The 71,702-nt window shown below is 44.4% G+C and overlaps 2 protein-coding genes and 1 pseudogene across 2 annotated transcripts; all 3 read right to left on the bottom strand.

Moving 5' to 3' along the window:
* Nucleotides 1–901: 901 nt before the first annotated feature.
* Nucleotides 902–11,021, bottom strand: S100A10 (S100 calcium binding protein A10). The gene is made up of 3 exons (XM_036273443.1): nt 10,940–11,021; nt 4,164–4,306; nt 902–1,320 (listed from the first exon to the last, which is right to left on the bottom strand). Exons 2-3 carry the CDS (start codon nt 4,293–4,295, stop codon nt 1,159–1,161), a joined length of 294 nt encoding a protein of 97 aa, XP_036129336.1. The 5' UTR covers nt 4,296–4,306; nt 10,940–11,021; the 3' UTR covers nt 902–1,158.
* A 27,077-nt stretch (nt 11,022–38,098) lies between these two features.
* On the bottom strand, nt 38,099–48,386 carry LOC118637681 (annotated as a pseudogene).
* A 348-nt stretch (nt 48,387–48,734) lies between these two features.
* S100A11 (S100 calcium binding protein A11) lies at nt 48,735–53,824 on the bottom strand. The gene is made up of 3 exons (XM_036273442.1): nt 53,767–53,824; nt 49,935–50,087; nt 48,735–49,053 (listed from the first exon to the last, which is right to left on the bottom strand). Exons 1-3 carry the CDS (start codon nt 53,767–53,769, stop codon nt 48,901–48,903), a joined length of 309 nt encoding a protein of 102 aa, XP_036129335.1. The 5' UTR covers nt 53,770–53,824; the 3' UTR covers nt 48,735–48,900.
* Between the last annotated feature and the right edge of the window lie 17,878 nt (nt 53,825–71,702).

Below are 71,702 nucleotides of genomic sequence, written 5' to 3'. Positions count from 1 at the left end.
GATACTTTTCTATCATCAGATAGAGTGGGAGGGAGGGAGAGAGAGAGACAGAGAGAAGTATCAATGTGATAGAACCACACTGACCGGTTGCCTCCCGCACGACCTGACCAGGGCCAGGGATGAACTGCAACCGAGGTCTGTGCCCTTGACCGGAATCGAACCTGTGACTCACTGGTCCGCGGGCCAACCCTCTATCGCTTAGCCTAACTAGCCAGGGCATTCATTGACCTATTTAATTAGAACAACTTCATATGTCAATTCATACATCGCCTCTCTATAGAGTATTGTGTTATTCATAAGCACATCGCGTATTATACATATATGCTGAAGCTTGTAAACAGGCACAGAAAGGGCTGGGAGAAAGTTTGCTCTTTATCAAGACATTAGTCCTAGCACTTCAACAAAAAACACTACCCCAGCTCATAAGTTATGCTAGTCTATTTCCTGACCACTCACTAAATGTTAATGTGATATTGTTATTGAGGCATCACACTAGACTCTTCATTTTTTAAGTTGCCTTATGGATTTATTTTTCTCCTAGAGTTTGCTGAAACTTTGCTCTGAAAAATTGATTCAGACATCTCAGGCATCCAAAGTGCTGGTTGGAAAGGCACTGATTTACCTGGGCAGGACTGTGCTCAGTAATTATAAAATTAGAATGTATTCCTGAAGTGCCTTTTCTTCATCCTTGGCGTTTTGGTCCTCTGGCTAGACATAGCAACAAGGGCAGATCACTTAGAGGAGTTCGGCTCCACGCCTGGGCAGGGAGTGCTCTCCCGATTTGTTGATTCTGTGGCAAGAGCCCTGCTGTGAGCTGGCGGCCCAAGGACATTCAGTTTTTATATCTTTTAAAATGAAGCAGGGGAACGAGCATTTCTGAAGCAGTAACACACATCCTGTCTCAAATTAGGAACTAAAAAAGAAATTTGTTTATTGAGGGCAAGAGGATACAAGCAATATAAAAATCAAAAACTTATCTGGCTTTAATTGGCTTTTCTTTTTCTTGTTGAACGGAGGTGGCATTTTATTTGTACATTTTTTTAAGGGTCGCAATCTGCTCATGAAATCCTTATACAGGGGGAAGCTGTGGGGCACATATTCCTTAAGCGACCCATTGGGAGAATTCTTATCAGGGCGGAAGTAACTGCTCGGTGCTGCCTACTTCCTTCCCTTCTGCTTCATGTGTACGACAAAATAGTCATTGCAGGCGATGGTGAGCCCAGCGATCAGCGAAAAGAAGCTCTGGAAGCCCACTCTGCCGTCTCGACACTGGTCCAGGTCCTTCATGATTTTGTCTATGGCCAGAGGGTCTTTTTGATTCTGAAAAGAAGAACAAAGGTAAGAAATATCAGTCGATGGTTGCAATGACCTTTGATACGTACTGCTGACAACCAGGTACATAATCTCTTTATCTAAATTCTTGTTTAAGTGATCTTTGGAGGTCATCTAAATGGATTTCGCTGCCTGGAGGGAGAATTTCAGTAAACTGTCATTTATTTTAAACTAGGAAAGTGGTTTCCATGGCATTTTTTTTTCATATAATTATAGGGACCTTAAAAATGGCCTATTCTGTGCCAGCCAGGGTAGACCCAAGCCTCCAATTCTCCATCCACTGCTGTCGCCTGTTAGAACCAGCATGGCCTTCTGACCTGCTTTGCCTCCAGGTCAACTATTGCCATAGTTCCTAAAACCATGAGATTCTGCCGAAGAACCACCTGAAACTCCCCATTTGGTATTTTAAACTTCCATTCTCTTAACACACCTTTATTCCTGACAGCCAAATCCTTTAAAAATAAAACTCGTAAAAAAAGATCTCATAAGATCATTTAGGGAGTAAGTTTCAGATCATTATCCTATGGATTTTAAAGAGGTGCTAATGATGCATGGGATGTGTCACCTTTGGAGAAGACAGGTAGATTGCCCTCATTTCTCTTCGTTTCTTGGCACAGAGCAGGCCAGCTGGTGTGGCTTCCTATCATGTTAGTCACGTAACCTTGAGCAAATCACTCTTAGCAAGCCTTCGTGTATCAACTGCGAATGGAGGAGGTTGGACCAGTGTCTCCAACATCGCTGCCATTCGTAGTGAGTTGGTAAATCTATGCCGTCCTACACTCTTCACTGGATTCCTTCAAAGGGAACATGTGTGACGGAGTCATTAAACTCTCCATGACTCTCAATGTCTGCCATGAATGTGAGGGACTGGGGGGGCAGGCAGGAGCCTTTTTGCTTTTTCTTTCATCTTGCTTCCATGGCGACTGGCTTAGTCACTCCTTTTTGTAGTGATGATGGTTAGAAGTGAGAGTGTGGTCTATCCTACAGGAGCTATGCTGTCCAACAGAGAGGAAAACACGGCCTCTTAGAAGTGTGAAAGGACTCAAGTAAAGTATTTATGAATTCCACTGATGGTATACATGAAAGGGAGTCGGCACTCAGTGTCTCAGGTGTGCTAGATGTTCACAAATTGCACTAAAAAAAACCCCTTAAGGTAAAGCAGCAGCATTTCCTACACAATGGCTGCAAACTCCTACCGTAAGCAAACAACTAAAACCTGCTCTCTGCAGCCACCTCTGCTTTGGGTGGGCTTCAGTTAATTTTGGCCTCACCTCCAGCTTCCTGGCTGTGGTCAGAAGGAGTAAAATTTGGAAGACAGAAGGAGTCAGCTTTAGAAACAAAATGCTCTGTTAACGAGTGTGGGTGTGCCTGGAATCATGACTCCCTGCCCGGAATAAATTACACTGCCATGCTCAGTACTCTGTGCTACCTACATGCTTTATGTTTCTCGTGCCAGAAAGCCTTTAGGGAAGAAGGGTCTGTATCTCATGTGATATTCATCCTGACTTCTAACTTGTGCAACATGACTGATGAGTATTTAGTGTACTGAGACCGCTTTTGGTCATGTGATGGGCGGGCTTACAATAAACATATTTTGTCCTTGCATGTTACGGTTGCCTGGAAGAATCACAGAAAGTGACGTGACCTTGGAGATAGTTACATCCAGCCCTCTCATTTTACAGAGGAGGGAACGGAGGCCCAATCATCTAAAGCAACCTACCCAGTGTTAACTAACTCCTGGTCTGGGGCTATGTCATAGGACTGTACAGAAGCAGAGTAACAGTGTATTCTAACTCATTCTGGGGTACCATTGTGGTAACTGCAGCTCTGAGAGACTGGTTAGGCTATTTATAACTTGTTTATTTAATGGTATTGACATGTAAAACCATAGTGTACTACAGAACCCTGTGTTTACTGAGTCAGGGGCTTGACTAATGTGGTATTGCCCAGGCAGATGACAAGAGGCAGGACCCAGCCTTCTACCACCATCTCCCTTCACCCTCCAGGCTAAGGCATTATTCCACACCAAGCTCAGTAACGATCTTTCCAAGTGACTCCACTTGTGGCAGGAAAAGGACTTGCTAATATTTTGTCAAGCAATGTTTCACCTTCCATAAAATGCAACAGCCGTCTCTTGAGGGCCTGCAATGTGAAAGGACAACTGTGCCTCGAAGCCTAACGCCCTGAGGGGTGTGTGGCAGAGTCCCCTTCTAGTCGTCAGATCCCTCAGTCTAATAAAGGGAGGCTGAGCTGGGCTCCTGTTCTCACAGTATTTTCAATATGAAAAGCGATTATTTCTGGAGTGACACCCAGCTCTCATTCAGCAGCTGCTGGGCACCATTTCTTTAGATTAGAGTTGCAAAAAAAAGTCTTCAAAGCATTTATCTGAGGGGATTTAAGAAGGCAGTTCAAGCTGCTCAGAGCGAATGTGACTGGGATGTGGCACCTCCAATGCCAGGTTTACAGACCTGAGGGCAACCAGGTGGCCTTGGTGGTGACTCTTGTGAAAGGCTTTTCCTGCAACTCAGTCTCAGAGGACGCAGATGTTTCCAGATGGGCTCTTTCGAACAAACACCTCGTGGTGTGTGTGTAGTCTCATTTCACTTTCCAATTTTAAGCTCCTTGAGGGAGGGACTGTGTCTTCTTTACCTTCTGTTCCCCTACCGTATCTTACAAACAGTAGATGCTCAATCATGTTTAATGAATAAATGAGTAAAGACACCTTTCTAGTAGGGGCCTCCACAGGGTAGGGATGGGGAGAAGGGAAAGGAACCAGGGCCTACAAGCACTGAGTTTCATGTCTGCTTCTTTCTGAGCCTCTCAAGACTTACTTCCAAAAATCCAGGGAACTCCTTTTCCATGAGTACTCTCAGGTCCTCCTTTGTTAAGTAGCCTTTATCCCCAGCAAATTTGTGAAATGTGAACATCATGGTTTCCATGGCGTGCTCCATTTGAGATGGCATTTTGGTGAGGTCTGTTGAAACAAAGTAAAGGGTGTAAAGAAAAAGAGTTTACATTAACATTTTAAAAAAGAATTTGTATTGATTTTTGGAGAGAGAGGAAGGGAAAGGGAGAGAGAGAAACATCTGTGTGAGAGCGACACATGAATTGATCGGCTGCCTCCCACATAGCCCCCCACTGGGGATGGAGCCCACAGCCTGGGCATGTGCCCTGACCAGGAATCAACCCAGCAACCTTTTGGTACATGGGACAACACCCAACCAAATGAGCCACACCAGCCAGGGCTACATTAACTTTTAAGCTATCTATATTGCCAGTCTTTTGAGAGTAATTGGAAGGAGGGTGATTAGATCATCCATTTGATTCTTTCCAGCTGTAAAATTCAGTAAATCTAAGAACTAATTCCCCCCTGGATTGGGCCTCCTCTGAAGGAAATAGGCACCACAGGTATTGATGCTCTGAATGAGGGATTTATCTAGTTGCCCACCAATTCTGCGTAAGTCACCTAATGAAAAATAAAACCTCTAATCATTTGGAAAAGCAAGACCAGTATCCCTCTGTTTAACTGACAAAGTACCTATTGAAAACATATATGTTTCAACATTTCTCTTGGCGCTGGTAAATGAGACTTTTAGATATTATGGAATACCAACAACCCACACAGTCAAGCCTGGTGAATACGAAAACTTCATCTCTCCAAGCGTAACTGGCTAATCTGGTTCAGTCTAGTTCTAAGGTTTAGAAATCTGCTTACGAATAAATTTTGTCTGCTGGGTATGTATTCTTTACTAAAGCTTTGAACTTGTTAGTGATTGTAACAAAGACATTTATTTGCATCTTTGGTGGTAAATGTAGTTGTCCTACCTGAATAAAAACTTCGCAGAGCTCATTATCTAGTTCCTTGAGAAGAAAGAAGTACAGTATTATCCTAACCCCTTTGGAGACCTGATATATTTTGGGCAACAAGGACAGAAGAGTTACTTTCACAGTCTGGGGTGCAGTGGGAAGGCTGTGAGGAATTCCTCATCACGAGGAATTTAAAAGAAAGGAAAGGAAACATGTCAGATTATGTTTAAGTATAATGGTTTGGGGATATATGTCTCATCAATACCCAGTGCTTCGTCCTTGATAGAAGCTCAGTGGATTTTGGCTTACTTGGAAGGAATGCTTTGGCCAGAATAGAGCCGCTTTGGCTAACCGTCTAAAATCATTACTGGATAGGAAAGAGGTGAACTTGAATGGAGACTGTAATATGCCATTTTCTAAACAAACAACAACAAAAAAACACAAGAACAGGTTTTGAGCACAGGTTGAAGGAGAGACCAGCACCTTCCCCTGCTAGGGAGTGCCAATAGCACACAGGCGTTCAGTCTTGTTTCTGCTGCTCACAGGTGCGTTTTCAACACAGATCCCGAAGTGGAGAAGGTGGAGTTGGTGAACATGAGGACTGAGCAATATACTTACGAATAGTAAATCCTACCCCTTAATACCCAGAAAAGTACAGGAATCAGCATGCCACAGAATGTTCTACTCTAGAGAGTGCTATAAACCAGAATCTGGCATGATTCATCTGGAAGGCAGTTATCTTGGAGAGAACAGCAAATTAATGCTTAAGGCTCACTGTGAGATAAATTCCAGGGGACCCAGACACTCCCTTGTCCCTCTCTTCCGGTACAGTTGGGTCTGGCTCGTGCCTATCTCCCGTATGATTTCAGATGGCAGTGGGCTTAGATGGAGTCGGCCTTTCCTGGATTAGTTCTGGATGCATTTTTTTTTTTTTGGTACATGCCCCTAGCGGGAACCGAACCCAGGACTCTCTGGTCCGCAGGTCAATGCTCCAACCGCTGAGCCAAACCGGCCAGGGCTCCTGGATTAGTTCTGGAAGGCCAGCAATTTAAGAGAACTCAACTGAGTGAGTCACCTTTGGGAGAAGGATGTGGGATCCCGCCCCAGTTCTGAATACCCCAGGAAAGCAGTTGGTCTCCACAGAGATTTAAAAATACCTGTGCCCAAGCTCAGAGCAGCACAGCAACTCATGACAAATTCCCAAAGGTTCCAGACATTGGAACTGGTGGTGGACCCTAGGTCACTTTCTTCACGGCGCAGAGCAGGAGGCAAGTGCCCTGCAAAGCCAGAGCAAGGACCCCTAAAAATAGGAAACCAGGCTAATTTAGGAACTTCTGAGGAAAATGGGTTGTAAGCTGAGCAACTTTTGGCCATCCTTGAGTATCTTCTTCAAGAGGGTGAGGACAGTCTTCCCTTAGCCAGCACTGAGGTCCGTGCTCATCATGAAGTGACAGAGCAGTCCTCTCTGAAGCCACACCCCTGTCCCCCTGGACCTCTCCCCGCTCCTCTTTCCTCCTGTTTTGTTCAGCAAATGGGCTGTAAATACAGCAGCCAGCTGACTATGTTTGTCTTACATTTGCAATAAGAATACAGAACAGGGACTAGCCAGATCTAAGGTCATGAAGGTAAAAATAGCTTTGAAAACCAGATGAGATGTCCACTGTCTCCTCAGTAACCTTGGCCCCAGAGGGCACTGACCAGGGTTACTAGCCAGTTAACTCTGGTTTGAAGGAAGAGCCGGTGCATTGGTTTTTCAGTAAGATGAGAGAAAGGGGGGGAATGTTAGGATTAAAACTGTTCTCTGGGTAGTGGATGGACCAAGTGGCTCTTCTCCAAGAGCAGCAGTTGCCTCCCTGAGTCAGCGAGGCCAGCCCTTCCATCTTGGGCGGGGCTTGCCTGGGTGGGGCTGACTGCATCTCAGACCGTTGGTTGCTAAAGCAGCAGTTCAGGAGCTTGAACCTGGGGTTTCCATCCCCTCACCCTCCCACATGCTCCACGTGGGTGGGGTGGGACTCTTGCTTCTAGTTTGGGTACACTTTTCACCAGAGGGCCTTGGGCCTGGGGCTAAGAGGCAGTGATGTCTTCTCTGTGCCCCGGGCAACCTACTCCTGCACCTGAAACACTCGATCCATCTATTTGTTCACCTGTCTGTCTCTCTACCTGGGATAAGAACTCTGAGTTACTCTGTTCTATCCACGAAACACTAAACTAGTGTTTACGAAATGACAACGAATGAATCAAATAATCCCCTTGGCAGGTGTGATCACCCACGTCTGAGCGGAACACCTGGTAGCTCAAGCTCAGCAGGACACGGGGAAAGGGGCCTGGAAGGGGCTCAGGGAGCGGAACAGCAGAGCACAGAGGAAGGCACATTCCCTAAGCGGGGAAATATGCATCCTGCTAAACAGGTCTGGTCAGACCCAGGCTGACTCCTCTTTCTCTTTCCACTCGTGGTTTTTCTGTGTTTTGGTCCATCCTAATTTCGATCTCATGCTTCTCCAGCTCTGCTCTCTCACTGTGAGCTCCACTGGATGTAACTACCTCATTGTTCACTCATTTTTTTTTATTGAATAATTTTATTCTGATATCTGTATGAGTCTTAAGAGTGGAGAATTGGAAGTCCATAGTATTTCTCTGTGTAGTTTTCTCTACATTAAAGAATTCTGGACTCCACAAATGTAGAGAATTTAATTTTCCATTTTCTGATCTCCTTCCTACACTTTGCATGTCCTGGTCATATGTCAGAGACAGACAGACATGCACACACACTCACTCTGTAGTGCTTGCCTTTGGGAAGTTCACCAGCTAATGGCATATTATTTAAAAATATGTCATAAACTCTAGTTAACTGTGTTTGTTCCTTTCCCCACTAAATTTTGGGCTCCTTGAGCAGGGTCCCAGTGGGTGGCACCCTGCCTTACTAGAGCCTGCTCAAGAATCAGTAAGAATGAAATTGATAATAATGTCAATTTTGATCGTCCTAGGAGTAGCAGGGAAGCAGGAGGCCTCCTTACAAAAGTGCTTGCTCCTGAGCAATCCCAAATGTTTGCTCTGGACCCAGGCCCAGATCTAGTCCGCAATTTCAAAAAGGACCCTTCTGAAGAGCAAGAGGTTTGATTTACTTTGCTCGTCCGTACTAGTTTTCTCACAGCCCACCCAGGAAATAATTGGCAGGGTGTCAGTAAAAACAAACATCTATTATTTAAAACGTGTTTGAGGTTTCCTTCCTTTTGCCTCAGAGATTTTGAAGAGAACACCCCCCCCCCTTAAATTAAACCCAGAAGGCATTCTTGAACTTGATCCCGAAAGGAAATTAAGAAAAACTGATTTGAATGGGTCTGGATCCAGGCTGTGTCTCCCACCTTTCACCAAACATAAAAACGTGCCCACTAGGAAAAGGAAAAGTTCCAGGTGCAATCCAATAGGAAGAAAGAATACAGAAGACGTCTCTACCCCAACGCTGTACATCTATCTACTCTTCCTTGAAGAGCTGTCAGGCACCAGCCGGAATTGTCAAACAATAGGCATTGTGATAACTGCTATTAAATCCATTGGTGGCTATTTAGTAAAGGGCATAGAAGTGCTGAATATAGTTAAAAATAAGTAATTCTTGTTGCTTTTGATGTGATATTCCTACATTGTTGAATGCCCAGGAAAATGAAAAGCTAGGATCCTAAAACTTCCTTCAGTCCAGCTTTCCCAGCACCCTGAGTGCTAATTTATACATTATAGCCCTGAAAGGATTCCATTGTTTTTCCCAACTTTAAAAGATTGGACAGTAGCCAAGGGCATACCAAGTGGGTAGTGCTCTAAAACAGTCACATTTTTTGAACTGTCAGTGGAAAGCAAGGAGGCACCCAGTCTCAACTCTACCCAGCCAAGGCCTGATTTCACTGGGGTTGCTGCTTGAGAGACTGGCTAGAAGCCAGACATGGGAGGGAAAGGGCCCCTCTGATGCGGTATGCAAGAAACATCAGGGGAGAGCATCCATCACCTAGAAATCAGGATGCTTTGTGCCCAGTGGACTCTCAAGAAAATTTAAGGAACTGAAATATGAAACTCCAAATGGTGGATCAAGGACCATGATGAAGAAGGTAGCTTAGGGTTGTCGAGAAAGGTATATACCATTTAGAAGAGGTGATTAAATAAAAACTGGACAGGAATCTGTGGGGGCAGGGTTGATAAAGAAATTTCAAATGAGTTATATGATCGCATTCCTGCCCCAACCCCTGGCATTATCTTTTGCAATTTGCTGAAACACGTTAGAGGCAAAGATCACTGATAGGGTGTTTCCATAAGCCTGGCCTCACCTGAAGTGCAGGATATAAAAATCCACTGCTGCAGGTTGAAACTCAAGCTGCAGGACAGTGGGGTGGGGTGGGGGAGGGGTGCAGACCTTTAAACAGAAAAGCTACCTCCCCAGCAAAGCTAAGGCAGCCTGCCAACAAGTGTAAGGCAGATAACCCAGCAGTAGTCTCACGATGGCCTTGCCAGTCTAATTGCTGCCCTCACCCACAGTTCAGTCAAGAAACTGTCTCTCCTTCAGATTGCTGGCCAGTCCCGGTGTGACTCACTTCCTCTTGGAAAATGCCCTCTAAGATGGCACAGTTCCCCTTTCCCTTCAGGGAGTGTTCTGTCCAAACCATCTGCAGAGAGTAGCTAGAACCATCAGGGCCACACCCACATGGTCTCATGGCTGAGTCACAGGCCTCTATCCACTACCAGAATCCTGGAGCCCTTTGTGCTAACCACGCCCTGCAGAATGCTCCCAGCTCCCCCCTGGAGAGAAAGAGGGTGGGGGTGGGCCTAACGTATTCCAGTCTGGCCTAAAGCTGTGCAGGGCCTGGCCCCTAGTCCTCTGTGTTCCTTACCACCCCTACCAACACAGCAGAGTCTGGGTTTCAGTTAGGTGGAGCCCAGCTAAGGCTGGAGAGTGGGTATCCAGGACTGGAGAGGGTGCCATTCTTTTGGCCAGGTTCAAATATGACCAGGTACCCAACACATCTATTTCTGTCTCATTGCACTGGACCAGATTAATCTGGGTTGGAAAGTTCTTCACCAAGTCTACTCTTCCCCTATTTCTTTTTAGTTACACTTGTTTAACTAAGGTAAAAAAAAGGGGGGAACCCTGTCTGGAGAAATCACTGAACACAGTCCCCCCCCCCCCCAACCCTGCAAAACTGCTTTATAAAGAAATCAAATAGACCTCGTCCCTCAGCAGTAAGAACCATCATGCCAGCAGACAAACAACAGGAAGCTCAACCTGAAGCTTCTGGGCCAGAGGCTGAGGAGTGCCCTTTCGGAATGGTATCCACAGCTGCCACCCGCTCAGCTTACCAGCGAACCCCAGCCCGCCTGAGCCTGCTCTGGAGGTCCAGCTGGGAGCATACGAAGAGCTGGACAGAGGTCAGCCTGCAGCTGGAGCCCACAAAGAAACATGCCGCCAGGACAAGCGGCCAGAAGCAGGGGTTCAGATAACTGGGGAGACCAGGCGAAAAGTAGGCAAGTAGGAGTAAAGAAGGAAACAGAGAGATCAGACCCCGGGACACCAACACCTAAGTCCAGTAATAAAGGACGAGTGCCCCCTCCTTGGGTCGCAAGAAACTGGGGAGGGGTTGTGCCAGGGTGCTTCTCCCCTCGCCTGGGCGTGGCCAGAGCACGGGTACCCCCACCCGCCCACACCCCCGCGCTGGGATACCCCGCGAAGCCGGGCCAGTGGGCCCGAGGCGCCAGTGAGGGGCTTGGGCCGGGGCCGGGGCCGGGGCCGGGGCGGGGGCCGGGCGCGGCGGGCCGCACTCACCTTGGCGGGAGGCGCGGCGGGATCGTTAGGCAGTCTGGGACGCGCGGCCAGTGAGCAGAGCGCCGCGGGCTGGGAGCCTTAGTAGGTGGGGGTGGGGGAAGGCAGGAGGAGCCTGGGCGGGTGTCGGGCCTCGGCTCACCCCACCCCTTCTCCTCCCGCCTCTTCCTGCCCCACTACCTCCACCCGACGCCCGCCCGCCGCGCTCTCGCCCTGCTCACCCGGAGGGTGCCGAGGGACCTCGCGCCGCCCCGCCCCCAGCGACCGCGTTATCCCTCACTTCTCATCCTACACCAATACTCCTGAACCTTTCAGGACTTCCCCACCCACGGCCGTGCCTTTCCTCTGGGGTTTGGTTTTAGAGAGTGAGTGAGGAAATCAAAGAATCCAGCGGTTCTGCGGGTGGGGCGCGCTGGCCCAGAACCAGGCGGGAGCGGCTCTTCATAACGTACAGGTCTAGGAATTCTTTACCTGATGCCACTGAAAGGAGGGGCAAGTAAAGTCCCAGTGACTTGGTCCGAGGAAGTCCGTCCCGAGTGACTTTGCGGCCTGCGCCCCAGACCCGGCCTGCGCCCCGGATCCGGCCTGCGCCCCGGATACACCGGCATCTCGCAGAGAAGCGAGTTCATTGCCTCCAGCCTGCCCCGCGGGGGATAGGGACGGAGGGTGCCGTGGGGTTGTCAGCTCCAGGGGCGTTACAAACCCTTTGTTGAAAGGGATTTACTACTCTTAGCGTGCACTGGCTTCTCTGGGTCGATAATTCAGCTACAGTTGTAATTAATACTGTTAAAACTTACGTTTCAGTGCCTCCTGTTTATCCTGCAAATTGGCCTGTTGGGTCCTCAATGCCCTTTAGAAGTAATTTCTGGAAGAAATTTAGAGAAAAACCTGTGTTTCCTAGCAGATGAGTATCCCCCCACCCCCCCCATTTATTTTAATTGTGGTTTAGGGTTAAAAGCAAACTACTAGCAGCTGTTGGAGGAAAAGAGCCCAGTCTCAAGTCCTGGGTTTTCCTTTGTTCCCAAGGGAGGTCCTGGGAGAAGTGAGTGATCCCAAAGGAATGAGCAGACTCAGGGAATCCTTCAAGTGCTACTATGTGACTAATCTTGGCTCTTGCCAGGAAAACCCCACTTGGATTACAACTCTCATTCCTGCTGGGTTCCTGCAAGCCCTGTTCTGGGGAACAGTTCTTCAAAATCTTTCCATATGCTTCCAAGTTCTAACCAGGCCCCAGGTTACAGTCAAGAATGGAAAAAATCCTGGATCCCTTTAGTTCCAGGGAAGGCGCACTTGGATTTAGAATAAAAACACCTGACTCTGCCACACTCCTTATTTGATTTCTTTCTTGCTTTTTTCTTTTTTGCTTGCTTGTTTTGTTAATCCTTACTGGAGAATATTTTTTCACCATTGATTTTCAGAGAGAGTGGAAGGGAGGGAGGAAGGGAGGGGGACAGAGAGAGAAACATCATGTGAGACACATCCATTGGTTGCTCCCCGCCCCTGCACCGACCAGGGATGGAACCTGCAATCCTGGTACTGCGCTTGACGGGGAATTGAACCCATGACCCTTTGGTTGGAGGACCAATGCTCTAACTACTGGGCTACACCAGCCAGAGCTGATTTCTTCATTTGATTCATAAACCTTTGGAATGCTTAGCCTATGTGTTGGGCCCGAATAGCTTCAAGTCTTTTTGAAAAATAGATAAGCAAATAATTAAAACCCATGAGTTCAGTGAATGGTAAAGAACACTATAGGACACTAAGCTGAGGAGGGGCCTCCAAGTCCCCTTGGAGTGATCACAGAACAATTCCCTGGAGGAGTCAAATTTGATAGATGGTTTAAAAATAACAATATCACAACTATTAAATCTGCTTGTAAACAAGGTTGCATTCTTATTGTAGAAGGTTTGCAAAATATAGCAACGTATAAGAAAGAAAATGAGCCCTGGCCGGTTTGGCTCAGCGGTTGGAGCGTCGGCCTGCGGTACAGAGAGACCCGGGTACGGTTTCTGCTAAGGGCATGTACCTCGGTTGCAGTTTGTCCCCGGCCCTGGTTGCTCATGCGGGTGGCAGCCACTCGATGTGTCCCTTCACATCGATGTTTCTCTCTCTCTCTCTCTTCCTCTCTCTCCCTCCCACTCTATCTGAACAAAAAATGGAAAAATGTCCTCGGGTGAGGATAAAAAAAAAAAAGAAAATGAAATTATTTGTAAATGCACGAACTAAAGATAAATATTTTCATATATTTTCTTCTAGTCTTTTTATGCATATTTAATATATTTACATAATTTGGGGATTTCGGGGTTTTTAAAAAAATAATTAAACACAGAAGGCATTCTTGAATTTGATCCCTAATGGGAATTCAGAAAAGTGTGTTGAAGCAATGGATCTGGATCCAGGCAATCTGTCTCACCTTTCACCAAACATAAAACCTAAAACCCAAAAGGAAGAAAGGACTCAGAAGCTTTCTCTACCCCAATGGTGTACAACCACTTTTCCTTGAAGAGTTATCAGGCATCAACCCAAATTAGCGAACAATAGCCATTGTAACAATTGCTATTAAATCTGTTGGTAGGTTGGGTGGTAGTTATTTAGTGAAGGGCTAACGTCCTGAAAATTGTTAAAAATAAGCAATTTAATTTTTTTGCTTTTGATATGATTCCTAAATTGTGATCACACTGATTATAAAATTATGTATTCTATTTTGTTCCATAATACTTTATCTTTACTATTTCTTGTCATTAACTACTTATCAAGAGCATGAATGTTCATTCATTTACTCATTCTTTTTTTTTTTCCCCCCATAAAATAAATAATGGTTCAACTACACTGTGGCCTCTCTACTGTCTTCTCCAGTTGGCCAGCCAGACTCCCAGGCCCTAGTGGCTTTGGTGCTACAAGGCAGAAGGGACCTGGTTTCTGAAACACCAGGCTAAGTGCTGAGGATACCACTGTGTAAATGGTCAGCCGCATGGATACTATTCCTGCCCTCATGCATCTTTTTACGACTTTATGTACTTGTTTTTCTTTTTTTTCTTTTGAGGCAGCAAAAGTTCTGTTTCTGCCAGCAATTTATTTAGCATGAGTTTGTCTTGGAAATTATAGTAATTTCACAAGCTAATAGCATACAGGATACTGTTTCTTAATAAACTCTACAACTCCAAAACAAATGACAAATTAAACATACTGTTGTTCTAGGCAATAGGAGGTGAAGAAATAAAGTCTAGATTTAATATGAGGAGTACATTCTTATGAGAGAAGGCACTTAGGAGAGTTGTCTACTAAATTGCCAGGGCAAAAATAAAAGTCCCAGTTGCTAGAGCATGTTGCTAGGGAATGAAGACACCAATGTGCGTGTGTGTGTGTGTGTGTGTGTGTGTGTGTGTGATGGGGAGGCTGATCTCTTTCATAGGCTGCTGCAGGGAGAGTCTCAAATAGTTCTCAAAAACTCTCAGCATTTATAGTGCAAATGTCCATTGTAGCTTCTCCACATGTTCTTATCATAAGCCCCTGGTGGGGCCCCTTAGAAGCTGGGCTGCTGACTGCTTATCAACAACAGATGAAGAATGATGACATCCTGGCATGACTTATTTCATTCTTCTATCAAAACTACTTTTTTTTTTTTTGTCTTTGCCAGAAACAAATACAGTAAAACAACTTCACCTAAGATATAAAAAAGAGGATTTGAAATCATATTAAAACAATATACAACAGGACCGGTAGGTCCCGAAAGTTCCATGTTCCTACCATGCCTATAATCTCTCTCTAGGAGAAGTGGTCCCAGGCAGTTCTTTATCCAGAAAGCAGTTGTGCCTTTTAACCACATGCACACAGTGGAGCCAGTTCTGTTTCCCTGGTGACCAGGGACCAGTGCTTGAGCCAGAGCTACCCAATTCTGGAGAGGCAGGAGGTGAAGGAGAGATGTACAGAGAGAAGCAGACCAAATGGACTTCAGTTAGGAATGGGAACAAAGGCCAGAGACAGTGTGGTACCTAGAACAAAGAAGAGGCAACATTCAGGTTCTCCCCATGCCTATGGTACATCCCAGTGTGCAAAACATGGGAGCAGGAGGCATTGTTCTACTAATGAGGCCGTGTTGAGCATTTTCCCACTTCTCCATTTAGCAACAAAACCTATTACCCAATGGCTTTCAATTCTTTTGGGTTTGTGGTTGCAACGAAGAGGTTAGCTGTCCATCAGAAATATGTATTCTTCGCCTCATCGTCTAGAGGTGTCTCTGGGCAGCAGCTGCTCAGCCAGGGATTGTGTTCCTAGCACCTCTTGCACCTAGGTGGGACTGCAGCTAGTCACCAGCAAATGGGACTGGAAGTGATATTTGTCACTTGCAGGCCAAGATGATTAAGAGGAGACTTCCACTTTCTTTCTCTGCCAGACTCTGAGGCTCGAGGGGTGGAACAGCCACAGTTTGAAGGAGCATAGGTCCCTGAATCACTGAGTGGAGGAAAACTCCTGCTGACCAAATACTTACTGGTTTAGTAACATGGGTGAAAAAGAACCCCTGGATTTGGGGGGTTTATCTGTTACAGCATAACTAATGCAGAGTGGCATTCTTTTGTATGCTAATATTTTTGGCAGTACACTCAAAAGGATTACATTGCCTGTTTAGTAATTACACTATTATGCTGATTATACGAGCATTGTAGTATTGTTTGAGTAGAATGATTTATTGCCGATTGTTCATTCTTACATATGTCGCAGATCCTGGCAAATGCTTATGGTTTCTTAGTTTCTTCATGTGCATCACATTGTGCCCTGCACCACACAGAAACGATGTTCACTCTAGCTCAACAGTCTGTCTGCTCAGACATTGTGCTAATGTGTGAACCCCAGCTGTAGCGAAGGCAGCTTTCTCCAACAATTCAGGAGCCCTAGTAGGAGTCACAGTGGTCGGTCCTCCACGGCGCTTCAGTCGAGAAGCCCCGATTTGCAGTTGCCTGGACAAGGCATTGGCTGGCAAAAACCCAAAACAGAGCGACAAACCCCCAAGTGTGGCTCGTACACCCTAAATAGGGAAATATAATTTATTAAACATTTCTCATTTTTTTTTAACATTTAGGTTATCATTTTTTACTGTCATAGATAATAATTAGATATGAAGAGATTATTTTTGAATAAACATCTTTGCCCACATGTTTGTTTTCTTAGGTTAGATTCCTTTCAGAGACTATCTTTTTGTTTGTTTGCTTGTTTGTGTGGATCTTAAAGGACAAGTAGGGATTAGCTATTCTGTGGGGACAGATGGGGGCGGGGGAGCATGTGCCAGAGCATGGAACTGGGAGGAGGAGTGTCTGTTCCAGGAATTGCCCCAGTTCTGCCTGGGGAGAGAGCAGAGTCCCTTAGGGCCTTGAATGGGGCTCGGCCGAGAGGAGGTACCTTTGCTGAGGCACCTGGATACACTCTGCGAACGAGCTAGGAGCTCCTTTCTGAAGGTAACAAGGAGCCACTGAAGAATGTTAAAGGAATGAGTGACTCTTCCATTTACCAGCTGTGTGGCTCCAGGCAAGTCATTTCCCCACGGTGAACCTGAGTCTCTTTATGGATAAAATAAAGATGGACACCTATCTTCTGTGGCACTGAAAAAGAAGAAATCAGCTAATGACCATCAGGGCCCTGGGCTCGGCCCCAGCAGGCAGCAGGGTACCGATAGAGGATCCAGCCTCTGATCCCTCACTTTGCCAAGCAGAAGCTTTAAGGAGGCAGAGCACGGTCTCTGGCATGTGATTTGTGGGTAAACACCTTGGGGCACCAGAGGGCTCCACCAAGGCTGTGCTCGCCTGGCTAATTTATCTCTTGGAATTGTGAAAGCTGAAGGACTGCGCTTATTTTTTTTTAAATTTAAGGTATAAGAACTCATAACTTGGGGTTGGAGACCACCTGTTTTCTTCTATAGGTGAGCTGCCAATTCCAATGATTAAAATCGATGAAACATTTATTGAGCATGGTCTGGGTGCTGAGATATGTTAATGACCAAGACAGACACATTCCTGCCCTCAGAAGCCTTACATTCTAGGGGGAAAAACAAATAAAGTACAAGGAAAGGGGAAAACAAGACCCATGATAGGATAAACAAGGGTCCGAATGAGAGAATAATCCAAGGGAAACGGGAGGAAGTCAGGGAAGACTACTCGGAGGAGGGGACATTTAAACCCAGACTTAGAGGAAGAAGAGGAACTAGGGTTGTAAGTAAAGGAGGAAGCTTTCTGGGTGGAGGGAAAGCACCTGCAGAGGGTGGGAGGCTGGGAGGCTGGGAGGCTGGGAGGGTTTTGATCTGAGAGAATTGAAAAACCACCAGTGTGCCTGCAGCACAGTGAGCATAGGAGAGGGTGACATGAGATGAGGTCAGAGAGGCAGTACACTACATAATGTCATGGTTAAGGGCACAGGCTTGGGAGTAAATCCTGTTTTCTCTGCCACTTGAAGGCTATTTTAGACATGTCACCTAACCTTTCCAAATCTCAGTTTTCTCATCTGGCAAATGGACTTGATAGTAGTACCTGCCTCATAAGGATGTTGTGAATATAAATGAGAAAATGCATGCAAATACTTAGCAGAGTAAGTGCCCTACTCATGTTAACTATCATAATTATTAATAAGTGTGTGTGGGGGTGTTGAATCCTGGCTCTGCTGCATGATTGCTTTGTGCCATGGGCAAGTAAGTCTCTGCTCCTTCTGTGTGCTCATCCATAAAGTAGATTTCAAATTCCTGTCCTGGGGGGCAGTTTATTATGGTGATTATATAAAGTGATTGATGTGGAGCCGTCCTGGAGATAGGAACCAGCCCCTCAATGCCTTTTAATTAGTATTTATTATTCTTTTAAAATCCTCACCCGAGGACATTTTCCCATTTTTTATTCAGATAGAGTGGGAGGGAGAGAGAGAGAGAGGGAGAGAGAGAAACATTGATGTGAGAGAGACACATCGATTGGTTACCTCCCGCATGACCCCAACCAGGGCTGGGGACAAACTGCAACCAAGGTATGTGCCCTTGACAGGAATCGAACCCTTGATTCATTGGTCCACGAGCCAACACTCTGACTGCTGAGCCAAACTGGCCAGGGCCTTTTAATTATTTTAAAATATTTTCCCAAATATATCCAGCCCCTTTTAAGCACTCAAAAAAGACAAACAAAACCTTAATGAGAAGTTGGTGGGTCTGCCTGTTATGGCTTGAGGTGGCCAACAAAGCAAAACCTGGGAATTTTAGCCCTCCACTTCCCTTTTCTAGTCATAAGGAACCTTGATTTCCCAGGTTTCTTCCAAGAAGGAAGGAAACAAGATCCTGTCCCTTGAGATAAGTAATTAGGCCAGAACAGAACACCAGATTGTCTGAACCCCAGGAATGCTTAGTGTTGGGGGAGAACTCTGCAAGACGGAACCTGTCCACCATGGGCTGTGGTCTGCCAGCCTAACATGCAGTTCCCTTTTCTGTATTAAAACTTGGAAGAAGTGGTGTTCCAGGCAGAAATTCTGTGGGCTGCATGACAGGGAAATTTATTTAAACCACAAGTACTCTATGTTCACAGATATTGAAATATGGCCAGGGAGGGCTCAGATCCACAGACATTTCTCTCCACCGAGCCCATGCTTCATCAAACCCCTGGTAAAGGCTGGCTGCTTGGTTTGAACTGATTCCTCAACAATGTTAGCCAGCAGGGGGCTCTGGGTTTCCCTGCAGTCCCGTGTCCCAGCTGGAAGCTGCTGAGGCGCTCTGCAAGGGGAGAGGGCGTGTCCTTCCTTCTTAGCTAATGCTGTGGGACCCTCTGGTGGCTGCAGAGTGAGTAGCTTTGCAGTGGGGTTTGGAAACCCAAGGACTGAACATGGGGCTGGGAAGTATACCCAGCTGGTGTGAGATGGAGGCTGTGATTTAGGTCAGCACCTTGGCCCCTTTGCTCGTGTCTTTGATGGCATTTCTCAGGACTTGAGTGGTGGGAATAGCGATGCTCTGTGTACAAGATGCCAAAAAAAAAAAGATGAAATAGAGATGTTAGCCTGAAGTAGTATTTGGTGCCATATGGACCAAAACCTTAATTAGGGCATAGACTTTAACCAGTTTTATTGGTTGGATTTTAAGTGAATTCATTCCAACAGTTTTGAGCACAGATATTCTGAAAGCCCAAGTGCCTGTTTATTGGGGGATGTACTTGCTGGTACTCATTGGTGTTTTCTTTGAGGACTATATTGGTCATATATAAGAATGAAATGTACTCTAGGTCTTGTTTATTAAAAATTAACATAGCACTGCCCGGTTTGGCTCAGTGGTTGGAGTCTTGGCCTGTGGACCAGTGAGTCTCGGGTTCGATTCGGGTCAGGGACACGTGCCTCGGTTACGGGTTGTCCCTGGCCCTGGTTGAGTTGTGCGGGAGGCAACCAGTCGATGTGTCTCTCTCACATCAATGTTTCTCTCTGTCTCTCTCTCTGTCTCTCTCTCTCTATCCCTCCCTCCCACTCTATCTGGTGACAGATGGAAAAATATCCTTTGTGAGGAATTAAAAAAAAAATTAACACCATAATTTTGTCGTCTACAAAGTGTCTCATATGTTATCTTATTTGCTCTGTATAATCACCACAAGAAGTATTGTAGACTGATTAGTATTATGACTATAGTAATACTTTATTGTGGTTTACCTTTATTTAGAGATTTATCTCTAAATCTCACAGAAGACCTGTTAGATTCTAAGTCTGTTTTCAGCTTACCGGAGGGCATAAGCACAGCTCCAGTAGAACCCAGATAAGTCTAGTGTCCGAGCCTCTCTCTTGCCACCATCTCACTCTGCCTTTCTTGGGTAGAGCAGGACAGCTGCTCAGGTGAGTAACTAAATCTAAGCAGGACCATGAGGGATGTTCACGAATAGCTCTGATGGGAGCTGGTGTTTTTGGCCAGCACTGTACAGGTGTAGACAGTAAGACAAGCAGGAATTCAGAACAGCAGGCTTCTTTCTGGCCAAGACCCTTAGTATAACTTCATGGGAAATGTGAAGCGAGTCTTGAAGGTTGGGTCAGATTCGAGAAGAATTGGTGGGTGTGGGAACAGGTGCGGAGAGGAGGGCAGCCCAGGGGAGGAGCACTACCAAATGAAAGCACGGAGGGCTGAGTGTGCAGGGCACATCGGAGGAACAGCGGATGCCGCTAGAAAAAGAGGTTGGGTGAGTGATAAGGGTTAAGTGATTGATGCTTTCGAATTCCAGGCTAAGGATTTAAATTGTACACATGACTAAGCCACAGAACTTTGAACCACTGAAGACTGAGGTGGGAGAAGATGCAGGCCAGGAGATGAAGGGGGTGAGGCTGGCGATGATGCAGGTCTGAACTGGACAGATGGTGGTCAGAGTAGACAGGACAGTACAGACCTGGGAGAAATCTGCAAGAAGAATCCTCAGGGCTCCAATATTGAGCGGAGGGGCATGAGGGACAGGAAGGAGCACAACCACCTGGAATTACCAGCCGAGGCACCTGGAGCATCGTGGTGGCTGCCAAATGCAGGGAGGAGACGCTGGTCTGGGAAAGACGGTGCTGAACACGCCTCTGGGGGGATTTCTAGGTGGAAATGACCTGCTTTGTGATTAGTCTTCGGTTGCCTGCAAGGGTGAGTGTGTAGCCACTGGCTGTCCCAGTTGTCACTGCTCCCCTGAGTCTTTTCCAGCACGTGCTTTGTGGTCAGGCTGGGATCCTGGCAGGATGCCTGGATCCAGCAGCTTTGCCCAGCCAGCTCGGCCATCTAGTGAGGAGAGCATCAGACTGGAATTTGGGAAGCTGGGCGCAGCTGCTGGGCTGGCTGCTTCAGGGGAAGCACAGACCAAGGCGACACACCCCTTGTGCTTGAGGAGTTCTCACTCCAGGTGAGGAGCCAGGCAGAAATAGAACAAGGCCAGAACCTCTCCTCCCCCAGAGTGAGTGGCCTCCCTTAGCACCTGATGGTCCTTGTCACAGGATATACACTGTGCACTTGTCCCCCTCAATACCTGCAGTTCCTTCTAGGCAGAGATTTGTCTTGGCATTGAGGGAAAGCAGAGTTTTACCCTAAAATATGTCTTTTTGGGGTATTGATTATTTTAGGCTGGTTATTTTTAAGAAAAGAAAGGCTCAGGGAAAACCTTTAAGGGGCTATCATCATAGATAACTGTAGTTTAATATGAACGAGAGTGTAATAGAGAGGAACCTAGAAAGCCTGTTTGATGAAAGTGCCCTCTGTGTTCCCTGTTAAAGATGGCCCAGCAAACATTTGTTTATCAAATATTTGTCTATCAAACATTTACTTTTCAGCCCTGGCCGGTTTGGCTCAGCGGTTAGAGCGTTCACCTGCGGTCCGGAGAGACCCGGGTTCGGTTCCCGCTAAGGGCACGTACCTCGGTTGCAGTTTGTCCCCGGCCCTGGTTGGTCGTGCGGGTGGCAGCCAGTCGATGTGTCCCTTTCACATCGATGTTTCCTTTTCTCTCTCTTCCTCTCTCTCCCTCCCACTCTGTCTGTACAAAAAATGGAAAAATTTCCTCGGATGAGGATAAAAACAAAAACAAAAAACAAACATTTACTTTTCATCTCCAAGTGAATTGCTTTTTTGCCCTTTGAAGTTTTAACCGCCCCCTTCTCCTTAGCTCAAGATGGCATATAAGCCGTATCTGTCTCATATTCTTATGAAACCCCCATAAGTACTACATAATAAATTTGGTTATTTTCTCTTGTTAATCTGTCTCATGGCAATTTGATTATTAGATTAGCCAAAAAAACTTAGAAGGGTAAAAGGAAGATTATTTTCTCTCCCCCACAGTGTGTTACGTATTTTGAGCAGAATACAGTGAATGTTGACTCTCAGTGGCTGCTGGCAGGAAGTGTAAATCACTGGTCAACATAGGTTGCTGAGAAGAATGATCCTGGTTCAGAAAGACATGTCCTAAGCTTGAGAGTCCTGCTGGGATCTGAGGTGGTGAAGGGAGAGTTGGTGGAAATGCCCATCTCAGCCTGAGCATGCTCAGTTTTACTTTTTGGAAAATATGACTTAAAATTTATCATCATTTCTAGCAAATAAACAAGTTAAAGCTCTCCATGTTTTAAAAGACATGCAAACTCTCAGCATAATCTGTTTTTAAAAGGCAATAATAGATGCCTAGCTATGTGTGTTGTAAAGGTCTATTAGCGTCCGGAAAGCTTCCTTTTATGAAAAAACTGTCCATCAATTTGACTTAACACATGATAACATTTTTTTCTTCTTAGTAGTATTTAATGGTGTAGTGAGTAGAAAGAGGATTAAAAAAAAGGTGTTTAAATTCAGGTTTTCCCATTCATTAGCTTTGAGATCTAGGGCAAGTCACCTGTTTCTTTATCTTTAAAGTGGAGAAAATAGTAACTTATATTTGGAAAACCTGTTACATTTTACAAATCATTTTTGTACATTTATTCAGATACTTGCTGAGTGTCAACTTTATGCCTGACACTGTCTAAACTCTGTGGATACAGAAATAAAACAGTCTGCCAGACAAGGAAAAGCTAAAGTCAGTATTACACAAAATGTTAAAGGAACTTCTTTAAAAAAATTTTTTTTTCCTTTATTCATTTTACAGAAAGAGGAAATGAGAGGGAGAGGGAGATAGAAACATAGATGAGAGAGAACATCGATTGGCCACCTCCTGCACGCCCCCCACTGGGGGTCAGGCCCACAACCTGGGCATGTGTCCTGCTGGGGAATCGAACCAGCGATCTCTTGGTGCATGGGTTGATGCTCAACCACTGAGCCACACTGGCCGGGTTAAAGTGACTTCAAGGAGAAGAAGAAGAAGAAGAAGAAGAAGAAGAAGAAGAAGAAGGAGGAGGAGGAGGAGGAGGAGGAGGAGGAGGAGGAGGAGGAGGAGGAGGAGGAGGAGGAGGAGGAGGAGGAGGAAAGAAGAAAGAAGGAGAAGGAGGAGGAGGAGGAGGAGGAGAAGAAGGAGAAGAAGGAGAAGAAGGAGAAGAAAAATAGATAAAAATATGAATAATAAAATGGCAAAAACTACATATTTATCAACAATTATTTTAATGTAAATGGACTACATACTCCAGTCAAAAGACATATAGTGGTTGAATGGATAACAAAAGAAGACCCTTACTTTTGCTGCTGATAAGAGACTCACTTCAGATAGCAAGACATATGCAGATGGAAAGTAAAGGGATAGAAAAGATATTTCATAAAAATGGAAATGAAAAAACAAAACAAAACCCTGTGGTGGCAATACTTATACCAGACAAAATAGATTTTGAAACAAAGACTATAATAAGACAAAGAAGGGCCCAGCAATGCTTCTTCTGGCTGTTTATCTGAAGAAACCCAAAGTACTAATTTGAGAGGACATAATGCAACCCATATGTTCATTGCAGCAGTATTCACAATAGCTAAGCTATGGAAGCAACCTATGTCCATTGATGGATGAATGGATAAAGAAGTGGTACATATATACAATGAATTATGAATGGATAAAGAAGTGGTACATAAAAAAAGAATAAAAGTTTGCCATTTGCAACAACATGGATGAACCTAGAGGATATTATACTTAGTGAAATGTCAGACAGAGAAAGACAAGTATCATATGATTTCACTTACATGTGGAATCTAAAAAACAAAGAAAATAGAAACAAACTCATAGATACAGAGAACACTTTGATGGTTGCCATATGGGAGTGGGGTTGAGGGGATAAGTTAAAAAGAGGAGGAGATTAAGAAGTACAAATTGGTAGTTACCAAATAGTCACCGGGATGTAAAGTATAGCACAGGGAATACAATAAATATTATAATAACTATGATGTCAGATGGATACTAGATTTATTGGGATGATCACCAATAAATTATATAAATGTCTTATCACTATGTTGTTCACTTGAAACTAATAGAATATTGTATGTCAACTGTAATTAAAAAATAAAAAATTATTAGGAAAAAAAATAAAGACATAGTCTGTGCTTTTGAGAACCCCAATCTAGTAAGGCAAGCAGACAGACAAAACAACATGCAAAGGTGAAAAATTTTGTGGCTGACGTGCCTCTAGCTGTTACTGGAGTGTAGAGCAGAGGGCAGAGATAGGGGAGTTAGGGAAGGGCTTTTTGGATGGGCAGCCACTGAGGCTAATCTGAAAGATGAGTAAGAGCCCTGGCCGGTTTGGCTCAGCAGTTGGAGCATCAGCCTGCGGTACAGAGAGACCCGGGTTCGGTTCCCGCTGGGGGCACATACCTCGGTTGCAGTTTGTCCCCGGCCCTGGTTGGTCATGCGGGTGGCAGCCACTCGATGTGTCCCTTCACGTCGATGTTTCGCTCTCTCTCTCTCTTCCTCTCTCTCCCTTCCACTCTATCTGAACGAAAAAATGGAAAAATGTCCTCGGGTGAGGATAAAAAAAAAAAAAATTAAAAAAAGAGTGAAAGATGAGTAAGAGCCAGGTAGGGAAGGCCGGGGAATGAGGAAGAAAGAGAGAGAGAGAGAGAGATCCAGAGAACTACAGATTATTTGAAAGGTTTGTTGGGCACATGGGGTGTGTGTTCAGAGATCAGGACATAGAATCCACGAAGTGCCAGACCACAAAGAACCTCCGGAATTGAGTGATGACCCCAACCAGGGCCAAGGATGGAACCTGCAACTCAGATACCGTGTCCTTGACCAGAATTGAACCCTCCACCCTCTGGTCCAAGGGCCAACACTCTAACTGCTGAGCCAAACCGGCCAGGGCCATTATAATTATATTTTAAAATAAGAATACTTATGGACAAAATGTGTTGAATGGGATTTACTTCAAACAATCCAGTGTTGGGGTACAAATTAAATAAGATAGTACCCATCAGTCAGATTATTCTCTATTTTTGTAGAACTTTTCCATGATAGAAAAAAGGGACAGAAGGTAAACACAATCTTTTGTGTCTAGCATTCTCTTTTAAGGGCATTTTCACACTTATTATTTCCCTTGAGTCTTATAACAACCCAGGAGGAAGATAGGGTAGGTACCATTATTTCCACTTTCCAGCTAAGGAGGAAGAGACTCAGACCTTGCTCAAGATCACACCCTGGTGTGTGGTAGACTGAGGACCAGAATCCAGGTGTTCTAAGATCAGGGGAAGAAGATAATACGAAAAGAGTTAATTTCAGAGGACATGGGTGCAGTCCACTGCTGGCTGCACTGTGTCTTGAGGACTCTGAAGGTGGTGACTAGGTTATTGAATTTGGTAATGCGGTAAGGACTTGACTCTGGGCAAGCTATTTTAGCCATGGGGAGGAGAGAGCAGCCCAACTGCAAGAAGTTGAGGAGGTTTAGTTGTGAGAAAATGAGGAGAGGGTGAGCTAGCATTTATGAAGCAACCTCTGCTGCCTAGTTGGTATTACCCATCTTTACCCATCTTTCACACTTGGGTTTCTTCCTCTTCCAGTTCCTCTCTTTATGGGTTTGTATTTACAACGTTCCCGAGTCCTTGTCTTTGTTTTGCATTCTTGCCAGCGTCGCTGCAGATCACATTTAATAATAATATTGCAATTAAGTCATTGTGAGGATAAAATATGACTCTGGTGACAGGAACATTTCTCTCTGCTTCGGTATCGGTCTCAGTGGTGAGGAGTGGGGCGAGGCTGGGATTATCTGTTCACACAGGGTGCTCGAATTAATCAGAACCCAGTTCCCAGCCAATGCAGACTTGCCTTTCTCTCTCAGTTTTCTTTCTTGACTGTGGTCATCCAAGAATGTGTTTGATGGTGACTGGGGAGATTTAGGAGATTAGGGAGAGCAGGGAAACAAAGCATGAATTATCACAGTTGCTGCACAGGTGTGGTCCTCTCCATCTCTATCTGAATTCCCAACACATCTCTCACCAGGTTCATGACCAGTACAATAGGGTCATTGTGAGGTGGGCGGGTGAGGTGAGTCACGAGGTCTTCCTGAGGTGTGGTGGGCGGGGTGAGAGCCTCTGCCATCACTGGAGCTGGGCCAAGAACTGTTGGTGGAACTCCTGGCTTTATGATCCTTTCTGTATTTACATGACTGTATGTTTTATTTATAGGTTCTCTAGTTGCTTCTTTTTTTCTCTTCATGTACCCTTGTTCTTGTTTTATGTATCCTATTTCTTGCTTTATTTATTTGAACATTTTAAAGATACGCTAAAGTTTGTTTTGCATTGCTCTCTCTTATTACCTGCTTGCAAAGTCTCTCATCTGTTGCATATACTGATGGTCCCTGTGTACAGAGTAATGTTTGTTTATGAGCCCATTTTAGCGGAATTTACCTTCTGTGGAAATCCTCCAAAAGGCCAGATGTGTCTCCATGAGGTGGTTTGCATTTACCTAGGGTTTTATGGTGCTTACTGCTTTGGAACATTTTTAAGCTAATTTCTTAGCCTGGGGATTCAGTACCAGGGAGCAGTGTATGTTTGAACCCCATGCCTTCAGGAAGCACAAGTTCAGTGCTCTGATTTCTCTCCGACAACTTGATCCTGTGCCCCCCGCCCCTTCCCCCAAATCCTCCTGGATCATTCTGAATCTTGTCTGGGACAGTGGGCTGAGCTTTCCAGTCTTCATCACTGACAGGGCAACTCTTTAGCTAAGAGCTCAGTTCCTGTTCTCCACTACGGTACAGGGTTACATGGCCTCAACTCTGGCATACTGTTACAGCTATGAGTTCCCTTTTTGCTTTCCATGTCTGGATATTTCTCTTTCAGCCTTTTAAACTGACCAAATATTTAAACTCTTTTTTGGGTGGGTGTTTCATTTTGTCCAGCGCTGTTTGCATTGGGAAAGGAGGTTTGTTGTATCTGCTTCATCCTCCATCTTGACAGAAGTTCTAGCGTCATGGCCCAAATCTTCACTATGTGAGATGAATCTTTGATTTTTTTTCAGTAAAAAAAAAAAATTTCTACATTGGATCGGACAATGACTTCTTGGCTATGATACCTAACCCACAGACAACAAGATAATAGATAAATTGGACTTCATCAGAATTAAAAACTTTGTGCATCAAAGGACACTATCAATAGAGTGAAAAGGCAGCCAGCAGAGTGGGAGGAAAGTCTGCAAATCATGTATCTGATAAGTGATTAATATCCAGAATATATAAAGAACTCCAACTCAAAAACAAAATAATCAAATAACCCAATTTTAAAAATGGACAAAGTCACCAGATTGTATACATAAATTTTATATTGTTTTTGTAATTAAATTTATCTTTATTGTTAAGAGTACTACAGACATCCCCCTTTCCCCTCTACATCGATCCCCTCCTTCCCACTCCCATCCCCCTCCTGCCTTCCCCACACTGTTATGTCCATTGGTTATACATATATGCATATAAATTCTTTAGTTTATCTCTTTCCGCTACTCCTCTACCCTTTCCTCTGAGGTTCATCAGCCTAACAACCAATGCATACTTCTTAATCCCTTCACCTTTTTCAGCCATCCCCCCAACCCCATCTGGCAACCAACAAAAAGTTCTCTGTGTCTATGAGTATGTTTCTGTTCTGCTGGTTCATTTTATTTGTAGATTCAATTGTTAATAGATATGTATTTGTTGCCATTTTATTGTTTATATTTTTGATCTTCTTATTCTTCAAGAAGACCTTTCAACATCTTTCAACATTTCATATACTAATGGTTTGGTAGTGATAAACTCCTTTAGCTTTTTTTTTTTTTTTTGTCTGGGAAGCTCTTTATATATCCATCAATCTAAATGATAGCTTTGCAGGATAGAGTAATCTTGTTTGTAGGTCTTTGCTTTTCATCACTTTGAATATTTGTTGCCCATGCCTTCTGGCCTGCAGTTTCTGTTGAGAAATCAGCAGACAGTCTTATGGGAGCTCCTTTGTAGTTAACAAACTGCTTTTCTCACTGCTTTTAAGATTCTCTCTTTGTCTTTAACCTTTTGCATTTTAATTAAGATGTGTCTTGGTGTGGGCCTCTTTGGGTTCATCTTGTTTGGGACTTTCTGTGCTTTGGAACTTGTATGTCTGTTTCCTTCACCAAGTTAGGGAAGCTTTCTGTTATTATTTTTTTCAAATAGTCTTTCAAGTTCTTGCTCTTTCTCTTCTCCTTCCAGCACCCATGATGCAAATGTTGGTACATTTGAAATTGTCCCAGAGGCTCCTTACACTATCCACATTCTTTTGGATTCTTTTTTCTTTTTGCTGTTCTGAATGACTATTTTTTGCTTCCTTATATTCCAAACCACTGGTTTGATTCTTGGCTTCACCTACTCTACTGTTAATACCCTGTAAATTATTCTTTAGTTAGTGCATTCTTCATTTCTGACTGGACCTTTATTATACTCTTAAGGTCCTCACTAAGTTCCCTGAACATCCTTATAACCAGTGTTTTGAACTCTGCTTCTGTTAGGTTGCTTTTCTCCATTTTATTTAGTTATTTTCCTGGAGTTTTGTTCTGTTCTTTCATTTGGGACATGCTTCTTTGTCTCCTCATTTTGGCTGCTTCCCTGTGTTTGTTTCTATGTATTAGGTAGAGTTGCTACATGTCCTAGGATTGGTAGGGTGGCTTATTATAGTAGGTATCCTGTAGGATTCAGTGGCACAGCCTCCCTGATTACCCCAGCTGGGCCCTCAAGGTGCACCCCTCGTGTGGACTGTACACCGTTCTGTTGTAATTGAGTCTTGATTGTTGTTGGTATATCAACGGGAGGGATTTACTCAGGCTGATCAGCTGCAAGGACTGGCTGTGCCCAAGGACCTCTGACCACCTTGGAGGATCATCTGTGAAGGGGCCCAACACACAGAGCAAGACTTACTTCAGCAGGGCTCTTGTATCCACTGAGTCCACCCCTTGAGTGTGTCACTTGTGGAGGCAGTTGTGTCATGGTGCTTTGATGTGGTCTGAAGTTGTTCACTGGGTGTGCTGGCTCTGGGGCCTCCTGGGAGGCACAGGCCAAGGTCAGCCACTGCCTGTGTTTTACCTGGGGCCGCCAGGCATAAGCTACAAAGTGATCTGCAGATGGATACTGCTTGTGCTGTGCTAGGAGGTGCCCAGAAGAGGCCAAGCTGTGAACCAAGTTCATGCTGCTAGTGCCAGGCCTGGGCCACTTAGCAAGAAGTATGAGGCTCGATGAGGTCAGATGCTTCTTGTTTGAGAGAGTTAGAAAAATCTAAAGCAGGGGCCAAGACAGGCCAATCCTATGGTAAAGCCACTGGAAACAGCTTAAGTGGGCCCGACAGTTGGGTGGGGCAGGGCCTTAGAGAACCACCAGGGCAGGGCAAACAGTGTGAGCCAGGTTGCTGGAGTCCCAGATCTGGCACCTGTCTGCCTGCCCCGGGGAAGGGCTCAACAGAGGAACAACAACCTCTGCCAGTGTGTCTGTCTGGAGAAAGCTGCCTCCTCAGCTCGTGCCCCGATGACAAACAACTCAGTTCTTCCCTGTATGTCTCTGGTGCCTTTCAAGCTGCCTCCCTAATGCTGGATCCCAGAGGCAGGGATTCCAAGTAAGTCTGTGTGTGGGCTCTTTGAGAGAAACAGCCCGGGACTCCAGCAGCCTCAGTTTCCCTCAGCCTCAATTCCTGTTGGTTTTTACAGCCAGAAGTTATGGGGACTTCTTTTCTTGGCACTGGAACCCTGAGCTGGGGGTCTGGGGTGGGATTGGGACCTCTCACTCCTCAGGGAGGACCTTCACAGCCGAGGTATCCCTCCTGATTTAAAATTTTTTTTTTCCTTTATTGATTTTAGAGAGAAAGGAAGTAAGAAGGAGAGAGAGATAGAAACGTCGATGAGAGAGAACATCGATTGGCTGCCTCTTGCGCGCCCCTCACTGGGGATCAGGCTCACAACCTGGGCATATGTCCTGACCAGGAATTGAACTGGTGACCTCTTTGTGCATAGGTCAATGCTCAACCATTGAGTCACACCGGCCGGACTCCCTCCTGATTTTTATCCACCACACATGGGTATGAGACCAGCCCATCCATGCCTCTGCCCCTCCTACGAGTCTCAGTGTGGCTTCTTTAATTTTGTCATTATGGGATGTCCATACAGCCCAATTTCAGGTGGTTTTGAATGATGTTGTTCTGTAGTTTAGTTGTAATTTTGATGTGGTTGTGGGAGGAGGTGAATACTGCATTTACCTACCCTGCCATCTTGACTGGAAGTCATATATAGTTTTTTGTATGGCAATTATACATTGATAAAGCCGGAAAACAATTGGCAAATGACTCAAATAGATATTTTTTGCAATTAAGATATACAAATGGCCTACAAATATAGGAAAAGATGCTTGATATCACTAATTATTAGAGAAATGCAAACCAGAGCAATGAAATGCTACTTTATGAATATTATACTAAATAAAACAAAACAAAACAAAACAAAACAAAAAAAGCCCAAACAGAAAATAAGAAGTGTTGGTGAGGATGTGGAGAAACTGGAACCCTTGTGCATTGCTGGTGGGAATGTAAAATGGTGCAGCTGCTGTAAAAAACAGGAAGGTGGTTCCTAAAAATTAAACATAAAATTTTCATATGATTTGGCAATTCCACTTCTAGGTATATATCCAAAAGAACTGAAAACAGGTACTTGGACAGATATTTTGTACATCTATGTTTATAGCAGTATTATTTACAATAACCAAAATGTGGAAACAATTCGAGTGTCCATTGATGGATGAATGGAAAAGCAAAATATACACATGCACCGGAATATTATTGAGCTTTAAAAAGGAAGGTCGTTCTGACACATGCTACAACATGGATGAACCTTAAGTGAAATAAGCCATTTACAAAGGGACAAATATTGTATGATGCCTCTTATATGAGGTACCTTCAGTAGTCAGATTCACAGAGACAGAAAGTAGAATGTGGAGGGGAGGAAAAATGGCGGCGGAGTGAACGGAAGCTACACAGACCGTCTCCCAGAACCAAACTGGAATTACAACTATAACACAGACAAATCGACGGGAAAAGCCAACAGAAAAGCAGCTTGCGAGGACCATACAACGAGGGACACTGACTCCATCCCGGTAGGCTTGCGAAGGCGCGAGACGGGGGCTGGGAGCCCACGGTCGGCAGCTCGGCAGCGGCCTTAGCTGGGAGTAGCGCCCTCGGGTCACACTCCCAGGCGGCCCCACAGCGCAGAGCCGGGACAGAGGCTGAAACAGCCACAGCCACTCACCTTGGGCTCCGGCAGAGGGAGGGCAGACTGGACTGGAACTGTGTCGGGACACTCGGGATTTGGGGGGCGCTCAGAGCTTTTGCTGAGTGCAGCCTCGCAGGACGGTGGCCATCTTGCTCCTTCCCAGGGCTCTGGGGAGAGGCAGCAGCCTCTCCCTCGGAGATCCAACCCCACCCTGTGGGCCACTGAAGTGCTAATCGAGGCTCACTAACAACCAGCATCTGCCCCACCCTCAGGAAATCCCCTTGTGCTAAGCACCTGAGGGAGTTTTTCAATCAACTGACAACCCAAAACTCATCAAGTGACCTAGACTGCTAGCCTCCAGGCAAAAAGGTAGAGGATAACAGTACCTTTCCTGGGCTGGCAACTTTAACCAGGAAAGTAAGACTTGACAGTGGTGTTCAATGTGGGTCCTCCCTCGCTCATCTAAACACAGGAGAGGGAGCCACAAACAGCAGAACACCAACACCCACAGGGAAAACCTGACAGGCTCCAAAGCCCACAGTGATAGCCAAAATGGTGAAACACAGAAACAGAAGCCAAATGAAAGAGCAAGAGACCTCCACCGAAGATGAGATCAATGTGGAGCAATTAGGCATGTTAACAGCTAGAATTCAGAGCCATGATCTTGAGGAAGCTGAACAGCATGAGTAAGGACATAGAGACACTGAAAATAAGCCAATTGGAAATTAAAAACCATCAAAAAGAGATAAAAAATGACATATCAGAAATGAAAAACACATTGGAAGGTTTAAAAAGCAGAGTAGAGGAAGCTGAGGACCGGATCAGTGAATTAGAAGACAGGGTAGAAAAAATCAACCAATCAGAAAAACAAAAGGAAAGAACTATTAAAAAACAGGAAGAGCCCTGGCCAGTTTGGCTCAGCGGTTAGAGCGTCGGCCTGCGGTCCGGAGAGACCCGGGTTCGGTTCCCGCTAAGGGCACGTACTTTGGTTGCAGTTTGTCCCCGGCCCTGGTTGGTAGTGCGGGTGGCGGCCACTCGATGTGTCCCTTCACATCGATGTTTCTGTCTCTCTCTCCCTTCCTCTCTCTCCCTCCCACTCTATCTGAACAAAAAACGGAAAAATATCCTCGGGTGAGGATAAAAACAAACAAACAAAAAAACAGGAAGACAGCTTAAGAGAACTATGGGACAACTGGAAACGCAATAATATTCGCATCATAGGAGTCCCCGAAGAAGAAGAAAATGAGCAAGGGATAGAGAATATATTCAAAAAAATAGTGACAGAAAACTTCCCTAATTTGGTGAAGGAAGAAGGCATTCAAGTTCAAGAAGCACAGAATCCCAAGTAAGAAGAACCCAAACAGGCCCACACCAAGACACATAGTAATTAAAATGCCACAAATTAAAGACAAAGAGAGAATCCTAAAAGCAGCAAGAGATAAGCAACAGGTTACCTACAAAGGGAACCCCAGAAGGCTCTCAGCTGACTTCTCACAAGAAACACTACAGGCCAGAAGGGAATGGCATGAAGTAATCAAAGTCATGAAAAACAAGAATCTGAATCCAAGACTACTCTACCCAGCAAGGCTATCATTCAAAATAGAAGATCAAATAAAGAGCTTCCCAGACAAAAAAAGGCTAAGGGAATACATTAGCACCAAACCAGCACTGCAAGAAATGTTAAAAGGACTGCTGTAATTAGCAGTAGAAATGGGAAGAAAAATAGAACCACACTAAACAAAAATGGCAATAAATAAGTACATATCAATAATCACCTTAAACGTAAATGGATTGAATGCTCCCATAAAAAGACACAGAGTAGCTGATTGGATAAGAAAGCATGACTCATCTATATGTTGTTTACAAGAGACCCACCTCTCAACAAAAGACTCACATAGGTTGAAAGTGAAGGGATGGAAAAATATTTTCCAAGCAAATGGAAAGCGAAAAAAAGCTGGGGTAGCAATTCTCATATCTGATAAAATAGATTTCAAAATGAAGACCATAACTAGAGACAAAGAAGGCCACTATATAATATTGAAAGGATCTATCCAACAGGAAGATATAACCTTGATAAACATATATGCACCCAATATAGGAGCACCAAAATACATTAAAAATCTTCTGGAGGACTTCCAAGGAGAAATCGACAACAATACAATCATAGCAGGGGACTTCAACACCCCGTTGACAGCACTGGATAGATCCTCTAGGCAAAAAATTAGCAAGGAAACAGAGACTCTAAATGAAGCACTAGACCAAATGGATTTAATAGATATCTACAGAGAATTACACCCCAAAACTACAGAATACATATTCTTCTCAAGTGCACATGGGACATTCTCAAAGATAGACCACATGATAGGACACAAACTAAATCTCTACAAGTTCAAGAAGATTGAAATAATATCAAGCATCTTCTCAGATCACAATGGCATGAAACTAGAAATCAAATGCAACAAGAACATGCAAAGTCATTTTAACACATGGAGGCTAAATAGCATGTTATTAAACAATGAATGGGTCACCGAGGCCATAAAGGAAGAAATTAAAAACTTCCTGGAAACCAGTGAAAATGAACACACAACAACACAGAATCTGTGGGATGCAGCGAAAGCAGTTCCGAGAGGGAAGTTCATAGCACTATAGGCCTACCTCAAAAAACAAGAAAAATTTTTAATTGACTGTCTAACCTCACAACTTAAAGGATTAGAAAGCAAACAAAAAGAAAACCCCAGAGCAAGTAGAAGGAAGGAAATAGTAAAGATCAGAGCAGAAATAAATGACATAGAGACCAAAAAAACAATTCAAAGGATCAATGAAACAAAGAGCTGGTTTTTCGAAAAGATAAACAAGACTGATGGACCCTTAGCTAGACTCACCAAGAAACAAAGAGAGAGAACCCAAATACACAAAATCAGAAATGAAAGAGGAGAAGTAACAACCAACACCACGGAAATACAAAAGATTGTTAACAACTACTATGAACAACTATATGGCAACAAATTCGACAATCTAAGTGAAATGGACAAATTTCTAGAAACACACAGTCTCCCAAAACTATTCCCGGAAGAGATAGAAAACTTGAACAGACCAATAACAACTAAGGAAATTGAAGAGGTAATCAAGAATCTCCCAGCAAACAAAAGCCCAGGCCCAGATGGCTTCACGGGGGAGTTTTACCGAACATTCAAAAAAGAACTAACACCCATTCTCCTCAAACTATTTCAAAAAATTCAAGAAGAAGGAAGACTTCCAAACACGTTCTATGAGGCCAGCATAATTCTAATTCCAAAACCAGAAAAAGACACTACGAAAAAAGAAAACTACAGGCCAATATCCCTGATGAACATAGATGCCAAAATCCTGAACAAAATATTAGCAAATCAGATCCAGAAATACATCAAAAAAATGATTCACCATGACCAAGTGGGATTCATTCCAGGGATGCAAGGCTGGTACAATATTCGCAAATCAATAAACGTGATACACCACATCAACAAAATGAAGAATAAAAACCACATGATCATATCAATAGATGCTGAAAAAGCATTCGACAAAATCCAGCATCCATTTCTGATAAAAACGCTCAGCAATGTAGGAATAGAGGGATCATATCTCGACATAATAAAGGCCATATATGAAAGACCTACAGCCAACATCATACTCAATGGACAGAAACTAAAAACATTTCCATTAAGAACAGGAACAAGCCCTGGCCGGTTTGGCTCAGCGGTTGGAGCGTCGGCCTTCAGTGCAGGGAGACCCGGGTTCGGTTCCCGCTGAGGGCACGTGCCTTGGTTGCAGTTTGTCCCCGGCCCTGGTTGGTCGTGCGGGTGGCGGCCACTCGATGTGTCCCTTCACGTCGATGTTTCTCTCTCCTCTCTCTTCCTCTCTCTCCCTCCCACTCTATCTGAACAAAAAATGGAAATAAATGTCCTCGGGTGAGGATAAAAAAAAAAAAAAAAAAAAAGAACAGGAACAAGAAAGGGATGTCCACTTTCGCCACTCCTATTTAACATTGTACTGGAAGTCTTAGCCACAGCAATCAGACATGAGGAAAAAATAAAAGGGATCCAAATTGGAAAGGAGGAAGTGAAGCTGTCATTATTTGCAGATGACATGATATTATACATAGAAAACCATAAAGACTCCATAAAAAATCTACTAGACTTAATAAATGAATTTGGCAAAGTAGCAGGATACAAAATTAACGTCAAGAAATCGACGGCATTCTTGTACACCAATGATGAACTCACAGAAAGAGAAACTGAAAAAACAATCCCATTTACCATCGCGCCAAAAAAATTACGATACCTAGGAATAAACTTAACCAAAGAAGTAAAGGACCTATTTGCAGAAAACTACAGGTCATTGAAAAAAGAAATAGAGAAAGATATAAAAAAGTGGAAGCACATACCCTGTTCATGGATTGGAAGAATTAACATCATTAAAATGTCCATACTACCCAAAGCAATCTATAGATTCAATGCAATCCCCATCAAAATACCAATGACATATTTCATAGAACTAGAACAAATACTTCAAAAGTTCATATGGAACCAAAAAAGACCCCAAATAGCCACAGAAATCTTGGAAAAAAAGAACAAAGTAGGTGGGATCACAATACCAGATATCAGATTATACTACAAAGCGACTGTAACCAAAACAGCCTGGTACTGGCACAAGAACAGGCATATAGACCAGTGGAACAGAACTGAAAACCCAGAAATGGACCCAAGGCAATATGCTCAATTAATATTTGACAAAGGTGGCAAGAGCATACAGTGGAGTAAAGACAGCCTCTTTAATAAATGGTGTTGGGAAAATTGGACAGCTACATGCAAAAAAATGAAACTAGACCATCAACTTACACCATACACAAAATAAACTCAAAATGGATAAAAGACTTAAATGTGACCTGTGAATCCATAAAAATTCCAGAAGAAAATGTAGGCAACAAAATTTCGGACATCATACGGAGCAGAATTTTCACTGATACATCACCTAAGGCAACAGAAACAAAGGAAAAAATGAACACATGGGACTACATCAAACTAAAAAGCTTCTGCACAGCAAAAGAAACAATCATCAAAATGGAAAGGCAACCCACTGTATGGGAGAACATCATTGCCAATGATGTATCAGATAAGGGGTTAATTTCCACTATATATAGAGTGCTCATACAACTCAACAGAAGGAAGACAAAGAACCCAATTAAAAAATGGGCAGAGGAGCTGAATAGACACCTCTCCAAACAGGACATACAAATGGCCAAAAGAAATATGAAGAAATGCTCAACATCACTAATCATCAGAGAGATGCAAATTAAAACAACAATGAGGTATCACCTCACACCTGTCAGAATGGCCGCCATCAACAAATCATCAAACAACAAGTGTTGGCGAGGGTGTGGAGAAAAGGGGACTCTAATACACTGCTGGTGGGAATGCAGACTGGTGCAGCCACTACGGAAAACAATATGGTGTTACCTCAAAAAATTAAAAATTGAACTTCCATTTGAGCCAGTGATCCCACTGCTAGGAATATACCCTAAGAAGCCTGAAACACCAATCAGGAAGAATATATGTACCCCCATGTTCATAGCAGCACTATTTACAATAGCTAAGATCTGGAAACAGCCCAAGTGTCCATCAGTAGATGAATAGATAAAAAGCTGTGGTACATATACACAATGGAGTGCTATGCAGTTGTAAGAAAGAAAGATCTCTTATCCTTTGAGACGACATGGAGGGATCTGGAAAGTATTATCCTAAGTGAAAGAAGCCAAGCAGAAAAAGACAAATACCACATGATCTCACTTATATAGTGAACATTACAGTCTGAGGAATACAGTAGACCCAGAAACATGGAAGTAGGGCACAGACTGACATCCCTCAGAAGAGGGGGTGGTGGGGGTAGGGGGGTGGGAAGAGATAAACCACAGAACTTATATGCATGTATGCATGACTAATGGACATGGACAACTAAGCCGGGGACGGGGCGGAGGTGGGGTGGGGTGGGGGGTGCCAATGGGGTAAAAAAGGTAAAATATCTGTAACAAAAAAAATAAATAAAAAATTTATAAAAAAAAAAAGAAAGTAGAATGTGGTTCCCAGAAATGGGAGAAGGGTGAAATGAGGAGTTCTTGTTTAATGGTTCTTGAGTTTCAGTTGGGGAAAATGAAAAAGTTCTGGAGATGAATAATGGTGATGGCTATACAACAGTGTGAATCTACTAAATGCTTCTGAACTAAATAGTTAAAAATGGTTAAAATTTAATGTTCAGTATATTTAATCACAATAAAAATATTCAATAAATTAAGAATATATACTAAAAAAAGTCTACCTACATTAGTGTTGGCACTTTATTCTCTGCAGCAGGAATAACTGTGTGGTAGGAAAATACCTATCCCACCTTTCTGCGATGTGCTGGATATTCTTTGTCTCTCCATATCCACTTTCTTTCTTTCTTCTTCTTTTTTTCGACTTCTAATGTTTCTTCCTTTGATTGGCTTTGCCATTCAGGGATTTGGAAAAAACATTTGGAAGATCGACTTCTTTGCAGAATCTTAAAAATGTTGCTTAGGTCACAGGGCCTACATAGTCAGTGGAGCCCCTCAACTGTCAAGAGAAGACAGGCATTTAATTTGCTTCTTGAATATGGAGTTTAGATGGCTTTGGGTCTTGCTTGTTACAAGAAAGAGTTCTTGGTGGTTTTCTCCCTGGTTCCGTCCCTGATTTCCTCCTTGGAGCCAGGCCAGGATGTGTTGAGGTGGTCCAGCACATGGAAAGGAGAAGAGGGGAGACAGAATCAGGAATGACTCCAGCCCCCATCCCACTGCCTGCATGCCCAGGGGCTTCCCATATCCACTCAGAAAAAAAAAAGGGGAAATTTTTCTTTATGTCTTAAAATCTTGCTCCCACTAAAACATGTCAAGGCAGAGGACTTGGCTATTCATTTAACTTTAGGGGATGGCAAGGGCCTTCCCTTTTTCTCAAACAGAAAGGGCTATTGATTTTGGGTTTTTCCTAAGGGAGGAAGAAAAGGCTTAGGGAGAGCAGGAAAGAAGTCAGAAGGATCTAAAGTCTCATAGAAAGGCACTGGGGTTGGCTTGAGAATCCTTCTGATTCAGAAATCTCATTGGTAGGCAGACGCCAGGGATCTCTGTAAAGCTAAAGAGTCCAACACTCTCCAGGATTTTCAAAGTTTCAATTAAATGCTTAATACGTATTTCTCCACACGTCTGGCATGTGGGGCTCCAGCTCTTGTAGATTGTAGTGCAAAAAGCAGAATCTTGTTGATACAGGATTGTGAGGTTGAATAAGCTACAACAATAAAAACTTCTTTCCATTTCATACTACTCTTAGTGCTCATGACCCACCAAGAAGCTTGATGACATCTGTCTGTTTGCTTCAGTTAAGAGCCAGACACGAGCAAGATATTCCAAACTGAAAGACAAAGACTAAATCAGAGATGATCATGTAAAAGAAGAGCAGTATTTGGTGGTGATTGACAGCACCTACCAGTCCTGCCACCTCAATGACAAGGAAGACTCCCATAGCAATGACGCCTTCAATGACGTGAATGCTGGATGCCAGAGCCAGGCTGTTACCCCCAGCAGCCACTCCAGTGAGCAACAAGCCCACCAGCTGAAGATCACAGGAAGGAGGGAAGGGCCTTTGTGCCCACAGCTCCAAGTTTATTCCTCCCCACCCTCAAACAAACCTTTGGATCACCCGAGATCTACTTTCTATACTTTGTCCTGCTCAGCTTTCCAGCTGGGTTGGCCTATGGGAAGCATTTGCAGGAGATCAGAAGGTGAGAAGAGAGAGAAATCAGTATTTATTCCCTGGCTTCCTTCTACCTTCTGTGGTCTGACAGTGGCTGCATTTCTATTCCCAAGACCATATAGCTTCTGTGAGAGACTCCTCTCCCTTGCCTATGGCTCTTTCTGGCCTCCAATAACTGCTCCCTTGCTTTTCCCAGTAAAGCCTAGCCGTGCTAACAATTTCCTAATTTTGCTTGTCCCTGGTGATCTAATGTCCATTTTTTTATTTCTGTTATCCTTGCCCAAACCTTTGTAATAGCCTCTTTTTTTTTTTTTTGCAATAAAAGTTTGATTTTAAGAATAAAAAGACTTAAAGATCTCTAATAGCTTCTTTATTTCAAAAATTTATTTTATTGTTGAAAGTATTACAGATGTCCCCCCTCCACCCCCCTTTTGACCCCATCCTCCTCACTCTCACCCAGCTGCCTTCACTGCACTATTGTCTGTGTCTATTGGTTATGCATATGTGCATTTAAATTCTTATATTTATCTTTTCCCACCCCCTACCCCCCACCCTTCCCTCTGAGGTTTGTCATTCTGTTCCCTACTTCCATGCCTCTGGATCTATTTTGTTCATTAGATTCCACAAATAAGTGAGATCACGTGATACTTGTTTTTCTCTGACTGGCTTATTTCTCTTAGCATAATACTCTCCAGGTCTCTCCATGCTGTATCAAATGGTAAGAGATCTTGCTTTTTTATTAAATCTAATAGTTTTTTGATGGAGTCTTTAGGGTTTTCTATGTATAATATCATATCATCTGCGAATGATGACAGTTTCTCTTCCATCTTTCCAATATGGATGCCTTTTATTTTTTCTACTTGTTTGATTGCTGTGGCTAAGACTTCCAGCACTATGTTGAATAACAGTGGCAAAAGTGCCCTGGCTGGTTTGGCTCAACAGTTAGCATGTTGGCCTGAAAACCAGAGAGTCCTGGGTTTGATTCCCACTAAGGGCATGTACCTCAGTTGCAGTTTGTCCCCGCCTCAGTTGGGGTCATGTGGGTAGCAGCCAGTTGATGTGTCTCTCTCACAGTGATATTTCTCTCTCTCTCTTCCCCCCTCTCACCCTCCAGCTCTTTCTGAAGATAAATGCAAAAATGTCTTCAGGTGAGGATTTAAAAAAAAAAGAGTGGCAAAAGTGGACATCTCTGTCTTGTTCCTGTTCTTAAGGGAAATGACTTTAGTTTTTGTCCATTGAGTATGATGTAGGTTTTTCATATATGGCCTTTATTATGTTGAGATATGATCTCTTTATTCCTACTTTGCTGAGCATTTTATCAGAAATAGGTGCTAGATTTTGTCAAATGCTTTTTTAGCATCTATTGATATAATCATATAATTTTTATCTTTTATTTTGTTTATGTGGTGTATCACATTTATTGATTTGCAAATATTGTACCAGCCTTGCATCCCTGGGATAAATCCCACTTGGTTGTGGTGAATATTTTTTTAATATGTTGCTGGACCAAATTTGATAATATGTTGAGGGTTTTGGCATCTATGTTCATTAGCAATGTTGGACTGTAATTTTCTTTTTTTGAAGAGTCTTTATATAGTTTTGGAATTAGGATTATGCTGGCCTCATAAAAAGAACTTGGAAGTCTTCCTTCCTCATGAATTTTTTGGAATAATTTGAGGAGAATAGGTGTTAGTTCTTTGAATGTTCAGTTAAACTCTCCTACGAAGCCATCCAGACCTGGGTTTTTGTTTGCTGTAATTTTGTTGGTTACAGCTTCAATTTCCTTAGTTGTTATTGCTCTGTTCAGGTTTTCTGACTTTTCCTGGTTGAGTTTTGGAAGACTGTTTGATTCTAGGAATTTGTCCATTTTGCCTACATTGTCCAATTTAGTGCCTTATAATTGTTCATAGTATTTTCTAACAATCCTTTGTATTTCTGTGGTGTCAGTTGTTACTTCTCCTCTTTGATTTCTGATTTTGTTTATTTGGGTCCTCTCTCTGTTTCTTGGTGTGTCTGGCTAAAGGTTCATCAATCTTGTTTATCTTTCCAAAGAACCAGCTGTATAGAGTAGTCTTGGTTTCAGATCCTTGCTTTTCACTACCTTGAATACTTCCTTGCTTTTCACTACCTTGAATACTTCATTCCATTCCCTTCTGGCCTGTAATGTTTCTGTTGAGAAATCAGCTGAAAGCCTTATGGGAGCTTCTTTGTAGGTAACATATTGCTTTTCTTTTGCTGCCTTTAAGATTCATTCTCTCTTTGTCTTTAATTTTGGGCATTTTAGTTATGATGTGTCTTGGCGTGGGCCTTTTTGGGTTCTTCTTGCTTGGGACTGTGCTTCCTGAACTTGTGTGACTTTTTCTTCCACCAAGTTAGGGAAGTTTTCTGCCATTATTTCTTCAATAAGGTTTTGTAACCCTTGTTCACTTTCTTCTTCTGGTACTCCTATGATGTGGATATTGTTATATTTCATATTGTCCCACAGCTCTCTTAAACTGTCCTCCTGTTTTTTAATTGTTTTTTCTTTTTGGTTCTCTGACTGAGTGATTATTTTCTACTGTGTCTTCTAATTCGTTGATCTGATCCTTGGCTTCCTCTCATCTGCTGTTTATTCATTCCAGTGCATTCTCTATTTCTCCTATGTCATTCTTCATTTCTGACTGGTTGGTTTTTATAGTGTGTGTGTGTATATATACACTGTTGAGCATCCTTATAATCATTACTCTGAACTCCATATTTGATAAATTGCTTATTCTCCATTTCATTTAGCTTTTCTGGAGAATTCTCTTGTTCTTTCACTTGGGCTTGTTTCTTTGTTTCCCCATTTTGGCTGCCTGTTTGGGTTTGTTTCTATGTATTAGGTAGATCTGCTACCACTCCCAGTTTAGGTAGGGTAGTTTAATGTAGTATGTGACCTGTGGGACCCAGTGGCACAGTTTCCCTGGTAACCAGACTTGGGTGCTCTAATAATGCCCCCTGTGTACTTTGTGTGGGCCTTCCTGTTTTAAAGAAGTCTTGATTACTATTTGCCCATTGGTACATGGGCTTAACCCCCAGGCTGACTGACCATAATGCTGAACCCTCAATACAGCATACAAGCTTTTGTGAAGTGCTTATCACATAAAGCAAAAATCACCTCAGTGGTGTTTGGAGCCTGCCAAAATCTTCCTGTGGATATATTGCTTGGGGAGCTTATTGGGACCTGCTCTGTTATTGACTGAAGTTGGCCACTGGGTTTGTTGGTTTTGGGCCTCTTAGGAGTGATCTGAAGATTGGCACTCCCTCTACTGAGTACTGAACACCAAGGTCTGGTTTTACTAGCCTGGAGCAGAGGAGCAGGTCAAGAAAAGACTCAAAGCATCCAGAGATCCACCTCTGCCTACAGGCTGACTGTTCATCTCAGTCACTTAATGAGCCTCAGATTATAGTCCTCAGCCAGGTGTAAACTCTACAGGGTGGGAAAATTTCCAATTGGTGGGGCAATTGCTTCCCCTTGGGATAAAGTTGCTTTGATAGGAAAACTTTGCCTGAGAAAGATGGTTTTTGCAGGATGTGTGAATGACTAAGCACAGGTATCCTGGAAGCTGCCTTCCCAGCTCGGTCCCCAGAGCCACCAATCCCAGCCTTACCTCATGTAGCTCTAATCCACTCTGCTTTCCCTCTGCTGGAGCCCAGGGTGAGTGGCTGCAAACAAAATTCAGTGCGTTGGCCCTTTAGGAGGGTGCCTGTGTTTCTAGCCATGTCTCCCTGCTGGACAGAACCTCTGGTGCTTTTCACAGCTAGGTGTTATGTGGGCACCTTTCCTGGTTCTGTTACTCTGGGCTGGGGAGTCCAATTGGGGTTTAGACCCCAGCCTAACTTCAGCTGTTGTGGGAGCCCAGCCAGTCCTCTGGCACCTCTGCACTTCCTACCAGTTTTGATTTGGGATCCCCTTTATGCCATTGGTTATACGTGTTCTTTCCAGCTAGTCCTCAGTTAGCTATTCAGGATGATTTTTCTATATTTTAGTTGTAATTTTAGTTTGGTCCTGGGAGTAGGTACTGAAGTAGCTTCCACTTAATCTGCCACCATTTTGGAATATAATAACCACTTTATCAAATTTTCTTCAGTGACCATAGTGAGTGTACATGTGCTTCCTGTGGGGGCCCTGACTGATATGCACAGTGCTCTAAGTCTGATTTCATAGCGTTATCTATTTTTTCAGACCCACTATATGCTGAGCACCACATTAAGTACTAGTGATACAACGATACATTTAACTAGGTCTCTGTTCTTGAGTTCAAAGTCAAATTGGGGAAGACAAGAAAAATACCATTATGATACATTGATAAGTGCTATGATAGAGAGAAGAACAGGGTGGAAGCATGGAATAAAAACATTAAAACCAGTCTTGGGTGGTGGGGAGGGAAGGAAGCTGTAGGGAAGGCTTCTTGGGGGAGCGGACACTTGTGCTGCTCTATAGAGCAGGTAGGAAGAGGTAGAAAGGGGACAAAGGGCTTTCAGAACAACAGGAAGAGATTATGAAGGCACAGAGTCACAACACTTCGCTATCAGTTCAGGAGTGTTTGGGTAGAGAGAAGAAGCAGTCAGAGTGAGAGCAGGAAATGAGGCTGAAGATGAGGCCAGGGACCACAAAGACCCTTGAGTGCCCCAAGACTAGTATAGATTCCATCCTGCAGGTTAAGAGGAACAAATGCCTGGTTTTAACTATGGAAGCGACACCATCAAGTTTGCCTTTAAAAATTCTTTTGTCACAGGGTGAAGAAAGGAGTGGAAGAAGTCAAATTGGGGCAGGGAGAAGAGTAAGAGAGCTGATTGCAAAATGGTAGCGGTTGTCTTTTCTGAAGGGTAGGGACCTGTAGTTGGCTGGTTTAAAAAAAAAACCCATTGAAATGGGTATTCATAAAAATTATAATAATATTTCACATATTTACCCTAACTTAACACATGCACATTTACCAATATTTTGCTATACTACCTTTCTTTAAAAAATTTTTTTTCTTTATTGATCTGTTTTAGAGAGAGAGGAAGGGAGAGGGAGAGAGAGATAGAAATAGAAACATTGATGAGAGAGAACATCAGTTGGGCGCCTCCTGCACTTCCCACACTGGAGATTTGGCCCACAGCCTGGGCATGTGTCCTGACTGGGAATTGAACTGGCAACCTGTTGGTACATAGGTCCACGCTCAATCACTGAGCCACACCAGCTGGGCTATACTACCTTTCTTGAATAAATCACATTTATAATGACTTCAATTACTTTTGTTACTTGGAGAATTTAAAGGTACTTGTGAGGCAATCTGAGTGAAAGCTGCTTCTAGATATTTATGACTTTCCCCCATTTGTTTATAGTTATCTCAGCTACACCTACATAAGTTACAGTGATCTTCAGTGAATTTCTTTAGTCAAGTCTTTGAGAATAATTTAATTTGGCTTTCATAAAGACAATAACTGTCTTTCTGCATTCATATTTTATTGGTTTATGAACTACTTAATTAAACTGCAGGTAACAAGATCAAGTACAACTGGTATGAGCAGGTTTGAGAGCAACCACAAATACATCTTAGTGAACACATGATTCCACTGATGGGGCCACAGCAGAATTCTCTCTTAGCTTTGGGCATTTGTGGTTCTCTGGGCACAGATTTTTTAATAGAGGAAATGGAGACATGGTTAAACAGGTCAGTTAAAAGAGAGTCTGAAATAAAGCGACAAGGGTGGAAAGGAGGGGATGAGTTTGCAAGAGACAAAACCCAAGGTGTGGTTTTTGGATGTTTTCATGAGAAAGAGAAATCTAGGATCATCCCCAGGTTCCTGAATTGGACATTTGAGTGCTTGACGATGCAATTCACTGATACCAGGAATGAAATAGAGGAGGCATTTCATCTATTCTGGGGGAAAGATGTAGAGTCCAGTTTAAAATGTGTTAGTTCTTTGTTTTTGCAGCATCCGTTTCTCACACCTAATCTATTCTCCCCAACATTGGTTCTCGAAGTTTGAATAAGGGTCCACCCCAGTTCTAAGAGTCAAGTACATACCCAGGCCTATGTTAAGCAGTGCACTGCATACCTTCAGACCCATTGATTGGCCTGGGGTGATCATGTGATCTAAGCTCCTAACAGAGGGAATCTCAGTACTTTGTTGAGAATTCTGGAGTAAAGGCAATTGCTTTCACACCTGTCTGTGAATTCTCATATGAGAGGATGTAGCCCTAAAAATGCTGGTAGCCATCTCAAGCTCACAGGAAGGGACCTGAGAATGGAGCCAACATTGCAAAAACAGAGACAAGGAATTCAGAGAAAGGCACCAGCTCCAATAGCTGTGCTAAAGCTAATGCTATCTCAACTCTTCAGTTACACAGGTCAATAAATTTCTGCTTTGCTTAAAACAATGTAAGTAGAATTTTTTTAAATCACCCGCAGCAAGAAGAATCCTAGCTATGGACAGCTAGGTAGAGATGTTAGATTAAATAGATGAGTTGAGAATTCTGGAAAGAGATTTGGGCTGGGGATGTAGAAATGTTAAGTCATGAACATATAGATCAAAGCCATGAGTTTGGAGAAGTTTGCCCAGAGAAAATGCACAGTGTATAGACAACCAATCAGTGTAAGTGCTATGGAAGGGGAGGTACAGGGCATGATAGCAGAAGGGAGGGATACATCATCCCCGCAAAGAAACTGAGCAAGGTTTCCTGGAGAACAAACCATCTATGCTGAGATGGAAGGTAAGTGGGAATGTACATTATGGTGAAGGCAGGCCAGTGCTCTGGGCAGAGCTCAGCCCAGGAGGTGAGAGAAGCTCAGTGTGTTGAGGGAACTAAGCAAGCTCAGTATGGCTGGAATTTAAGGGTGCATGTGTGAGGGCAGGGAGGGGAGGTCAGTTGATGTGGTGAGTGAAGTGGGGGTGCATTGTGCCTGACTTACCATGTACAGATCACTGGGGATCCCATTAAGGTCTTTAAGCTGGACAACAACCAGATCAGAGGCTTCAGAAAGGAGAAAGGACTGGAGAGAGGCAAAGTTAGAGGAGTGTGGCCAATTAGGAAGCTGCTGCCGTATCCAGATGAGAGGTGGTGATGGCCGGGGTCAAGGGAAGGCTGGGGATGAACTCAGGGATATCTGAGTGGCGAATCAGATGAACTTGGGGATTTGGTTGCATGTGAGGAGAGAGGGGAAGGAGTCAATGATGATTTTCATGTCTTTGGAGTGGGGCAACTACGTGCATTGAGGCGCCAATTCCTGAGATGGGGAAGAATGGAGGAGGAACAGGCTGCGGGTTTGGGAGGATGGCAGGTTCAAATGTGGGATATGATGAACCTGAGAATGCAAGCTTCTTGAGGACAAGAAAATTCTCTTCCTTATTGATTTGTTAGTGTAGGGAGCTAACTTTTAATCAAAGGAGTAAAGAAACTCAGACATTATTAAGCATAATCAACTAGGAAGCATAAGCCTGCTTTATTAGGAAGCTACAGCTTCACACACTACAGAGGATAGCAGCATTGCCCGATCATGAGGACTAACAGCCTCCCTCCTGGGGATAGCTTTTCAATCTCCCAGGTCCACTGGCCCAGACCATGAGGGGAGGTAAGCACATGCGCAACAGGAGCCAGTCTAGCCTGGGAAAAGAATTGGATTGAATAAGGGACACAGAATCCAGGAAGATCTAGGAAATGGAATGGTCGGAGGGCAGGCCCAACACAAGCCCATCAAAGCTTAGGAAGTTGCTTGATTATTTTGAAAAAGTGCCTGGTCCTTCCCAAACTGGAGACAATATAATCAGCTCAACACAGAAGTTCTCTCTCTCTTCTGGTAACAAGCACAGGCACTGTTTGCTCATGTGTTCTCTCTCCATAGCAACCGTGTGGCCATAGCAACCGTGTGGCCCTAGTGTGGCTCTGGTGGTGGCACAGACTTCAGGCAGGCTCCAAGCTGAGCCTGGGTACTGGATACAGCAGAGCCAGCCGGCTGGGGCATAGCCGGGAACTGGACTAATCTTTGATATGGATTAAATTTTGGTATGGACAGTGGCCCTATTTCTGGGCCTAATGAAGACAAGATTGGACTTTTCTCACAGCGGGATGGATGGAGACGAGACATTAGGAACCTGGGGGCAGCCTTCAATTTCCACCCCAAATAAATCTTACCACACCACAATCTCTTGTGCACAGGTCCCTGGAAATGCTTTCTTTGCAATCCCATGAAAGAAAATGATTTCCACCGGCAAGAGATTCACCTATGCCTGACACACAGAACAGTGTCTTACACATTGTAAGTAAATATTTGTTAACACATGAAAGATAACTATCATTTTACGTGGAAAAATCTAGGAGGCAGCTTTGAAGCTCAGGAGTAGAACCGGGTCGAAGAGATAGATGTGCGTGGTCACTGGCCTCTCGTAATAAATGAAGACACAGGAGTGGATGAGACTGACCAGAATACGAGGCATGTGGAGGCTTTGCATGCTGAGGAGGAGCATCAGCGTTGAATGACAGTAACTGATGTGGTTCACCAGCTCCGCCTTCTTAACCATGCTCTTCTGTCCCTGTCAGCTCTGCGGTCTCTTCCCCCACCTCTTTAAGCAGAGAATTGTCGAACTGAATCTTAATTTAGAAGCTTGGTAATGACTGGATCTTACGTCTTATTAAAACTTGAGGGTGCCACGAAAGTGAAGTTTTCCCGGTTAGATCCCTGTGTGGTGTCTTAAAGCCAGGCCCAGTGATTTCTTGGTAGGACAGGGAATTGGGCCAGTGACCTTAGGGTGCCTGCTGTTTTCCCATCTCTTCCCCGCTCAGTGTTCTTTGGGATAATAATACTTTTTATTTTTATATAGGATGTACCAGCAAGGGAATGATATGGAAACTTTCACTGACTATAGTCTTAACTGCCCCCCACCCCCACCCCACCGTGTATTGCTAATGAATGAAAAAACTCATAGAAGACATAGCTACAATTCTACTTGAAAAATCTGGGGACTTTATAGCCTGAGGTATTAGCCTTCATTCTGGAATTTCAAAACCAACCCCCTCCCCCTAAAACCAACCAAACAAAAAAACCTCAGAAATGGTCTGATTCATTCTATTAATTTATGAAGGAGGAAACTGTGATCCAGAGAGATTTTTACTAAGAAGTTAAAACTCACATAGCCGGGTAAGGAATCAGAGGTTCTCTGTAAACAGTGTATTGTGCCCCTTCGGGACGGGTGTTAACCCTCTAAACCCGCTTCTCCCTGTCTCTCTAATCTGTTGTCTGGAACCCTGGGTCAGCCTGCGCACCTTTCTAGGCTTTTTCCCTGCAGCTTTGCTAGAGGGCTTCAAAAATTAAAACTAGTGTTGATACTACCCCACAGCCAAACAAAGACCTTGACGTTAGCCTGCTTTCTGTTCTTCCCCGTCCCGCTCCCTCTCGGCCCAGGACCTCTGCCCTTGCTGTTCCTCTGGAAATGCCCTCCTCCATCTTTCCGAATGTTTGCTCCTTCCTGTCCTTCAGATCTCAGCACAAGTACCATCTCCTCGGAAGACTGCCCTCTCCAGTTCCCGTTAATCTGTGACAAACCACCTCGTAATTGTTCCTTCTTAGGATTTATCATACTCTCGTAGTCCCTTGTTTATTTGCTTATTCGTTCACTGGTTTTTCCCATTAGAAGGTAAGCTCAGTGAAGGTGGGACTTGCTTGTCTTGCTGGCTGCATCGCTAGAGGCTGTGTCAATGCCCGTAAACAGATATATTCAACGAGTGAGTAATGACCAGTGACATCTCTCCGTCAGTCTGAGTAATTTAAAGATGGTTCTGTTGGTATCATTAGTCATGATTATGTATATATCCAAAATGTATTTCTACTATTTACTGTGCAGCTTCCGGTAACTGCTGTCATCAATCCAATTTACATTCCTCCCACTCTTCTCCTTCCCTGACACAAATGTACTGACTCTCCAGTGTGTATTTTAAAAAATATGCTTTATTACCACGCCGTGTTGCTCCAGGAGAGGCCTGCTGGGGTGGTAGGTATGCTGGGCTCAGGGTCTGTGTGGTCTGTGAGAAGGTGATAGTGACTGGGAAGCTGGAAGGAAAGGGGCTGGTCTGGAGGCCACCTCCAAGGACTCCTTAGACACGCTTCTGGGACTTGCGAAAGGAATCATGGCAAGCTACCGCCAAGCCACCAATAAGATTAAGAAATTCTTGGAAATCTAGCTGCCCATCAGAGTTGACGTCCAATTTCTTCATCATGCGGTCAAGGACACCAGGGTCCTTCTGGTTCTGCAAAGGTAATAATAACAATAATAATGATAGTATTAATGGTACCTTTATATTGTACTTTCTTACAAGAGTAGGGGTTCTAGGAGTCCCACTACTCAGACACAGAAACAGAGGTAAAATGACCTGCCTAAAGAGAAGACCTGAGACTTGAACCCAGATTTTCTGGCTCCTAGTCCAAGGTAACTTATGCGACAGTCAGGGGTTTTCAATTTTATAAAAACAGTGGAACACTTTTTCCAAGTGTTGCATGCAATTCCAATATACAAACTATATAAAAGTCGAGTGATATGAAGTGAAAACAGGATACAGCCCCTGTCTATCTGCCACATCCTCCACTCATCCAAGCCCCCAACATATATACACTTACAGCCACTGGTTCTATATGGCTACTTAAATGAATTAACTTAGAAAGTCAACAGGCACATGTGGCTACCATACTGGGTAGTGCAGATATAGAACTTTTTTCTATCACTGCAGAAAGCTCTGTTGGCCAGGACTGCCCTGGAGGCTTTGGGGTAGAGGAATAAAATGGGAAAACTGTTCTGTCAGGTCATTTACCATTTTGCAACCTCTATTCCCCAAATGGTAGGGAAGTTTTCCCTATGGCAGGTAATTTGATAGTTTTGATCTTTAAAATGCATCGTATCGGAAGAAAAGGAGGAGAAAAGATCCTTTACTCAGAACTCATTCTGAGACCTAGGAGCTCAGCCTAGGTTGCTACGGGGAAACTCCCCCGCCCCCTGAGTAAATAAAAAGAAGGCAGGAGTGTGGGGGTGGGGTTTGCTGCTGGCCCTTCATTCCTGGCCATTCTGCCAGTCTTGTTTTATGCTCTGGGTAGTGGGGGGAGGGAGGGGGGGCGGAGCGAGGGCTGGGCCCAGTACCTTTGTGAAGGCAGACAGTTCTGTATTCATGAAGGTTAGGAACTCAGTCTTGGAGAGTGTGAAGGCATTACTGTCCTTTCCAGCATACCTCTGGAAAACAGCAATCAAAGACTCGATGCACCGCTCAGTCTCTGTAGGGCTGGACATTTTTGCCTTTGGAGAAAAAAAATTCAGGGCTCAGATAAGGACAACATATCAAGGATTGGATGCTAGAGAACACTCCAGAGATTCTCATCCTCATCTCTTCATTCTGGGTCAAAGCAGTTTCCTAAAAGACTGGGTCATTTTATAGGAGGCTAAGGGGCCTAGGACAAGCACAGACTGTCACATTTTGTGATTCCCTCCCACAGCTCGTCATGTTATTTCCAGGTGAAATATAGTGAGAGTAAGCACGGCACACGTGGGTAAGCCTGAAAGCCGTCGACTGCCGAGATGAGAGTAAGAGTGACAGGGTCTACTGATATTTTTAGAACGTGGGTAAATATATGTACAAGTGTACATCCACAAATCCATGTGCATACCAAGCATTGTCTCTGGATCTTACATTTTTCTGTTTTCCAAGAATATATAGACTACTGTGGTGAATTAAATGGCAGTTCTTTTTAAAGCAATGCTGATTTCCTGGGACTCATGTATTTTCTAGAAGAAAAGTAAAAGCATAGCTATTACTGTGTACGGAGTGAGGGAGCTGAGAATTTTTTGGATATTCAAAAGCAGCTTTCATATTTGAACGTTAACCACCATGTGTTTTATTTATTTACTTATTATTTTTAATCCTCACCTCAGGACATGCTTAGAGAGAGGCAGAAAGAGAGAAAAAGAGAGAAAGATTGATCATTTGCCTTCTATATGTGCCCTGACTGGGGATCAAACCCATAACCCAGGCATGTACCCTTGCCTGGGAATTGAACTGGCAACCTTTCTGTGTAGAGGGCCATGCTCAACCAACTGAGCCACTCCAGCTGGGTAGCAACCATGTCTTTTTCACATGAGGAAATTGCAGCATGAGAACGGAATGGGCATGGCAGAGCCACTCCTAGAATCTCGGCCTCCAGGTCCCTTTCTGTAGTCCTCAGCCTTTGCTCCTTCTATTTCCAGATACCATAAGTCCCCACAGGAATGGCTGTTGGAACTTCTCTGGTTACTTCAAATCAGGAAGGTTGATATGGGGATTCTCAGGTTGCTGCTCAGACAGTTCCCGTGATTTCCAGAGCTGGACCACAGCTGTGGTAGCACCAGGGGCAGGAGATTCAAATCCTGTGCTAGGCTCTGCTTTCCCTTCAACAGAAGTCTTCAAGTAAATTCCGTCCTGCTGAGTGTGCCCATGATCCATCCTAGTGGGAACCTTGGGCCCTAGAAGTGAGGAACTGCTGGACTCCCCCTGGTGGATAAGAGCGCAACTGCAGACATTCTGAAAAACGTGCAGGACCACACCCTTTCTTTGAGACTATCTAGGGCATTAACAATGAACTGTTTGAATGGTGACTTAGCAATGTAGCACTTTGCCGTTAATTTGTTCTTGGTATGTACTTCCTTAATTCAGAGCTAGACGCTTTCGGGACCCACAATTAAGGTGCTAAGGATTGATCAGAGCCCTGAGGCTGTGTGGCGGACGGTCTTCTTCTTTTCTCCTTTCTAGGTGTTTTACCAGCCTAGCCAGGTGCCCGCTACCCACTGCATCTTGGAGAACCATAAAGCCCTTCCAAAGGTGAGTTCTAAAGAACTCTTCCAGAGGTGGATTCTTTCCCACAATCACATTGTTGGAACTTTTTCTTAAGGAGAGAAAAGTGTTGATAGGTTCAGGGTTTGGGGGAGAAACAAAATAGGATAGCCTAGCAACAGACGTGTTTGCACAACAGCTTTTCTTATCAGGACTAAAATCTCACTGTTTTACTGATGTGTCAGATGACAGGAACAAGATTGGCTAGGAGGGCATACCAGAGAGGGCAGAAGGTTCCAGACTAAGGAGAAAGGGACTTGTGATTTTTTTATAGACTGACAGAAGCTTCCTTTGCCCCCTTTCCTTGAGGAATTCAGACTGCTTTGCTTTTTCAGTTTCAAAGTGACCTTCTACTTTACTTTTTTCTCCTTAGCATTGTTCTTGACTGTAGTAATTTAGACTATTTTTGTCCTCTTGAAAACTTGCTATCAGCCACATGGAGAAAACGAAAACGTGTACATTTCTCCCCAGAGGTAATTTTCCAGAGCAAAAGAAACACAATTATCAAATTACTGAAATGAAATTGCAAAATTTGTAGAGCTGGAGGGGTCTTTGGAGACAGCTCCCAAGGAGGGAGGCCCAGAGACAGGAAAGCTTTGCCCAACGTGGCACAGTGGCTAAAGGTGAGGAGAACCGGATCCCCTGCCCGGAGGCCAGCGCTGCACACACCTCATTGCATCCATAGAGTTGTATTTGGTGGGATCCATGACAGAAAGGAGAAACAGTATGATAAAAGGGTACTATGAAAGGATTTTTGAAATGCACACTAAACACAACATTTGAGGAAAGAAAAAACAAAAACAAAAAACGGAACGTGAAAAAGAAGTAACGCTTGAAAAAGACTCAAGTTTTGCAGTTCTCATTCTTAACCAATATCTCTCTTTTCCTTCCAAGGACCCATGGTGGCATCCGCCTTCCTCCTCCAGGGCAATTATGCCAGGTTTCGTTGCCTGTTGGTGCTGGCTCTGGCTTTTCAAGTTTCCATGTGACTTTGTCCCTTTTTGCAGTGGAAAGGAGAAGAGGAAGAGTGGGTGGGGATTGACACACTAGAGCAGAGGTTGGCAAATATGTTTTGTGAACGGCTAGATGGTAAATATTTTAGGCCAGTGTGGTCCATAATGACTGTCACTCTGCCTTTGTAGCGGTCCAGCAACCACACAAAACTCATAAATGAATGGGCGTGGCCGTGCACCAATAAAACGATTTGTGGATGCTGAAGTTTGATTTTCATATAATTTTCACGTGTCACAAAGTATCATTCTTTCTTCGGTTTTCTTTCAACCATTTAAAAATGCAAAATCCATTGGTAGCTTGGGGATGGAACCGAAACCCCATTTGGTCCCTGGGCAGAAGTTTGCTGCCTCCCTTCACTAAAGAGGAAGTAGATGTTGTTGGTGGCTTAATTGAAAAGGGAGAGAATTGAAGGTGGGGATGGTAGGAACTAGGAGGAGAAAACAGGTGGTGCAAGGAGTGCCTAAAAAGATGGTGGGGGCAGGGAAGGAGGCGGGGCTTAGCTGGGCGGGGCTCGCCCCACATTCTTGGCTGAGGTTCTGCTCCTGGGCGGGCAGCTTCCGTCTCCGAGTCTTGGCCTTCTGCCGCTAGTTACGGAAAACTTAGATTTTCCCAGGGCTCAGACGAGAGTTCTGAAATGCGCCCTTTCCGGTCCACAGGAACAGCTGGGGCTGCTCCCTGAACTCCACCCTGGTAATTGGGGGACTCCCGGCTCCGGACCGGGTGGCGCGGGCGCCCCGCACAGGCTGCACCCGCGGGACCGCCGCCCCCGCGCCGCCCAGCCGGACCCCGAGCCGGACCCGAGCCGGACCCGAGCGGCCTCCCTCGCAGGGCTCGCCGCGCACTTCCGCGTGCCCAGCCCGAGCCCTTATCTTCGCCCGGGAAACAAAGGCTCTCCCGCGGCCACCCCGGGCTGTTACCCAGGCAGGGCGTTAGGGCTGGTCCCTGCCGCCTCTCTTCCCGATCCCCTCCCGCGGGCCGCTTTTTCCTGCGCTCCTCCCTGCCGCGTACACACAGGAATCAAAGATCAAGCCGGGTGGAAAGTATGCCCTGACTTCTCCTTGCGATTTCAGAGGAAGATGGATGAAGAGTCTGGCTTACCATGTCGGAGTGGAGCGAGGCGCGGAGGCTGTGAGCGGGGAGCGGCGCGGCGAGCTCTGGGCGGCGGCGGGCGCGTTAGTCCCCGCCCGCCCCGCTGGTCCCCGCCCGGCCCCCTGGTCCCCGCCCGCCCGCCCCGCTGGTCCCCGCCCGGCCCCGCTGGTCCCCGCCCGCCCGCCCCGCTGGTCCCCGCCCGGCCCCCTGGTCCCCGCCCGGCCCCCTGGTCCCCGCCGCCCCGCCCGCGCGGCCGCCTGACTCACTCCCCCGGCCCCTCCTCCGCCCCCGCCGCGCAGATCTGGGCTTGTCAGCTGAACACACAGCTTCACTTAAAACACATGAAACCTTAATCTCTCCTTGTCCTGTGAACCTTGAAGATTTTTGACTTTTTTGAATTAAAAGTTTTACCCAGCGGTCTTCGGGAAGTCCGGCCTTAGCCGTGGGTGGATCTTTTCTTTGTAGGAACTCATTCTGCTCATTCAGGTTGGACACGCAGGAAGATAACGTTTAAAATCGTGCAACGGGGGGTTTGGTCCACAGCGACAGAGACGTTCCCTAGAAGCCCGGGCTATGTGTTCCTTCTTCACACTGAAGATAGTTTACAGAGTGGGGATTTGTGCCAAGTGCAGCACCTTGGTCTTAAACTTCTCTCTAAACCGACAGCAGTTAAACAACAAAACTCCAAAGCCCAACTACTGCAATTAAAAATTGACCCATGAGCTGGCTGATGTGGCTCAGTGGACTGAGCATCCTCCCATGGACGGAGAGGTCCTGATTCCACTCCGGGTCAGAGCACATGCTCAGGTTGTGGGCTCCATCCCCAGTAGGGGGCATGCAGGAGGCAGCCCATAGAAGTCTCTCAAAACGATGTTTCTCTCTCTCCCCCTTCCTCTCCCCCCCCTCTCTGTCTCTCTCTCAAAACATCAATAAAAACATACTTAAAAGAAAAAAAGTGTCCCATTAGAGTTGGGCAGGTATCTGTGTGCAGTTGGCAATGGAGTTAGAGTTGTAGTAAGAATAGAAGCTCTGGGTTTTAATCCTGAGTCTATTCATTGCAATGCTTTTGGCAAAACCACTTACTCCTCTGAACCTCCATTTCCTTATTTATAAAAATAGGTGATGTTGCCTTTCCTATTTTGTAAGATTGTTATGACTGTCAAATGAAATGATGGCTTTGAGAGGGCTTCATTCTTGCAGGCTCCCCTGGTCACTTCTGAGCAAATCTTCATCTCTGCTCAGTTACTCCAGATCCACATTTTCACTTGTTCTTTTTTTTTAAATCCTCACTTGAGGATATTTTTCCATTGATTTTTAGATGGAGTGGAAGGGAAGGAGGGAGGGAGGGAAAGAGAGAGAAGGAAACACCGATGTGAGAGAGACACATTGATTGGTTGCCTCCTGAAGGACCCGGAGCATGGCCAGATCAAACCTGCAACCCAGGTATTGCCCTTGACTGGGAATCCAACTGAGACCCTTTGGTGCTCGGGCTGACCCTTTATCCACTGAACCAAACCTGCCAGGGCTCACTTGTTCTTGAATCACTTGAACCTCAGACTCAGTAATTAAGAAATTACTTGTTTTCCCTAAACCCATTTCTCTCCCTTCTTCCCTGTCTCTGCTAATGGTCCTGCCATTCTTCCAGACTTTCAACTTGAGAACTTGGAGCCAGGTTTTCATTTTAAATCCTCTTACCCCCAAATCTTTTTTTTTTTTAATTAGACACAGTTATCAGGCACTTTAGGTCTCCTTCAGGGATCTTTTTTTTTTTTTTTTTTAATGTTTTTATCGATTATTTTTATCCTCACCCGAGGACATTTTTTGCATTTTTCTTCAGATAGAGCAGGAAGGAAAGAGGGGTGAAGAAAGAGAGAGAGAAACATCGATGTGAGAGAGATACATCGACTGGTTGCCACCCATAAGACCCCAACCAGGGCTGGGAACAAACTGTGACCGAGGTATGTGCCCTTAGTGGGAACTGAACCTGGGACTCTCCGGTCCGCAGGCCGATGCTCTAACTGCTGAGCCAAACCAGCCAGGGCTTGATTTTTTTTTTAAGAGAGAGGAAGGGAGAGAGAGAGATAGAAACATTAATTTGTCATCAGTCGGCTGCCTCCTGCATGCCCCCTACTGGAGATGGAGCCTGAAACCAGGGAACGTGCCCGAACTGGGGATTGAACCAGGACCTCTCAGTTCATGGGACGATGCTCAATCCACTGAATCACACCTGCTGGACTTACCTCTATATAATGCCACATACTATCAGTTTTATTTATTTATGTATTTATGTATGTATTTATGAATCTTCACCTGAGGATATTTTTCTGTTTATCTTCAGATAGAGTAGGAGGGATGGAGGGAGGGAGAGCGAGGGTGGGGGACAAACCACAACTGAGGTACGTGCCCTTGACTGGAATTGAACCCACAACTCCTTGGTCCGAAGGCCGACGCTCTAACCCCTGAGCCAAACCAGCCAGGGCTGTCACAGCTAATTAGATTAATATTAGCTGTAGACTCAAAGACTGCCAATTCTTAGAATGGACATTAGTGGATACATCATGACATGACATGGAAAGATGGCCTGGGGCCAGTCAGCTTCTTGTTCTTGGGCAACTGAAATTATAAACACAAAGAGAATTAGACATTTGTAATGAGCTGAAGCTGAACGTTTGCATAGAGAGAATCATGAGATCATGGCATATCCAAATTACAGAAGCAGACACCATGAATAAAGAGAAGCTATGAAGTTTGAAAGAATGTGCAGGATAGGGGGGAAAAATAAACCAATTGCTAACTGGAAATAAAAGAAGTAGCCACTTGGATATTAGCTGAGTTGTATAAATGGTGAAGCACTAGGAGTGAAGGGCTCGCAGTCCAACTTTACTGGCTTTCTTGTTTTTCCGGAACCTGGTACTTAGTTTCCCTGATTTTCTGTAAGATATTTATTCCTTTAATAACTTCTTAGCCCCATGAGGTAGCTTGAGTAAAACCGAAGAAAAGAGCTAAACCAAGCGTGACTTGTCCAGAACCAGGCTGGGGGTCATCCCTTCCTTCCACTTAGGCCTGCCTGTGGCGGCAACTCCCCAGGGTCATGCTGAAATGGGGTCATGCACTATTAGGTTTTCAGCCAGGGGAGGGAGAGTTCAGGAAAGATTGCAGGAAAAGCGAGAGTTGGCAAAGCAGCAAACAATGTGTCAAACTGAAGGGCTAAAGCAGGCAAGGAGCTGAGGATGAGTGAGGGCTGGTAAATGATAGCAAGAGACTGCAATGAGGACTGGGTGAGCAAAGGGCTATTCAGAAAAGAAATGTGGGGACTCCCACAGTGCAGGGTAGTTCTTAGGTGCAACCTGAGCTCTGTACAGGGTTGGGTAGGTTCTTAGCTGGACACAATAGAGTGTGGCAAGCATAGTAACAGGAATGTGACCAAGATGCAAGGACAATGCTTGGAAGGAAGTGACTGGGGGAGCAGGGAAAGCGGCATGGAGAAAGTGATACTTGAGTTGGGTACTGAAGGATGAATAAGAATTCACCAAGTGGATGGCGCAGTGGCAAAGCATGGTGAAGTCAGGCTGTACAGCACAGTGTTTATGATGACAGACTCTGGAACTAGAGTATGGGGCTCAAACCCAGGGCTGCAACATATTATCTGTGTGAGCTCCAGCAAGTCATTGATCTGCTCCGTGCCTCGGTGTCCTCATCTATAAAGTAGAGAGAATAGTAGTACTTGCTGATATGGTTGTGGTGTAGATTAAGACATATTCATGTAAAATGCTTAGAATTTATAGCAGTGTCTTCAGAGGATGCCCTACATAATGGCTTGTGCAAAAGTAAGGGAGGATGAAGCATATGTATATTCTCAGTACTTGCAGGTGGCTCAGTAGTCCTGGCCTTTGGGTATGTGGTGAGGGCGAATGTGAGGCAAATTATGAGATATGAGCCTAGAAAGAGAAGAGTCAGAGCACGAAGGGTTGTGATTGGAAATCTGGAATGTAAGGTGAGGGTTATCTGTCAAGAACCACTGAAGGTTTTTAAGCAGGAGGGTGACATGATTCGCTTCACCTTTAAGGAAGTATAGCAAATGTGCTAGAGAGGAGAGAGACTAGAGGCAAGGAACCTACTAGGATATTGTTGCAATAACCAAGGTGAAATGGCCATATTGAGATGGGGAGAGGGAATTGCTAAGTACTGAAAAGGTCAGAACAATTGAACTTGGCCTCTGCTTAGATTTGTGGGATTTGGAAGAGTGATGAGATCACTTGAGAAGAGAACAGGACTGAAAAAAGTCACATTTACTTCCAGCTCTTCAAGTCTCTCTCTTTCTCACCTCAGGACCTTTGCATCTCTGTTTGATCTGTCTCCAGCAGTCGTTCTCATTCTTCAGCTCATCTGTCTTAGTTGTTTTGAGCTGCCATAACAAAATACCACAGACTGAGTGGCTTAAACAACAGGAATTTATTTTCTCACAGTTCTGGAGGCTGGAAGTCCAAGATCAAGGTACTGGCTGATTCTCTTCCTGGCTCGCAGATGGCTGCTTTCTTGCTGTGTCCTCACATGGTGGAGAGAGAAGGAGACATCTCTCTCTCTTACTCTTCTATAAGACCATAGTCCTTTTGAATTAGGGCCCCACTCTTATAACCTTTAATCATGTAGCCACAATTACCTCCTGTACACCCTGTCTCCAGATACAGTCACATTAGGGGTTAGGGCTTTAACATATGGATTTTCTTTGGTTTGGGGGAAGAGACACAGTTAAGTCCATAGCATCATTCTTCACACAACCTAGAAATCGTCTTCCCTAAGCATTCCTATCCCCTAAGACTAGGCTAGGTATCTATGCAAAAACAGCTAGATACTGCTATCCTTAGAAAGGCCTGCTCCCAAGATTGGCCTTTGGTTGGCATCTGGGAACTTGGATTTCAGGAGGTTTCCCACCATGCTCTCACTGTGCCTTAAACTGTGACGAAGAGCAGCTCACTGTCTCTAAACTTTTTGTATAAACAATGTGGTTTATGCTGAACACCTGCTTTCCTTCTGAGACTTTGAAATTTTGGTACTTGCTAGACAGAGTGTGTCTATGTGACCAGTCTCCAATAGAAACCTTGGGCACTGAGTCTCTAATGAGGTTCCCTGGTTGTCACAGTTTGATGCTGGAGGAATTTAGCATCTGTATCATACTTCTTATCACACTCTACTGTCATTTTCTGTTTACTTATTTGTCTTCTTTACTACTGCGAGCTACTTGAGGGCAGAGTCGGTGCCCTGTGCACTAGTGTTGCCAACATTCAGTACTTGAAGTAAGCAATTATATAAGGAGGGCCTTCCGTGTGTGCAGAGCTGTCCTAAGCACCGGGGCTACAGTGGTTAACAAGGCAGGCGAAGTGTCTGGTCTGATGGTGCTCAACCTAGCTTTTGTGAATAAATCAACATTTAAAGAACAAGAAAGAAGAGGATACAGCCTAAGAGGATAAAAGAGAAATGATCAGGGAGACAGGAGGAGACCCAAACCTTCTCTGGTGTCATGAAGTCCATGGAAGAGAGACTTCCAGGATGGAGGGAGTGGTCACCAAGGCAAAAGTCTTCAGAGAGACAGAGTATGATGAAGGCTGTTATGTGTCCACTGGATTTGGCAGTTATGTCCTTGGAGACCTTTGCCAGAGCAGTTTTAGTGTAGTGGTAGGGAGAAAGGCAAATCGCAGTGGACTGGGGAATGAATGGGAGACAAAGAGTGGAGCAGGGAACATGGATTACTCATTTGAGAAAGTTGACTATGAAGGAAGGACAGATGGAATGGCAGCCAGAAGGTATCTAGGACCAAGGGAGGATTTAAAAGCATACAGGAGAGGCTTGAGTAGGTTCACAGGCTTTGGAGAAGGAGCTATCAAAATGAGAAGGCAAACACACAGGGTTGAAAGGATACAAATGATAGAATGAGGTCCTAGAGGAGCCATGATAGATGGAAGTATTCCACAGAGGTGGAAAAGGAGAAAACCATGAGCGAGGCTGTAGGTAATCTACAGGTTTGGGAGAGCTGCAGAGGAGCATCCTCTCTGATACGCTGCAAGAAGCAGGAGATGAAGACATCTGTGACAGGGGCCATAGGACTTGAATAGGAGACTTGAAAAGGTTTGAAATGGTCACAGAGGGAAATAGAAAGGGGAGTGACTCAGAATGGCTGAGTGGTGTAAAAGCTAAGAAGCTATACTTTTGCAGTGACTCGAATGCATACGGTTGTGTGATTGTGTGGCTGCACGGCTTTCTCCAGGTGTGCTTAGAAGTTTAGTCATTGGATCCAAGAGAGAGGGTTGTGGAATAGATTTATGGTTAAGATTTCACTGGGTAAGGCCAACTGGGATAAGGCAATGTGTGGTGTTGGTGAGAAAATCCAGTTGATTGAGCATCAAGTCAGGACCAAAAAGGAAGGAGCAAGGACATGGAAGGTGGGTGGGCACAGAGTCTCCATAAAATCCAAGAACAAGTGAAGCAGAGAAGAAGAATGGAGAGAGCTGGGGTTGTAAGAATTCATTGGTATAATATAATCTTTCAGTGAGTTTAATATTTTATAGATAGAGGCCTTATGAATGATGACAAAGTCCAAGCATGGCTATGGGCATTACACTGATTCCAGTTGAAGTGAAGTGGGCACGAAGGAGGTCAAGAAGCTACGAGGGTGGGGGGTAGAGTAGGTCATCCACATCAATGCTGGGTTCATCCAGAATGATGAGAGGAGGTAGAGTAGAATTCAAATATGTGAAGCAGGTTACAATGTCTGGTGTGTGACACTGATAGGTTAGCACAGAGGGTCTCAAGTGTCACATGCCACTTTTCTTTATATATTTTATGCTTTAACCAAGTGGAATCACTGATTATCACCAAAAAATCCTCTATACTTTCTTACCTCTTTGCCATTGCTCAAGCTTTTTGTTTTTTGAAACATCCTTAATACAGTTCCCTCTGATGAAATTCTATGGCTTCTTCAGTGAAGTTCCTCCTTCATAAGCTTTCCTGATCACCACCACCCATCCTTTATCCTCCCATAATCTTTTGTAAAAAAATTTTTTGAGGGGGAGTTATATTTTTAAAATCCTCATCCAGCAATATATTTATTGATTTTGAGAGAGAGGAAGGGAAAGAGAGAGAGAGAGAGAGAGAGAGAGAGAGAGAGAGAGAGAGAGAGAGACTGATTGGTTGCCTCTCATACATGCTCCAACTAGGGACCAAACCCACAACCTAGGTATGTGTCCACATCAGCCAGGGCTTGGGGATGTGGGGGTGGGGAGGTTTTAAATATTCTGCTGTATATTAAAGATATGTCAATACATGTTTTATCTTTTCTGATAGCACGTGAGTTCCTTGAAATTGTGGTTCTGTCTTGTTCATCTTGGTGTCATTCATAGGAATTGGCACATAGTAAGACCCAATGAATGTTTGTGGGATTGAACAGATAGCACAGTTTCAGAGTAGGGGTTGTGTCTGGTTACTTCTGTATGATTTAACATTCATGACTTATTGTTAAATAACTTGTTCCAAGAATTGTTTGACTCTCTGTGTTGTTTTTCTTTTCTGGGGAGGCTCGCAAGATATTTCTGTTAAGGGTTTTAAATTTAAATTCATTAAGTTATTCAACAAGTACCAGATACTGTGCTAGGGTTTGACGATACAAAGATAAAAAAGTAATGGTTCCAGTCTTTGAGGATCCCCAAAGCCAGTTTGATCAATAAAACAGGAATGGGATCCTTCCAGAAACGGAGCCATCTGCATCAGAAGGTGCTCACCCAGTCTTTAGGGTGAGGCTCTTTCCATTTAAGTCCTGGGCTAGAAGGTTTACCTCCTGGGCCAGACAAGGACTGCAGGGGAGATCCTTAGGTTTGCCTCATAATCTACAGATATTGCCCAGGGCACTGAGGCCACCTCTGCAATGTTAAGGAATGACCTCCACCATCTCTGAGGCCACTATGGTGTAACAGGAAATGCTGGACAAGGAATCTAAAGGCCTGAGTTCGAGGTCCAGCTCTCTCTCTTATTAGATAAGCTGTTTTCTAATTCTGAGCTTTAGTTTTCTTATGTGTAAAATAGGGATACTAATTAAGAAGATAATAAATATAAAGGGCGCTTTAAACAGTGAGGTGTTATACGAATGTTAATTACAACTTGCAGTATTGCTGTGTGGATTAAATGAGATGCGCTTTGTAAACTGTACCCTGCGGATGTTGGGTGTCATTAACGTTACCTCTCCAAACTCTTTCCTCCTCTCACTTCCCATTGCCTGTCTAATTGCTGGCCCTCATGAACCCCTCCCTTTTGAGATGGCGTTTTCAGAGCAGCCCGAGTCCCTGTGGGAGCCGGTGGGGGTTAGCTGCTTGCTTTCCTCCATTGTCTGCGCACATTCAGCTTTCTTTATATTCTTCTAGACCTCTTTCATGCTGATGGTTGGAAACCATTAGAGTCCTCCACATAGTGGTTTTTAGGTCTTCAACTGTTGTTAGGCAGAGTTGAGAAATGTTCTCTTTCTTAGTGAACCACAGGAAATTATCACATGCACGTTAAATTTCTGTGTCAAAAGGGCCACACAGGGTCAGATCCATGTTCAATCCGTTGTGATCTGAATGTGTCAACAAAATATCGAGTGGCTCTGTATTGCTTAATCTTTGTCTCAATCTTCATCTTGGAATTCAAGGTCCTTTATGGTGCAGTCCCAACTGTTTTTTTTATTATTTCCCTTCACTCACTGTTAACTCTCATGAAAAGGAACTTTTCACTGTTTCCTGTAAGCAGGTTTGAGCTTTTAGCCAGTTCTCAATGCAAAGGCCACACTAGTTGTGAAAATATTGATATTCTTCTCTACTAGTTGCTAAATGGCTTCTCTAATTGCTAAATGAGGATTGCCCAAATCCTCATTGCCATCCATTTGAAGCTCCAGCCAGCCCTGTCCCTTTCCTGGGCGAGGGAATTCCCACAACCACGTAACTTAAGGGTTAATGCATGATGTGGTGAGGGTCTCTAGGACTTGCTACAGCCATCCAGCCACCACATCTGGCCACTATTCTGATTAGGTCACATTTTGAATGCCTTCTAGCTGTTAAAAGCCCCACAATTTCCCACCTATTGTTGTTTTTTTTAAAATCCTCAACCGAGGATGTTTTATTGATTTTTAGAGAGAGAAGGGAGAGAAAGAGAGACATCAATGTGAGAGAGAAATATCGATCAGTTGTGTCCCATATACGCCCTGACTGGGGATTGAACCCAAAATCCTGGTATGTGCTTTGACTGGGAATCACACCTGTAACCTTCTGGTGTATGGGATGATGCTCCAACCAACTGAGCCACCTGGTCAGGGCCCCACCAATTGTTTTTATTCTTTGATATATTTTTTAAATCCTCACTTGAGAATATTTTTCCATTTATCTTCAGATAGAGTGTGGGGGGGAGGACATCGATGTGAGAGAGACAACATTAATTGATTGCTTCCTGCATGACCCCAACCAGGGCCAGGGACTGAACTGCACCTGAGGTATGTGCCCTTGACCGGAATCGAACTGTGACTCTTTGGTCTGCTGGCTGATGCTTTAACTGCTGAGTCAAATCAGCTAGAATTTATTCTTTGATTTCGATTCCTTCCTTTCATCTGGAATGCTTTCCCATCTTCTCATATCCAAATTCTACTTATGTGAAGACTCAGCTCAAACAACTAGCTTTCATTTATTTCTTCCAACTGAAAAGGATCTGTCTCATCATTGATCTACCACAGCCCTTTATCTTCACTGTTCTTGTGGCATGTGTTACAGCCTATCTCAAATTATAGCTCTTTAAGTACGTGCCATTTCCCCCTCCTTGAGGAACAGAGCTAATATAATACCTTTCATTGGTGGCACCACCCACCTCCTAGAGAGCATTCAAGGTCCTTTCTCCTTACTTATACTCTGGATATGGACATGATGGGTTAGTAGCAGGCATCAGGACTTCTATGTAACAAACTAAAAATTTAAATGTTCTGCCCAGCCAGTGTGGCTCAGTGTTTGAGTGTTGACCCATGCACCAAAAGGTCACTGTTTCGATTCCCGGTCAGGGCACATGCCTGGGTTGTGGGCCTGATCCCCAGTGGGGGTCATGCAGAGGCGGCCAATTAATGTTCTCTCTCATTGATGTTTCTATCTCTCTCTCCCTTCATCTCTGTCTAAAATCAATAAAGAAAAAAAATCCATTTGAAAAAATCTTTAAAAACTTTTAAATGTTCTTGTGGTCTATCTGTGTTATGGTCTTTTTTGATGGCTTGACATTTCTGTGCAGTGAGAGTTCTCCCTGATTCCCATACCCCAACCCCCCAGCTCTTGGAAGGTCTAGGAGTAGGCAGGTTTGCTAGTCTCTGTTCCTAGGCTTTAGGAAGAAATTGTAAGAGTTAGGGTGCTTTTGGGTGAAGACAATAGGAAGTCGACTCAAGCTGATTTAAGTAATCATGAAATTATTAATTATACTTGTAACAGGAGGCCCCAAGACAGGAGAGGCTCCAGGGCTGATTGATTCAGCAGCTCTGTGCTGTCCAGGAGGAGGTTCTTCTTTTCACCCTGTGGTCCACTTTACCATTGTAACTACAGGTGATGCATCCAGGGCATGTATTTCCTTGTTCATAACCTGTGAGAGAGACTCTCCCAAAACCCTGAGCAAACTTTTCTTAAATTTCATTGCCCAAAATGATTTAGGTCTGCCTATCCCTGAATGGACTGCTGGTCAAGAGGGTAGGATTACCTTCATTAACTGAGATAAATAGTTTGGGGTACAATGGGTGTTGGGGAGCTGGGATAAATTGTATTTTCCAAAAGTGGCAATAACAATATCTGCTCTCCCGCATGCTCTTCTGACAATGTCACCTTCACACTCCTCTCATCAACAGGTAGGCTCTGTGTTTCCTCCCCTTGAATCTGCGTGGGCCTGTGACTACTTTGGAAGTGATGCTATATGATTCTGAGACTTGATGTTCAAAGGTGATATGGAGTCTACCTGGCTCTCTTTTGGGACACTCACCCAAGGAAGCCAGCCACCATCCTGTGTGGAAGCCCAAGCTACCTGGTGGGCAGACCCACATGCGGAGGAACCGAAAGCCAGCACCAAATGGCCAGCTTGTGAGTGAACGATCTTGGAAGTGGACCCCTGAGCTTCATACTGCCCCAGTGGCACCATGGGAAGCAGAGAGGAGTTGTTTTATAAGCCACTAAGTTTGAAGGTGGTTTTTTATGCAGCAATAGATAACTAGAACAGGGGCCCATTATAGAAAAAACGGTGTTCCCTCAGAGCTGTCTCCTTACTCTTTTTGTAATTGGATTGGTCAGATATCAAGGGCAAGGCCTACGGTGAGGGCTTACAGGAAGGATTTGAGGTCCAAAAGGAATTTATTGTTATGAACTTATTCACTAACGTGGGCAGTTCTAGATGGGATTTTGGGGTTCAAGCTTTACAATAATCAGTGATTTTGCACATCTCCCTCAAGAAGTTGTGATTTGGATGTTTGAGATCCCAGGAGAATAATCACAATTAATATGTAAGCCTTTTTAATTTAAAGTGTGTCCCACCCTGGAAGGAGTAATTCTTGTTCAGGAATCCTTCTCTCAGAGGGGCTTCTACCTGTTTCACCTGTTCTGGGAACCAGGATCTTGACGGCTGTCAGAAGGGTCAACTCAACTAAAGTAAATATTCCCCAAAGAATTTATTTACTTATTTTAACTGAAGAAGCAAATGACTGAATTCACAAGTTAGAAAAATTTATATATAGTTTTAAAATTATTAACTCCATTATAAATATAAGTAATATTATAATAATATATGATGTGATTTTTAAAAACGTTTTTTTTCTTTATTGATTTTAGAGAGAGAGGAAGGGAGAGGGAGAGAGGATAGAAATATCAATGAGAGAGAACATCGACGGGCTGCCTCCTGTATGCCCCCCACTGGGGATTGGGCCCACAACTGGGCATGTGCCCTGACCGGGAATTGAACCAGCGACCTCTTGGTGCACGGGTCGACACTCAACCATTGAGTCACACTAGATGGGCTATGGTGTGATTTTGATGGTAAGAAAGTCTGTCTCCCTTAGGGACTTGACTAAATTCCTCCACTAGGTGAGGCTGAAGGAATTATTGCTGTCTTGACCTTTAACTTTGTCATTTTGGGTTTGCTCATTTCCCTGACATTTATGTACCTGCTCTTAGCCATGCTGCCCCATCATAGGACCCAGACAGGTCAATTCCTGATATTTAGAGCTCTTAGAGCTTTTGCAGAGAAATCTGCACCACATCAGGCCTACAGAGCCTGGGAGCTATTGCACAGTTTTGCATGTGAGAAAGGGTTAGTTGGATTTTTTATTTTTATTATTTATTTATTTTAATTCTCACTGGAGGATATTTTTCCATTTATCTTCAGATAGAATGGGGGGGAGAGAGAGAGAGAGAGAGGAGGAGAGGGAAACATTGATGTGAGAAGAGACTCATTGACTGGTTGCCTGTTGCATGACCCCGACCAGGGTCAGGGACTGAACTGCAATCGAGGTACGTGCCCTTGACCTGAATTGAACCCGTGACTCTTTGGTTCGAGGGCCGAGGTTCTAACTGCTGAGCCAAACCGGCCAGGGCAGTTGGATATTTTTTTTAATGAGTGAGGCATTCACATTTATTTCACCAAATATGCCTAGTTGTGTGCACAAAATCAACGTAAAGACCAAGTATTTGCAAACACACATGGTGTATACTTATCAAAATGCCATGAATGAATCACTCTTCATTCTTTTCCCTTATTTAGCCTGAAGTTGGTTTTCAGGCCCACATCTGTAGCCCCAAGTGTATGGCCCATAGCCAAAGGAGGTCAAACTGACCTGTGGTGAGTATTGGCCACCTTTTCCCGTTTGACCCACAGACTGTGGGACGGGCTCTTATCACAGCGTTTACATTATTCACACCAGAGGTGGTGTGTGCTTGGAGCCTGTCTCCAATTTTTTAAAGCTCAGACTTCAAGCACTACCTTCACCAGCTAATTTGTAGTTGCCTATTTGGATATTGCTGAAACGTAGGAGGTTTCCTCTCTGTTGACTGCACTTGCAAAGTGCCTTTTGAGGTGTCTGTTCCTGGAACTGGCTTTCATTTCTCTGCATATCCTTTGCCCTGCAACCTGGCAATGGTCGGACTTATGTGGAACACTTGAACCTTTGGCAAGAAGAGAACACCTAGATTCCACAAGAGAGAGTCTCTCCTTTTTCTCAACCGCTGATCAAATGTGGAGGCAACTTCAGTTGTTTTCTGAATTAGAATACCAGACATTCCTGGGGCTTTGGTCCCTCTGGGCTTTTATTATGTCAAGGTTTCTATTATTCAGGCCACTGAGACACTCAGTGAAGCATTTGTTGGGTGAATGAATGATTTTTATGTGGTTGGAATCTTGGAGCTGATTCCACTTGAGGTAAAGAAGTGGAAGCCCAGAGGTGTGGCAGGATGGGTGAGGAGCAGAGGCAGGCTGAGAGCTGGGTTTCTTGGCTTTACTGCAAATCCTTGTTCGTCTTAAGGAGCCCTTTCTTTCCGAGAGCTTTCCTGCCCACCCCTCCTGCCCTCACCCCTTCCAGTAGAGCTGACCACTGTCTCCACGGCACCCTGCACAGATGTCCTCGACTGTGTCAGGCAGTTATTTATCCATACGTGCATCACTTCCTGCAGAGGCTGCAAGATCCCTGAAGACAGAGGCTATATCTGAGTTTTTAAAAATCTACAACTCATAGCACAGTTTTGGTTTTCAACCTGTAAAGCTGCTATGACAGTGAATTTCAACCTTTCTGTTCTTCCTCTCTGTGGTCATACCTGTCAAATCAAGGGCTTTGGCCCTTTATAATAAAGTGTTTGTCTTAGACATTGCAGATATGTCTGTATATGTGTATTTTAAGTTTTTCTCTTTAATTATTATTAAAAAAGCGATATAGACACAGACTTTTCAAGTTTTCAACATAGACATATAATTTTCAAATTCTCAAGTGGAAAGCAAAAGCTCCTCACTCCCCTTAGAGCCATAGCCCTGTCATCTGTTTCTTAATTTTTTTTCTTTTATTGATTTTTTTTATTTTATCCTCACCTGAGGACATTTTTTGTTTGTTTGTTTTTCGTTCAGATAGAGTGGGAGGGAGAGAAAGAGAGAGAAACATCGACATGAAAGGGACACATCGAGTGGCTGCCACCGGCACGACCCAACGAGGGCCGAGGACAAACTGCAATCGAGTTACATGCCCTTAGCAGGAACCGAACCCCGGTCTCTCTGGACCACAGGCCAATGCTCAACCGCTGAGCCAAACCGGCCAGGGCTCCTTTATTGATGTTTAGAGAGAGAGGAGGTGAGAAGGAGACAGATAGAGACATCGATGAGAGAGAACATAGATTGGCTGCCTCCTGCATGCCCCCCACTGGGGATCAGGCTCACAACCTGGGCATGTGCCCTGACTGGGAATTGAACTGGCAACCTCTTGGTGCTTGGGTCAACACTCAACCACTGAGCCACACCGGCTGGACTGTCATCTGTTTCTTGTGGTGTTTTCAGTGGTTGCTTTGTTTGATTCACATATATGGAGTCACACTGTACACACTCATTCACCACTTGCTTTGTTTTCACCTAATGATCTTTTTTGGACATCTTTTCATATCAGTGCCTATACTTCTATCTTCTTCTTAATGACATAGCATTCTGTAACACAGATACAATATAACATATCTGTGTTATAGATATAGATTGCTGAGAACACTAACAGTGGGCTTTTTATTGAAAGACAACTAGGTAGTTTCATTTTTCCCCTAATAAATATTCCAGAAGTCCTGTAAATGTACAGGCATATCTGAGGAGAAACTCTTAGAGGTAGAATCAATGGTTTACAGAATATGAGCATTTATAATTTTGTCAGATGTTGCAGAATTGTGCCTCGAGAGTTAATAGTTTTTTTTTTAATGAAAAAAATTTTCAATTACAGTTGGCATTTAATATTATATTAGTTTTAGGTGTAAAGCATAATGGTTAGACACATATAACTTACAAAGTGATCCCCCCATAAGTCTTGCATTTACCTGACACCATATGTAGTTATTACAATATTATTGACTATATTTCTTAAGAGTTAATCATTTTTGATAGAAAAGAAGTCACTTTTTAGGTCTATGAATCAGCCTGTCTGCTGAGACACAAAACATTGAACAGACACAAAGGAGTTCAATGCTGTGGTACAGTCTTATGTTGCAGCCTAGAGTCGGGGCATTTCTGAGGCCTGTCTCCCCAGAATGTTGCTTTGGTTCTGGCGGCCTCCTTCAGCTGCTCTCTCCTCATTTCCCCACCCAGCCCAGCAGCTCCCTTCCCTCTACTTGTTAACCTTTCCCTCTGTTGCTTAGTCACCCCTTGCAAACAAACCCAGCCAGCTCCATGAACAGGAATTACCTGTTTCTTAGTCAACTTCCCACTGCTGAAACGGTCTTCAATTTCCCAGCTATTATCCAGAGTGCCCAAGTGTGACCTCTCCTTGCGGTTTGATGGGTGCTGTTCAGAGGAAGAGAGAAAAGCAAATGCTCTTCTAGAACAAGGCAGTTTGGATTTTAAGAGGGTAAATATAAGACAAAAATAAAGCAAGTTTACGAGGCTCATGTGGGGATGGGAAGATTATTTAGTCAGTAAATATTTATGGAGCTCCTACCCTGTGTCAGTCTAGTGCACCAAGGCACACAGTTGGGTGCGTGTGGGGTGTTGGGCATGAATAGGGCCCCGTGCCTGGCTGGGCCTCCTGGTCTGGTTCCACATGTCAGAAGTAGAGAGGAACTCCTCTGTACTTGTATATCTGATTTTATTTCCTATGGAGAAAGGTCCTGTCCCTCCCCCCTAAGTCAGGCTACTCAGTAATAGATCTCCTTTTGGACAGAAAAACTATTGTGGTTTTGATGGTCCCAGTGGAAAAAATTACAGTTGCTCCTGTAGGATTTGGGGCCTGGAGCAGGGTAGAAGCCACTACCCAGGAAGTGACTCAGGGACAAGTAATGTCTGAGTTGTTGCTTTTATTATCTCAAAGGAGAGCTTGTGGGTAGGTCAGAAGGTCCGTGATTGGAGTGGCTAAGGGCTCACAGGACCCAGCTGGGGGTGTGGTGGTAGTGGGGGTGGGATGGGCTGGGGAGGTGGGAGTGAGGTGGTGAGCTGGGGGTGGTGGTGGGGTGGTGGACTGGGGGGGTGAGGGTAGAGTACAGGGTGAAGGGATTAGGGAGTAGGGTGGGGTGGTAGGGTAGTAGGGAGTGGGTGGAGTGGGGTGGTGGGCAGGGGGGGGTTGTGGGGTGGTGGACTGGGGGGGTGAGGGTAGAGTATAGGGTGAAGGGATTAGGGAGTAGGGTGGGGTGGTAGGGTAGTAGGGAGTGGGTGGAGTGGGGTGGTGGGCTGGGGTGCTGATGGGGTGGTGATGTAGTATGTGTTGGGGTGGGGTTGTTATGGGGTTGTGATGGGGTTGGGGGTTGTGCCCATCTTTGTTTAGGCTCAGACTCCACTTGCTTTGCGGCCTAGGACACCTCAGTAGCCAGAACTCTGATTTAGAGATATAATACCACCTGTTGTCATAGATATTTAGGGGCTACTAAAATGCCAGGAAGTCTTGCCGCAGAAGTAGCCAGAGGGAAGTGCTGTCATGATATCTCATCCCCCCCCTTCATTGCCACAACCCCAGAAAGCAGCAACCCGTGGGACTTCAACTGTGTGAGGGCAGCAGGGGCTGGAGTTGCTGTGGGTGCAGAACAGCCTGGACACCAGTGAGAACACATGCCCAGTAGCTCACACACCTTCTTTGGGATTGAGCCTCACAGTCAGACAGCCTGAGAATTGATCCCGTGCACGAATGGGCCAACAGAAATCAAGACTCAATTACAACAGGAGGGCTCATATAACCCCCACAAGGGATATTAGAGCACCCAGGACTGGTGATGAAGGAGACTACCACTGGGTCCCACAGGTCACCTACTACGTGAAGACTTCCTATGAAGATTGGGAGTCATAGCAAATCTATGGAGTTGCTGCTGGTGGTGGGAGAGTGGGGCAGACACACCTCGTTCATTTTATAGACACACCTAATTTATTTCAGGTTTCTTAACTAACCAAGAACTTACGGAATTACAGGAATCATATAAGGCCTTAAATCCTCAGTACACCAGGAAAAATAACCATCAGCCTTTACCATCTGAATCCAATGCACCCTTTATATATCATCTGTCTATCTATCTTTGAAACATTTAATAACTTATAAGAGTAAAGAATAGAAATCTTACCATTTATGGTATATGAATGGACCTAGAGGGCATTAGGCTAAGTGATATAAATCGGTCAGAGAAAGATAAATACCATATGATTTCACTTATATGTGGAATCTAAACAACAACATAAATGAACAAACAAGACAGGAACAGACACACGGACACAGAGAACAGACTGATTGTTGCCAGAGGGGAAGCGGATGGGGGGCTGGGTAAAAAAGGGATTAAGAAGTACAAATTGGAAGTTACAGAATAATCATGGGGATGTAAAATACAGCATAGGGAATATAGTCAATTCTACTATAATAACTGTGTGTGGTGCCAGGTGGGTACTGGAAATATTAGGGAGAATATGTTGTAAAGTATATCATCATCTGACTGTTACCAGAGAGATGAGTGGGCCAGATCTCCCTGACATTTGTGGGAGTGAGGTGGCTTTTGTGATATCTTCAGAAAAGCAATTTTCTAAGACTCACATGAGAGAATGAATGATTTTTATTTGCATAGAGTTATATTCCTGGGGTTCCAAAGTCCCAGTTCCCTTAACCTAGTCCTGGAGAAGGGGCAGCTGTGGATTCAGCAAGGTTAGAAGTAGGACCAGTGTCCATAGTTTCCTCTCCATGCTGTAGCCAGGTCCAGGTCAGCATCAGTCTAGATTTAGTCCAT

This window comes from Molossus molossus, unplaced genomic scaffold (assembly GCF_014108415.1).
Source record: "Molossus molossus isolate mMolMol1 unplaced genomic scaffold, mMolMol1.p scaffold_m16_p_20, whole genome shotgun sequence".
NCBI classification, from domain to species: Eukaryota; Metazoa; Chordata; class Mammalia; order Chiroptera; family Molossidae; genus Molossus; species Molossus molossus.
Note: the sequence above shows the minus strand (reverse complement) of the source record. Positions and strands in the feature narration are given on the sequence as shown.

Bases quoted from the DNA above. Each gene is read 5' to 3' on its own strand.
- S100A11 (XM_036273442.1), bottom strand. The intron at 49,054-49,934 runs GTACTGGGCCCA...TTACCTTTGCAG, and splicing joins AACTGTCTGCCTTCACAAAG to AACCAGAAGGACCCTGGTGT.
- S100A10 (XM_036273443.1), bottom strand. From the start codon at position 4,295: ATGCCATCTCAAATGGAGCACGCCATGGAAACCATGATGTTCACATTT. The intron at 1,321-4,163 runs GTAAGTCTTGAG...TCTTCTTTTCAG, and splicing joins AGTTCCCTGGATTTTTGGAA to AATCAAAAAGACCCTCTGGC.